The 61,440-nt window shown below is 43.8% G+C and overlaps 1 protein-coding gene and 1 pseudogene across 1 annotated transcript; both read right to left on the bottom strand.

Moving 5' to 3' along the window:
• Nucleotides 1-22,364: 22,364 nt before the first annotated feature.
• On the bottom strand, nucleotides 22,365-26,162 carry LOC119330437 (annotated as a pseudogene).
• Nucleotides 26,163-26,607: 445 nt separating this feature from the next.
• Nucleotides 26,608-32,710, bottom strand: LOC119330353 (DNA mismatch repair protein MLH1-like). The gene is made up of 16 exons (XM_037603461.1): nucleotides 32,407-32,710; nucleotides 31,706-31,878; nucleotides 31,549-31,621; nucleotides 31,331-31,465; nucleotides 31,050-31,260; nucleotides 30,546-30,694; nucleotides 30,353-30,451; nucleotides 29,809-29,881; nucleotides 29,509-29,641; nucleotides 29,080-29,174; nucleotides 28,896-29,004; nucleotides 28,436-28,595; nucleotides 28,099-28,260; nucleotides 27,600-27,777; nucleotides 27,200-27,348; nucleotides 26,608-26,869 (listed from the first exon to the last, which is right to left on the bottom strand). The coding sequence occupies exons 1-16, from the start codon at nucleotides 32,635-32,637 to the stop codon at nucleotides 26,825-26,827; spliced, it is 2,175 nt and encodes a 724-aa protein (XP_037459358.1). The 5' UTR covers nucleotides 32,638-32,710; the 3' UTR covers nucleotides 26,608-26,824.
• Nucleotides 32,711-61,440: the final 28,730 nt, after the last annotated feature.

Here is a 61,440-nt window from a genome sequence, read left to right as displayed (position 1 = left end):
TACGTGCTTATGGAAAATAACTTGCATGACATCTTTTATCCTACCCTCCCGTGGCAGCGGGGTCCTATTGGAACTAAGGGATATTAATGCCTCCTTTTAATAGAGAACCGGAACAAAGCATTAACACATAGTGCATATATGAACTCCTCAAACTATGGTCATCACCAGGAGTAGTCCCAATTATTGTCACTTCGGGGTTGCCGGATCATAACACATAGTAGGTGACTATAGACTTGCAAGATAGGATCAAGAACTCACATATATTCATGAAAACATAATAGGTTCAAATCTAAAATCATGGCACTCGGGCCCTAGTGACAAGCATTAAGCATAGCAAAGTCATAGCAACATCAATCTCAGAACATAGTGGATACTAGGGATCAAACCCTAACAAAACTAACTCGATTACATGATAAATCTCATCTAACCTATCACCGTCCAGCAAGCCTACAATGGAATTACTCATGCACGGTGGTGAGCATCATGAAATTGGTGATGGAGGATGGTTGATGATGACGACGGCGACGAATCCCCCTCTCCGGAGCCCCGAACGGACTCCAGATCAGCCCTCCCGAGAGGTTTTAGGGCTTGGTGGCGGCTCCGTATCGTAAAACGCGATGATTTATTCTCTCTGATTTTTTTCTCTCCAAAAGCAAATATATAGAGTTGGAGTTGGCGTCGGAGGGCATCCAGTGGGCCCACGAGGTAGGGGGCGCGCCCTAAGGGGGGCGCCCCCCACCCTCGTGAACAGGGTGTGGGCCCCCTGGTCTTCATCTTTGGCAAGGATTTTTTATTATTTTTTCTAAGATGTTCCGTGGAGTTACAGGTCATTCCGAGAATATTTGTTTTCTGCACATAAAACAACACCATGGCAATTCTGATGAAAACAGCGTCAGTCCGGGTTAGTTCCATTATACAAGTTAGAGTCCAAAACAAGGGCAAAAGTGTTTGAAAAAGTAGATACGACGGAGACGTATCAACTCCCCCAAGTTTAAATCCTTGCTTGTCCTCAAGCAATTCAGTTGACAAACTGAAAGAATGAAAGAAAAACTTTTACAAACTCTGTTTGCTCTTGCTATTGTAACTATGTCAAGCCAGTATTCAGGTTTTCAGCAGAGATCATAACTAACCACATTTGCAATAATTCTCAGGTCTCATAATTACTCATATCAATAGCATAATCAACTAGCAAGCCATAATAATAAATCTCGGATGACAACACTTTCGCAAACCAATCATAATATGATATAACAAGATGGTATCTCGCTAGCCCTTTCTGAGACCGCAAAACATAAATGCAGAGCACCTTTAAAGATCAAGGACTGACTAGACATTGTAATTCATGGTAAAAGAGATCCAATCATAGTCATACCCAATATAAATTAATAGTGATGAATGCAAATGATGGTTGTGCTCTCCAGCTAGTGCTTTTTAATAAGAGGGTGATGACTTAACATAAAAGTAAATGGATAGGCCCTTCGCAGAGGGAAGCAGGGATTTGTAGAGGTGCTAGAGCTCAGTTTTGCAATAGAGATAAATTGTATTTTGAGCGGTATACGTTCATTGTCAACGTACCAACTAAGAGATGGCGATATCTTCCATGCTAAACACATTATAGGCGGTTCCCAAACAGAATGGTAAAGTTTATACTCCCCCTCCACCAACAAGCATCAATCCATGGCTTGCTCGAAACAACGAGTGCCTCCAACATACATCAGGTCCCCGGGGGAGTTTTGTTTGCAATTAATTTTGATTTAATTTGCATAAAGCATGAGACTGGGCATCCCGGTGATCAGCCATTTTCTCATGAGTGAGGAGCGGAGTCCACTCCTCTTGAGAATAACCCGCCTAACACGGAAGATAAGGACAGACTTGGTTGATACATGAGCTATTCGAGCATACAAAACATAATGTTTATTTGAAGGTTTAGAGTTTGGCACATACAAATTTACTTGGAACGACAGGTAGATACTGCATATAGGAAGGTATAGTGGACTCATCTGGAATAACTTTGGGGTTTAAGGGATTGGATGCACAAGCAGTATTCCCGCTTAGTACAAGTGAAGGCTAGCAAAAGACTGGGAAGCGACTAACTAGAGAGCGATAACAGCCATGTACATGCACTAAAATTAATAAACATTGGATGCAAGCATGAGTAGGATATAATCTACCATGAGCATAAATATCGTGAAGGCTATGTTGATTTTGTTTCAACTACATGCGTGAACATGTGCCAAGTCAAGTCACTTAAAGCATTTAAAGGAGGATATCACCCCATCATACCACATCATAATCATCTCAATAGCATGTTGGCACACAAGGTAAACCATTATAACTCATAGCTAATCAAGCATGGCACAAGCAACTATGATCTCTAATTGTCATTGCAAACATGTTTATTCATAATAAGCTAAATCAAGAACGAGGGACTCATCATATTTAAAAAACAAAAGAAGTCGAGTTCATACCAGCTTTTCTCATCTCAGTCAGTCCATCATATATCATCATAATTGCCTTTCACTTGCACGACCGAACGGTGTGAATAATAATAAGAGTGCACGTGCATTGGACTAAGCTGGAATCTGCGAGCATTCAATAAACAGGAGAAGACAAGGCAATATGGGCTCTTGGTTAAATCAACAATAATGCATATAAGAGCCACTTCAACAATTTAATTATGGTCTTCTCCTACTGACCCTCAAATAAAATAAAAGAAATAAAACCATTTACACAGGAAAGCTCCCAACAAGCAAAAGAAGAACGGGAAATATTTTTGGGTTTTCTTTTTAATTATTACTACTACAGTAGAAAAATAAACTAGTACTAATTTTTTTTTATTTTCTTAAGGTTTAACAAACACACAAGAAGAAAGCAGGAAAAAAAATAAACTAGCATGGATATTACAGTGAAAGAGTATGAGCACCGACATCTAGCAATGAGTGTGTGTGAACATAAATGTAATGTCGGTGAGAAATACGTACTCCCCCAAGCTTAGACTTTTGTCCTAAGTTGGTCTATTGCCAGGGATAGCCTGACGGATACCCATAGGTGTAGCTGGGGTCGTACTGCGACGAAGAATAGTTGGGATCATACTGATGTGCAGCGGTTATCGCCTGCTGAGCTGCAGCATGGAGTCGAGCTGCCTCCGCTCTCCTCTCATACTCTTCTACCTCCTCTCTGGTAATAACATATCTTCTTTTTGTCTGTGAATCAAACAAGGCAGGAGCAGGGAGAGTAATACAGAAAACACGTCATTTATCAAAAATTAAACGATATAAGAGAGGTGATTCAGGCCTCTCGACAAACTGGTACGAAGCCATAGAGTCATAATCTAAATATGCAGGAGGCAACTCCGTATCACCCTCACGAATGTCTATCTCAAGAAAATGAGCTAAGCGAGTTGCATAAATTCCTCCAAAGAAATCTCCATTATGTCTAGTATGATGCAACCTACGAGCTACAATGGCTCCCATATGATAAGATTGGTCTCCTAACACAGCACTCCTAAAAATGCTAAGATCAGGGACACACATGTGACATGCTTCATCCTTAGCATTTATGCATCTACCGATGAAAAGAGCAAAATAATGTATAGCAGGAAAGTGAATGCTCCCTATGGTAGCCTGCGTTATATATCTAGATTCCCCCACAGTTATACTAGTAAGAAAGTTTCTAAATTCAGATTTAGGGGGATCCCTAACACTACCCCATGATGGAAGTTTGCAAGCAGAAGTGAAATCCTCTAAGTCCATGGTATAAGATTTGTCATAGAGATCAAACATGATTGAAGGGGAATTACGCGAAGATGAATACTCAAACCTCCTCACAAAGGAACTTGTGAGATCGTGATACTGGGGGCATTTGTTAGCCTCAAAATCCTCAAGACCGGCATTGCGCAAATATGCTTTGAATTCTTCTTTAATTCCCGCACTGTTCATAAAATTTTCCGACGGCCATTCGTAAGGCCGTACTGAAGCGTCTCTTGGTGGATCCTCGTCAGCATCGCGCATAACAATCCTGGGTCCTTGCTTCTTAAAGGAACCACCTTGGAACATCTTTCTAACCATATTGTTTTTCTCTGAAAAATTCTGAAATTTTTAGTAACTTCAAACAAAAGTAAACCAACTTCAATAATATTGATAGCAACTACTCCTACAAGTGCCTAGAGCCTATATCAAGCATTAGAACCACTTGGAACCATATAAATTTGACATGCAAGCTCAAGAACATGGTCACCTATGCAACACAAATTTGCAAAGAATAAAGCACTAGAACAAAAACTAATTAGACCAATGGAGTAGTCACATAGCAAGGAACAATCTCCTCAAGCAGTTTTGCGAGAGGTGCTTTGAGCAAGGAGATCGAAAATCATAGCAAAAGTGGTTGGAACTCGTGCTTGAGTTCGTTTTTCGGGTTTGTGTGAGACAGAGGAAGAAGATAGGTGCTGGGATAAGTGGAGGAGGGCCACCGTGGGCCCATGAGGCAGGGGGCACGCCCACCACCCTCGTGTCCAGGTGGCAGCTCCTCCCGCGGTAATTTTTGCACAGTAAATCCTCAAATATTCCCGAAAAAATCATATTAAATTGGCACGGCATTCTGAGGACTTTTATTTTCGGGATATTTTTATATTGCACGGATAAGTCAGGAAACAGACAGAAAAATACTATTTTTACTTTATTTCTACTAATTAACAGAAAATAAAGAGAAGGTACAGAAGTTTGTGCTTCTAGTTTCATCCATCTCATGCTCATCAAAAAGAATCCACTAACAAGGTTGATCAAGTCTTGTTAACAAACTCATTCCGATAATCATGAAACTGGAGAAATTTTGAATAACACTAAATTACCTCAACGGGGATATGCACATCCCCTATAATAAGTATATCATATTTCTTTTTGACAGTAGGAAGAGGAAATTCAAAACCACCAATTATAATCGATGGAATTTTTCCAATGGAGTTGATACTATGAACTTGAGGTTGTTTCGTCGGAAAGTGTACCGTATGCTCATTACCATTAACATGAAAAGTGACATTGCCTTTGTTGCAATCAATAACAGCCCCTGCAGTATTAAGAAAAGGTCTTCCAAGAATAATAGACATACTATCATCCTTGGGAATATCAAGAATAACAAAGTCCGTTAAAATAGTAATGTTTGCAACCACAACAGGCACATCCTCACAGATACCGACAGGTATAGCAGTTGATTTATCAGCCATTTGCAAAAGATATTTCAGTAGGTGTCAGCTTATTCAAGTCAAGTCTACGATATAAAGAGAGAGGCATAACACTAACACCGGCTCCAAGATCACATAAAGCAGTTTTAATATAATTCCTTTTAATGGAGCAAGGTATAGTAGGTACTCCGGGGTCTCCAAGTTTTTTTGGTATCCCCCCCTTAAAAGTATAATTAGCAAGAATGGTGGAAATCTCAGCTTCTGGTATCTTTCTTTTATTAGTAATGATATCCTTCATATATTTAGCATAAGGATTTGTTTTGAGCACATCAGTTAATCGCATACGCAAAAAGATAGCCTAATCATTTAAGCAAAGCATTCAAAATCCTCATCATCCTTTTTCCTGGATGGTTTCGGAGGAAAAGGCATGGGTTTCTGAACCCAAGGTTCCCTTTCTTTACCATGTTTCCTAGCAACAAAGTCTCTTTTATCATAACATTGATTCTTTGATTATGGGTTATCAAGATCAACAGCAGGTTCAATTTATACATCATTGTCATTACTAGGTTGAGCATCATCATGAACATCATCATTAATATTGTCACTAGGTTCATGTTCATTACCAGATTGTGTTTCAGCATCAGACATAGAGATATCATTTGAATTATCAGGTGGTTCAGCAATAGGTTCACTAGAAGTTTGCACAGTTCTATCATTTTTCTTCTTCTTCTTTTTAGAAGAACTAGGAACATCAATATTATTTCTTTGAGAATCTTGCTCGATTCTCTTAGGGTGGCCTTCAGGATACAAAGGTTCCTGAGTCATTCTACCAGTTCTAGTAGCCACTCTAACAGCATAATCATTTTTCTTACTATTCATTTCATCAAGCACTTCTTTTTGAGCCTTAAGTACTTGTTCTACTTGAGTGGTAACCATAGAAGCATGTTTGCTAACAAGTAGTTCACCTTTAATATTAGCCATATAATCACTCAAGCATCTAATCATATAAGCATTTTCTTTTAATTGTCTACCAAAATAAGCATTGAAGTCGTCTTGCTTATACATAAAGTTATCAAACTCATCCAAGCACTGACTAGCAATTTTAGTAGGAGGAACTTTAGCTTTATCATATCTATAGAGAGAATTTACCTTTACTACCTGTGTCGGGATATCGGGATCAGGAGGTTCTTTAGTGAATAAATAATTGAGATCATATGTTTCTTCAATAGGAGGTTTATTAAGACCATGTATTTCTTCAATAGGAGGTAAATTCTTACCGTCTTCAGCTTTAATACTTTTCTCTTTCATAGATTTCTTTGCCTCTTGCATATCTTCGGGACTAAGAAATAAAATACCTCTCTTCTTCGGAGTTGGTTTAGGAATAGGTTCAGTAATTGGAGCAGGAGATGGCTCAAGAGCTGGCTCAGGAGGTGCCCAATTATTTTCATTTGTCAACATATTATTCAATAAAATTTCAGCTTCATCTGGTGTTCTTTCCCTGAAAAGAGAACCAGCACAACTATCCAGGTAATCTCTGGAAGCATCGGTTAGTCCATTATAAAAGATATCAAGTATTTCAGGTTTCTTAAGAGGATGATTAGGCAAAGCATTAAGTAACTTGAGAAGCCTCCCCCAAGCTTGCGGGAGACTCTTTTCTTCAATTTGCACGAAGTTGTATATTTCCCTCAAGGCAGCTTGTTTCTTATGAGCAGGGAAATATTTAGCAGAGAAGTAATAAATCATATCATGGGGACTACGCACACAACCAGGATCAAGAGAATTAAACCATATCTTAGCATCACCCTTTAATGAGAACGGAAATATTTTGAGTATATAGGAGTAACGCGATCTCTCATCATTAGTAAACAGGGCAGCTATATCATTTAATTTAGTAAGATGTGCCACAACAGTTTCAGATTCATAGCCATAAAACGGATCAGATTCAACCAAAGTAATTATATCAGGATCAACGGAGAATTCACAATCCTTATCAGGAACACATATAGGTGAAGTAGCAAAAGTAGGGTCAGGTCTCATTCTATCTCTAAGTGATTCTTTGTTCCATTTAATTAATAACCTCTTAAGCTCATATCTATCTCTGCAAGCAGAAATAGCAGCAGAAGATTCCATATAAAAAAGATAACCTTCAGGAATAACAGGCATATTTTCATCATCACTATCATCATTGTATTCAGATTCAATAATTTCTTTTTCTCTAGCCCTAGCAATTTGTTCATCAAGAAATTCACTAAGGGGCACAGTACTATCAGGCATAGAAGCAGTTTCATCATAAGTATCCTGCATAGCAGAAGTGGCATCATCAATAACATGCGACATATCAGAACGAACAGCAGAAGCAGGTGTAGGTGTCGCAAACTTACTCATAACAGAAGGTGAATCAAGTGCAGAGCTAGATGGCAGTTCCTTACCTCCCCTCGTAGTTGAGGGATAGATCTTGGTTTTTGGATCTCTCAAGTTCTTCATAGTGTCCAGCAGATATAAATCCCAAGTAACTCAAAGAATAGAGCTATGCTCCCTGGCAATGGCGCCAGAAATTAGTCTTGATAACCCACAAGTATAGGGGATCGCAACCGCTTTCGAGGGTAGAGTATTCAACCCAAATTTATTGATTCGACACAAGGGGAGCCAAAGAATATTCTCAAGTATTAGCAGCTGAGCTGTCAATTCAACCACACCTGGAAACTTAGTATCTGCAGCAAAGTGTTTCGTAGCAAAGTAATATGATAGTGGTGGTAGCGGCAACAAAAGTAGAGACAGCAAAAGTAATGTTTTTGATATTTTGTAGTGATTGTAACAGTAGCATCGAGAAAGTAAATAAGCGAGAACCAGTATATGGAAAACTCGTAGGCACCGGATCAGTGATGGATAATTATGCCGGATGCGGTTCATCATGTAACAGTCATAACATAGGGTGACACAGAACTAGCTCCAATTCATCAATGTAATGTAGGCATGTATTCCGTATATAGTCATACGTGCTTATGGAAAAGAACTTGCATGACATCTTTTGTCCTACCCTCCCGTGGCAGCGGGGTCCTATTGGAAACTAAGGGATATTAAGGCCTCCTTTTAATAGAGAACCGGAACAAAGCATTAGCACATAGTGAATACATGAACTCCTCAAAGTATGGTCATCACCGGGTGTGGTCCCGATTATTGTCACTTCAGGGTTGCCGGATCATAACACATCGTAGGTGACTATAGACTTGCAAGATAGGATCAAGAACTCACATATATTCATGAAAACATAATAGGTTCAGATCTGAAATCATGGCACTCGGGCCCTAGTGACAAGCATTAAGCATAGCAAAGTCATAGAAACATCAATCTCAGAACATAGTGGATACTAGGGAACAAACCCTAACAAAACTAACTCGATTACATGATAAATCTCATCCAACCCATCACCGTCTAGCAAGCCTACAATGGAATTACTCATGCACGGTGGTGGGCATCATGAAATTGGTGATGGAGGATGGTTGATGATGACGACGGCGACGAATCCCCCTCTCCGGAGCCCCGAACGGACTCCAGATCAGCCCTCCCGAGAGGTTTTAGTGCTTGGCGGTGGCTCCGTATCATAAAATGCGATGATTTCTTCTCTCTAATTTTTTTCTCTCCGAAAGCAAATATATAGAGTTGGAGTTGGCGTCGGAGGGCATCCAGGGGCCCATGAGGTAGGGGGCGCGCCCTAGGGGGGGCACCCCCACCCTCATGAACAGGGTGTGGGCCCCCTGGTCTTCATCTTTGGCGAGGATTTTTTATTATTTTTTCTAAGATGTTCCGTGGAGTTTCAGGTCATTCCGAGAATATTTGTTTTCTACACATAAAACAACACCATGGCAATTCTGCTGAAAACAGCGTCAGTCCGGGTTAGTTCCATTCAAATCATACAAGTTAGAGTCCAAAACAAGGGCAAGTGTTTGGAAAAGTAGATACGACGGAGACGTATCAGACCACAGTTTGACCAGATTTGATCAAAATTCAAAAAATTGAAATAATTATTTAGTAACACTAATATTCTTGAATAATTATGTAGTAACATTAATACTTCTTGAATAAGTAGTTTGACCATAGTTTGACCAAAATTAAAAAAAACTGAAATTTGAGCATATCTTTTTTTTCTTTTGGAATTTGAGGATTCTAAAAAATTGCAAACAGGCCATAGGCTGTCAAAATCGGATGCGGAGATTTTCGTGCTGAATTTTTTGATATATTATACGTTTTTTCCGACATCGTATGCAAAAGTTATAGCCATTTACATTTTCCATACACTTTTTGCAAAACATGTCCAAATTTAAGTTTTCAATTTTTCATAACTAGTAGGTGTAGACCTCTCGAAGGATTTTATTTTCTGAAGTTTTTATCATTTTCTTTTGATTTTTTCAAAACTGAAATGGCGATACACGGGGCGGGGGGGTAGAGTTTGAAAATTGCCCTATAGTCCCGGTTTGTGTCTCCAACCGGGACTATAGGTCGGACACCTTTAGTCCCGGTTCATGGCACGAACCGGTACTAAAGGTTAGCCCTTTAGTACCGGTTTGTGCCACGAACTGGTACTAAAGGTGATCATGGGGCCCCGGCCTGACGCCAGCCTACCACCACCCCTTTAGCACCGGTTCGTGGCATGAACCGGTACTAAAGATTCAACACGAACCGGCATTAATGCATAGCCGTTCGAACCAGCACTAATGGTGCCATTAGTACCAGGCCAAAATTGAACCGGGACTAATGTGTCTCACATTAGGTCCTTTTTCTACTAGTGTTCATACATGACTTTCGGACTTATGTCTTTTATCTTCCTTTTTGAGTAAAGTGGATGCGTACATCATGGATATCTCGACTAGTTCTTGACACTGTATCCTGTAGATGCCTGATATACTTGGTATCCACTTAGAGCATCTCCAGCCGTTCGGCCCCCCAGGGCGCTAAAAAGAGCGGTCTGGGGGCGAACCGGCGCTAGTTCGGCCCCTGGGGCGACCTAGCTCTCAGTCACGCCCCCAGACACCGCCCCCAAGACGCGGAAAATTCGAACTTGGTCGTTCCCACTCACAAAAGACGCCACAAGTCCGGCGATCGCAAGTCACAGTTCGGCGTACAAAAAATAGAGCGGCAGAAGTCCGCGTGCGCAACACATCACTCGGTGGGCTCTACCCCAGGCGTCGGCGGAGTTGGAGTGCGCGGGCTTGGCGATGTCGGAGCTGCTTCTGCACTGGGCGGTGTCGGCGCGGCTTCGATGGTGTTGGGCATCGTGGAGGCGTCATCACGCGGGCTTGGCGGCGGCGGCGGCGGCGGCGGCGGCGCTGTCGAGAGAAGCTGGTTCAGGATGAGGCCGCGCTCCGCCAAGTACCCACGCCTTGACCTCCTCGTCGGTGTTCTGGAGCATGCCCGCCCCGCCAAGTAGGAAAGCCAGGTCGGTGTTTCTCTTCTTCGCGGCGACGTTGGTCCGGAGCAGGTCGAGCTTGACGGCGCTGCTCGACATCAACGCCGACCACCGCGCATCGGTCTTCTCTTCACGAAGGACGGCCCGGGCTTGCGCGTCAGCGAGTCAGTGCTTGATGGACTCCTGCACTCGAGCGGTGGCCGTGTCGGCGTATTTCCCCTTCTTGGCACCTTTATTGCCATCCGACCGCCCTTCCGATGCGCCAGGAGTCGGCGCGTCCAGCTTGTAGGTCTCCTTGGCCTTGTCGAGGGTGCGCCGGACTTCCGCCTACTTCTCGCACTTGTCAATGCGCCTGTAGACGTGGAGGTACTTGAATTCGGCGTCGTTGTTGCTCTGCCGGTACAGGGCGAACATGTGCAGCAACTACGCGGAGGAACAAACAGTTGGTGGCGTACACGGCGAAGAGAGGCGGGAGACCGGCGTGGCATACCTGATCCTCAACGCTCGCGCCGCTCTCCGGGCGAGCCGCGACCTCTTCGACGACCCCATGCCATTTGTTGCACGCCCCCTGGATACGCCCCCAATGGTTCGCCATCGCCTTGGAGTCGCGCTGCATGTAGACGCCTTTGAAGTAGGGGTCGACGAGCTTATGCTCGTCGAACTCGGCCTTGATGCGGTCCTAATACGTCTCGATGCTCTGGTTCGTGCCGGTGGTCGGGTCGAGGCAGATGACTTTCCATGCTTCAGCGAGGCATTCCTCCTCCTTGGACGCCCACTTGATGTGCAGGTCGCCTGACCTGGCCGCCCGCTTCTTCTTGCGCCCCTTCGCCGGAACAGGCGCCGGCTCCTCCTCCTTCTCCTCCTCCTCTTGCTTCTCCTCCTGCTCGTCCTCGCCGTAGACGTAGCCGAGCTCGCCGTCCATGCCACCGCTGAGATCCACCGTCTCGTCCTGGGTGACGAACCCGGGAGACGCGGTGGCCGCGGCCGAACCTGCCGCGATGATGTCGTCCATGTCGGCCTCGGTCTCGTCGGTGTCGCCGAGGTGCGAGAAGGGCAGCAGGCCACGGCGGAGTGGGGGCGTCGGGGAGGAAGCGTAGGCAGGCGGCGAGTAGTTGTATGGAAGGTACTGCACGCCGGCGAAGGCGGGAGAGGGCATGCGATGGGCCGGGTGTCCATGGGGGAAGGTGACGTTTGGGTTGAACCCACCATGTGCGTCCCCGTCGGCGTAGCCCGGCGAGGGCGATCCCCATGGCTGTGGAGAGCCGACGCCGTGCTGGCCCCAGGGCGCGTACTGGGCGTGGCTTCCGGGTGGATTCATCATCCCCACGCGAGTCGCCTCGGCCTCGGCTTGGTCAACCGATGAGGCAGCCGCAGCCGTGCGCGCCGCGTTGTCGCGGGCCTTCTTGGCGATGGCCCTGTTTCGCCGGTCAGCGGTGACAGCCTCCCATCGCTGAACTTCCGCCCTCCACTCGGCGCTTGACATGCCCGGTGGCTTGGTTGGCGGTGCCCTTGGCTTCCTCTCCTTCGGCTGGGCGACGGAGGCGGTCGCGGTTGCCGCCGCGCGGGGGGCGACTGATACGTCTCCGTCGTATCTACTTTTCCAAACACTTTTGCCCTTGTTTTGGACTCTAACTTGTATGATTTGAATGGAACTAACCCGGACTGACGCTGTTTTCATCAGAATTACCATGATGTCGTTTTATGTGCAGAAAACAAATATTCTCGGAATGACCTGAAACTCCACGGGAGGTCTTAGAAAAAATAATAAAAAATCCTCGCCAAATATGAAGACCAGGGGGCCGACACCCTTTCCACGAGGGTGGGGGGCGTGCCCCCTACCTCGTGGGCCCCCCTGGATGCCCTCCGACGCCAACTCCAACTCTATATATTTGCTTTCGGAGAGAAAAAATGAGAGAGAAGGAATCATCGTGTTTTACGATACGGAGCCGCCGCCAAGCCCTAAAACCTCTCGGGAGGGCTAATCTAGAGTCCGTTCGGGGCTCCGAAGAGGGGGATTCGTCGCCGTCGTCATCATCAACCATCCTCCATCACCAATTTCATGATGCTCACCGCCGTGCGTGAGTAATTGCATCGTAGGCTTGCTGGACGGTGATGGGTTGGATGAGATTTATCATGTAATCGAGTTAGTTTTATTAGGGTTTGATCCCTAGTGTCCATTATGTTCTGAGATTGATGTTGCTATGACTTTGCTATGCTTAATGCTTGTCACTAGGGCCCGAGTGCCATGATTTCAGATCTGAACCTATTATGTTTTCATGAATATATGTGAGTTATTGATCCTATCTTGCAAGTCTATATTCACCTACTATGTGTTATGATCCGGCAACCCCGAAGTGACAATAATCGGGACCACTCCCGGTGATGACCATAGTTTGAGGAGTTCATGTATTCACTATGTGCTAATGCTTTGTTCCGGTTCTCTATTAAAAGGAGGCCTTAATAACCCTTAGTTTCCAATAGGACCCCGCTGCCATGGGAGGGTAGGACAAAAGATGTCATGCAAATTCTTTTCCATAAGCACGTATGACTATTTACGGAATACATGCCTACATTACGTTGATGAACTGGAGCTAGTTCTGTGTCACCCTATGTTATGACTGTTACATGATGAACCACATCCGGCATCATTATCCATCACTGATCCGGTGCCTACGAGTTTTCCATATACTGGTTCTCGCTTATTTACTTTCCGCTGCTACTGTTACAATCACTACAAAATACCAAAAACATTAGTTTTGCTGTCTTTACTTTTGTTGCCGCTACCGCCACTATCATATTACTTTGCTACTAAACACTTTGCTGCAGATACTAAGTTTCCAGGTGTGGTTGAATTGACAACTCAGCTGCTAATACTTGAGAATATTCTTTGGCTCCCCTTGTGTCGAATCAATAAATTTGGGTTGAATACTCTACCCTCGAAAGTTGTTGCAATCCCCTATACTTGTGGGTTATCAAGACAAATTTTTGGCGCCGTTGCCGGGGATCATAGCTCTATTCTTTGAGTCACTTGGGATTTATATCTCCTTATCACTATGAAGAACTTGAGAGATCCAAAAACAAAGATCTATCCCTCAACTACGAGGGGAGGTAAGGAACTGCCATCTAGCTCTGCACTTGATTCACCTTCTGTTATGAGTAAGTTTGCGACACCTACACCTGCTTCTGCTGTTCGTTCTGATATGTCGCATGTTATTGATGATACCATTTCTGCTATGCATGATACTTATGATGAAACTGCTTCTATGCCTGATAGTACTGTGCCCCTTAGTGAATTTCTTGATGAACAAATTGCTAGGGCTAGAGAAAAAGAAATTATTGAATCTGAATACAATGGTGATAGTGATGATGAAAATATGCCTGTTATTCCTGAAGGTTATCTTTTTTATATGGAATCTTCTGCTGCTATTTCTGCTTGCAGAGATAGATATGAGCTTAAGAGGTTATTAATTAAATGGAACAAAGAATCACTTAGAGATAGAATGAGACCTGGCTCTACTTTTGCTACTTCACCTATATGTGTTCCTGATAAGGATTGTGAATTCTCCGTTGATCCTGATATAATTACTTTGGTTGAATCTGATCCGTTTTATGGCTATGAATCTGAAACTGTTGTGGCACATCTTACTAAATTAAATGATATAGCTGTCCTGTTTACTAATGATGAGAGATCGCGTTACTTCTATATACTCAAAATATTTCCGTTCTCATTAAAGGGTGATGCTAAGATATGGTTTAATTCTCTTGATCCTGGTTGTGTGCGTAGTCCCCATGATATGATTTATTACTTCTCTACTAAATATTTCCCTGCTCATAAGAAACAAGCTGTCTTGAGGGAAATATACAACTTCGTGCAAATTGAAGAAGAGAGTCTCCCGCAAGCTTGGGGGAGGCTTCTCAAGTTACTTAATGCTTTGCCTAATCATCCTCTTAAGAAACCTGAAATACTTGATATCTTTTATAATGGACTAACCGATGCTTCCAGAGATTACCTGGATAGTTGTGCTAGTTCTCTTTTCAGGGAAAGAACACCAGATGAAGCTGAAATTTTATTGAATAATATGTTGACAAATGAAAATAATTGGGCACCTCCTGAGCCAGCTCTTGAGCCATCTCCTGCTCCAATTACTGAACCTATTCCTAAACCAACTCCGAAGAAGAGAGGTATTTTATTTCTCAGTCCCGAAGATATGCAAGAGGCAAAGAAATCTATGAAAGAGAAAGGTATTAAAGCTGAAGACGTTAAGAATTTACCTCCTATTGAAGAAATACATGGTCTTAATAAACCTCCTATTGAAGAAACATATGATCTCAATTATTTATTCACTAAAGAACCTCCTGATCCCGATATCCCGACACAGGTAGTAAAGGTAAATTCTCTCTATAGATATGATAAAGCTAAAGTTCCTCCTACTAAAATTGCTAGTCAGTGCTTGGATGAGTTTGATAACTTTATGTATAAGCAAGACGACTTCAATGCTTATTTTGGTAGACAATTAAAGAAAATGCTTATATGATTAGATGCTTGGGTGATTATATGGCTGATATTAAAGGTGAACTTAAACTTATTAGCAAACATGCTTCTATGGTTACCAGTCAAGTAGAACAAGTACTTAAGGCTCAAAAGGAAGTGCTTGATGAAATGAATAGAAAGAAAATGATTATGCTGTTAGAGTGGCTACTAGAACTGGTAGAATGACTCAGGAACCTTTGTATCCTGAAGGCCACCCTAAGAGAATCGAGCAAGATTCTCAAAGAAATAATATTGATGTTCCTAATTCTTCTAAAAAGAAGAAGAAGAAAAATGATAGAATTGTGAAAACTTCTAGTGAACCTATTGCTGAACCACCTGATAATCCAAATGATATATCTATGTCTGATGCTGAAACACAATCTGGTAATGAACATGAACCTAGTAAAAATAGTAATGATGATGTTCATGATGATGCTCAACCTAGTAATGATAATGATGTAGAAATTGAACCTGCTGTTGATCTTGATAACCCACAATCAAAGAATCAACGTTATGATAAAGGAGACCTTGTTGCTAGGAAACATGGTAAAGAAAGGGAACCTTGGGTTCAGAAACCCATGCCTTTTCCTCCGAAACCATCCAAGAAAAAGGATGATGAGGATTTTGAGCGCTTTGCTGAAATGATTAGGCCTATCTTTTTGCGCATGAGATTAACTGATGTGCTCAAAACAAATCCTTATGCTAAATATATGAAAGATATCATTACTAATAAAAGAAAGATACCGGAAGCTGAAATTTCCACCATGCTTGCTAATTACCCTTTTAAGGGTGGAATACCAAAGAAACTTGGAGACCCCGGAGTACCTACTATACCTTGCTCCATTAAAAGAAATTATATTAAAACTGCTTTATGTGATCTTGGAGCCGGTGTTACTGTTATGCCTCTCTCTTTATATCGTAGACTTGACTTGAATAAGCTGACACCTACCGAAATATCTTTGCAAATGGCTGATAAATCAACTGCTATACCTGTCGGTATTTGTGAGGATGTGCCCGTTGTGGTTGCAAACGTTACTATTTTAACGGACTTTGTTATTCTTGATATTCCCGAGGATGATAGTATGTCTATTATTCTTGGAAGACCTTTTCTTAATACTGCAGGGGCTGTTATTGATTGCAACAAAGGCAATGTCACTTTTCATGTTAATGGTAATGAGCATATGGTACACTTTCCGAGGAAACAACCTCAAGTTCATAGTATCAACTATATTGGAAAAATTCCATTGATTATATTTGGAGGTTTTGAATTTCCTCTTCCTACTGTCAAGAAGAAATATGATATTCTTATTGTTGGGGATGTGCATATCCCCGTTGAGGTAACTTAGTGTTATTCAAAATCTCTCCGGTTTCATGATTATCAGAATGAGTTTGTTAACAAGACTTGATCAACCTTGTTAGTGGATTCTTTTTGATGAGCATGAGATGGATAAAACTAGAAGCACAAACTTCTGTATCCTCTCTATATTTTCTGTTATTTATATTAAATAAAGTAAAAATACTATTTTCTGTCTGTTATCTGATTATTTGTGCAATATAAAAATATCCCGAAAATAAAAGTCCTCAGAATGCCATGCCAATTTAATATGATTTTTTCGGGAATATTTGAGAATTTACTGTGCAAAAATTACTGCGGGAGGAGCTGCCACCTGGCCACGAGGGTGTTAGGCGCGCCTCCTGCCTCGTGGGCCCACGGTGGTCCTTCTCCACTTATCCCAACACCCATCTTCTTCCTCTATCTTACACAAACCCGAAAAACCAACTCAAGCACGAGTTCCAGCCACTTTTGCTGCGATTTTCGATCTCCTTGCTCAAAGCACCTCTCGCAAAACTGCTTGGGGAGATTGTTCCTTGGTATGTGACTCCTCCATTGGTCCAATTAGTTTTTGTTCTAGTGCTCTATTCTTTGCAAATTTGTGCTGCATAGGTGACCATGTTCTTGAGCTTGCATGTCAAATTTATATGGTTCCAAGTAGTTCTAATGCTTGATATAGGCTCTAGGCACTTGTGGGAGTAGTTGCTATCAGTTTTATTGAGTTTGGTTACTTTTATTTTGAAGTTACTAAAAATTTCAGATTGTTTCAAAAAAAATGATGAGGAGATTATTGAGGGGCTCATCAAGCCAAAGCTCAAAGGAAAAGGCACCTAAGCCTAAGTATAATTTGTCACGCACCGTGGAGATTCGGGCGTGTGAATGGCCTTCTGTAGATTTCTTGAGAGCAGCCGGTATCTATGAAGATTTTCATGAATTGGCCCACAATGCAGGCCTCACCGCTTTCCTCCACGACCAATGTGACCAGTATCTCTTACTCACAAATACCTTTGTGCAAAACTTTTATTTTCATCCTAGGAACTCACCACCTACGGTGGAATTTCATTTATATGATGAGCCTAAGGAGATGTCACTTTATGATTTCTGTCGGATTTGTTTAGTCCCTTTTGAGGGCAAGACAGAAGAACCACATCATGATGATGTGGCTGGGTTTATTGATAATATCACTGTAGAAGAAACCAGGAAGGTTTCCGATGCACGAATCACTAGCATACATTTTCCTGTTTTGCGTTACTTTGCATTATTTGCTAGTCGTTGTTTAATTGGATGCGGAAATTCTGGAAACCTTAGTATCCCTGATTTAATTATTTTGCTCCAAGGTTTATATAATGATAACACTTTTAGTTTGGGCGGTATTATTGCTAGACGGTTAAATATGAATTGTACTAAGGGTCCCATCTTTGGAGGCATTTATGCTACACGCCTAGCAGCACATTTTAACATACCTATTAGGCATGCTGAGAAGGAAGAAAAAGTGCTACCCCGTGTTTATCTAGATCATAAAAGTATGGTGGCACATGATTTTATTGTTAAAAATAGGGGAGGGGAGCTTAGATATCAATTGTTCTTTAATAAACATCATCCTGAGACTATTACCTTGCCGGCTCCTTCTTTGTTTGATTTGACTGCAGGCACGTACCTTGTTCCATTGACAGCTATTCACGCCTACCGAAACCCTGCACCAGTCGAGGAGCCAGAACAGGAACCACAAGACGAGCCTCTACGACAATCTGTTTATTCTTGGGATCCAGGGATGACTGTCAGCCAGTGGCAGTCAGAGTCTTCTTCTTCATCACAGTATGATCCCAACTATTCCTCTTCATCATAGTACGACCCCAAAAACTATTATTATGGATATCCGCCAGGTCAGCCGTGGCCATAGACCAACTTAGGCCAAAAGCCTAAGCTTGGGGGAGTACATATTTCTCACTGACATTACATTTATGCTCACACACACTCATTGCTAGATGTCGGTGCTCATACTTTTTCATTGTAATAATCATGCTAGTTTATTTTCTTTTTCCTGCTTTCTTCTTGTGTGTTTGTTAAACCTTAAGAAAAAACAAAAAAAATAGTAGTAGTTTATTTTTCTGCTGTAGTAGTAATAATTAAAAAGAAAACCCAAAAATATTTCCCGTTCTTCTTTTGCTTGTTGGGAGCTTTCCCGTGTAAATAGTTTTATTTCTTTTCTTTTATTTGAGGGTCAGTAGGAGAAGACCATAATTAAATTGTTGAAGTGACTCTTATATGCATTATTGTTGATTTAACCAAGAGCCCATATTGCCTTGTATTCTCCTGTTTATTGAATGCTCGCAGATTCCAGCTCAGTCCAATGCACGTACGCTCTTATTATTATTCACACCATTCGGTCGTGCAAGTGAAAGGCAATTATGATGATATATGATGGACTGACTGAGATGAGAAAAGCTGGTATGAACTCGACTTCTTTTGTTTTTTAAATATGATGAGTCTCTCGTTCTTGATTCAGCTTATTATGAATAAACATGTTTGCAATGACAATTAAAGATCATAGTTGCTTGTGTCATGCTTGATTAGCTATGAGTTATAATGATTTACCTTGTATGCCAACATGCTATTGAGATGATTATGATGTGGTATGATGGGGTGGTATCCTTCTTTGAATGATTTGAGTGACTTGACTTGGCACATGTTCATGCATGTAGTTGAAACAAAATCAACATAGCCTTCACGATATTTATGTTCATGGTGGATTATATCCTACTCATGCTTGCATCCAATGTTTATTAATTTTAATGCATGTACATGGCTGTTGTCGCTCTCTAGTTGGTCGCTTTCCAATCTTTTGCTAGCCTTCACTTGTACTAAGCGGGAATACTGCTTGTGCATCCAATCCCTTAAACCCCAAAGTTATTTCAGATGAGTCCACTATACCTTCCTATATGCGGTATCTACCTGCCGTTCCAAATAAATTTGTATGTGCCAAACTCTAAACCTTCAAATAAACATTCTATTTTGTATGCTTGAATAGCTCATGTATCAACAAAGGTTGTCCTTATCTTCCGTGTTAGGCGGGTTATTCTCAAGAGGAGTGGACTCCGCTCCTCACTCACGAGAAAATGGCTGGTCACCGGGATGCCTAGTCCCATGCTTTATGCAAACTAAATGAGAATTAATTGCAAACAAAACTCCCCCTAGGACCTGATGTATGTTGGAGGCACTCGTTGTTTCGAGCAAGCCATGGATTGATGCTTGTTGGTGGAGGGGGAGTATAAACTTTACCATTCTGTTTGGGAACCGCCTATAATGTGCTTAACATGGAAGATATCGTCATCTCTTAGTTGGTACGTTGACAATGAAAGTATACCTCTCAAAATACAATTTATCTCTATTTCAAAACTGAGCTCTGGCATCTCTATGAATCCCTGCTTCCCTCTACGAAGGGCCTATCCATTTACTTTTATGTTGAGTCATCACCCTCTTATTAAAAAGCACTAGCTGGAGAGCACAGCCGTCATTTGCATTCATCACTATTAATCTATGTTGGGTATGACTATGATTGGATCTCTTTTACCATGAATTACAATGTCTAGTCAGTCCTTGATCTTTAAAGGTGATCTGCATTTATGTTTTGCGGTCTCAGAAAGGGCTAGCGAGATACCATCTTATTATATTATATTATGATTGTTTTGAGAAAGTGTTGTCATCCGAGATTTATTATTATGACTTGCTAGTTCATTATGCTATTGATATGAGTAATTATGAGACCTGAGAATTATTGCAAGTGTGGTTAGTTATGATCTATGCTGAAAACTTGAATGCTGGCTTGACATAGTTACAACAACAAGAGCAAACAAAGTTTGTATAAGTTTTTCTTTCTTTCAGTTTGTCAACTGAATTGCTTGAGGACAAGCAAGGTTTAAGCTTGGGGGAGTTGATACGTCTCCATCGTATCTACTTTTCCAAACACTTTTGCCCTTGTTTTGGACTCTAACTTGTATGATTTGAATGGAACTAACCCGCACTGACGTTGTTTTCAGCAGAATTACCATGATGTTGTTTTATGTGCAGAAAATAAATATTCTCGGAATGACCTGAAACTCCACGGGAGGTCTTAGAAAAAATAATAAAAAATCCTCACCAAATATGAAGACCAGGGGGCCCACACCCTTTCCACGAGGGTGGGAGGCCCCCCTAGGGCGCGCCCCCCTACCTCGTGGGCCCCCTGGATGCCCTCCGACGCCAACTCCAACTCTATAGATTTGCTTTCAGAGAGAAAAAAATAAGAGAGAAGAAATCATCGCGTTTTACGATACGGAGTCGCCGCCAAGCCCTAAAACCTCTCGGGAGGGCTGATTTGGAGTCCATTCGGGACTCCGGAGAGGGGGATTCGTCGTCGTCGTCATCATCAACCATCCTCCATCACCAATTTCATGATGCTCACCGTCGTGCGTGAGTAATTGCATCGTAGGCTTGCTGGACAGTGATGGGTTGGATGAGATTTATCATATAATCGAGTTAGTTTTATTAAGGTTTGATCCCTAGTATCCATTATGTTCTGAGATTGATGTTCCTATGACTTTGCTATGCTTAATGCTTGTCACTAGGGCCCGAGTGCCATGATTTCAGATCTGAACCTATTATGTTTTCATGAATATATGTGAGTTCTTGATCCTATCTTGCAAGTCTATAGTCACCTACTATGTGTTATGATCCGGCAACCCCGAAGTGACAATAATCGGGACCACTCCCGGTGATGACCATAGTTTGAGGAGTTCATGTATACACTATGTGCTAATGCTTTGTTCCGGTTCTCTATTAAAAGGAGGCCTTAATATCCCTTAGTTTCCAATAGGACCCTGCTGCCACGGGAGGGTAGGACAAAAGATGTCATGCAAGTTCTTTTCCATAAGCACGTATGACTATATACGGAATACATACCTACATTACATTGATGAACTGGAGCTAGTTCTGTGTCACCCTATGTTATGACTGTTACATGATGAACCACATCCGGCATAATTATACATCACTAATCCGGTGCCTACGAGTTTTCCATATACTGGTTCTCGCTTATTTACTTTCCGCTGCTACTGTTACAATCACTATAAAATACCAAAAACATTACTTTTGCTGTCTTTACTTTTGTTGCCGCTACCGCCACTATCATATTACTTTGCTACTAAACACTTTGCTGCAGATACTAAGTTTCCAGGTGTGGTTGAATTGACAACTCAGCTGCTAATACTTGAGAATATTTTTTGGCTCACCTTGTGTCGAATCAATAAATTTGGGTTGAATACTCTACCCTCGAAAGCTGTTGCAATCCCCTATACTTGTGGGTTATCAGCGACGTACTTCTTCTGTGGCATGGCGGCCAGCTGGGAGGCGAGCGGGAGGAAGAAAGAGTATGGGAGGGAAGTGGGGGAAAAGCGGGAAGAAACGGCGGGAAGAGGCGCTCGACTCGCCGACAGGGCGGACCCACGCGCCCTTTTCACTTGTGCCGGCGCCCCAGGCGCCCCTCAGGGCGCCGGGTTCGGCCTGGGTCCGCCGGCACCAGTTTCGGCCCAAGCCCGCGAAAAACGGGCTTCTGGGGGCGCGACTGGGCCGTTTTTTCGGCGTCGGCACGGCAAAAACGCCTAGGGAGAGCCTAATAGGGGCGCGGCTGGAGATGCTCTTAATATTCATATATTAGCCCTTAACGAAAATTTTACATCGTGACACCGAATTCCTGAAGTTGGCAAAAGGTGACATCCATGGAGTACACCATGCCAACATGTCTTGTCAGTTTCACGCAACATGACAGTGACTCTAGTGCTGACATTTTTACATCCTAAAAATCATTTTTTTTTACCATGTAATGGGGATATGGTTTATGCATTTTGAAATAAAAGCCAGTGGCGGTGCCAGGAATTCATTCATGTGTAGTCAATTCAAACTTGTGTAGTCATATGTATGTACTTGTGATTTTCTCTACATGATATATACTCATTGTATGATGTTCTTGCCAAAAAGCTGTGTAGTCATTTGACTGCACAGCTCATGCATGGCTTCACCACTGATAAAAGCTACGGAGTATATAAGAAGGAACGGCGGAGACACTTGAGCAGATAAGAGAATATGAAAGTGCTCAGAGAGCATGTTACTACAAACCAAACAGCCATCAATTATTTACTTTCCATGGGTACTGTAGCATGGAGCTACAGTCATCTTACTTAGATCTTCAGTGCATCGGCAATTCTTGGTCCTCGGCCTCCAGCGTAATGTTCATGGTGCAACACTAACAAGTCCTTGGCCTTCATTTTCCTGTATTGTGCCGATTGCTCCTCACTTAACAGATGAGCTATCGGCCCGATCTCTTGCTCGGGATCCACACCATAGAACATGGCCACTGATATCCTCTCTTTATCGGCATTAGTCACAACTCTATGCATTGGCCCCCTGAAGATCCCGTTGGTCATTATCTGCACGAGCCACGAGAAATGGTCAGGCGAAAGTCATCAAGAAACAGGAACTTCATATGGGAGAAAATTACTGGAGGTTCAGAGATGGTCACCTCCATTGTAAGACCAATGTTGATCAGCAAGGTGTGGTCACACGCAGCTGGAACATTGTACCAGGTTCCATCTCTAAGATATTGCAGCCCCGCGACGTCTTTGTCCATGAGGAGAACCGTGAGAGCGGGGAAATCGGCGTGAGGCTTGATGCCCAGGACAAGATCAGGTCTTGGACATGGAGGGAAGTGGTTGAATCTAGCAAAAGTGGGGGCGTTGCTGTTAAATTGATTAACAAGGCAGTCTTCATCAAGCTTCAAAATCTTGGCCATTGCCCGAAGGATGTCGCTTTTGATTCTCTTGCACTTCAATGCATACTCATGTAGATTATCCCTGCCAATAACACGCAAATAGTCCAGTCAATTACTAATGTCGATTTTATTTCTGTAGCTCATGACTCCATGTCAGTCTACATCACTCAAGACATAAATAAGCAAAGGAAGTCTTTTCTACAAAACAGACAACAATGAAAGATCCGTTTAAACAAAAGTACCAGAAAATATTGTATCCCTGATAGATTACCTGAAAGATTTGGGATGTGTAGGCCAATGGGCAAGGTTTCTCCCACCCTCTGGCTCAACTCTAAGGTGCAGTCGATCAGACCAGTCCAATCTCTGATCTTGAGTCCTCACCTGGTCATTTCCATACCCTTCTACCTGGAAATGCTTGCCATCTATCAGGTTGCTGCATTTCTTCTTCTCTTCGAGCGGCAGGTGAAAAAATTCCCTTGATGCGGTCATCACAGAATCCATCATAGAGGCCTCCATTCCATGGTTAGAAATCTGGTCACATAGGCTGATGCGTGTTACAGAAATATAGCAAGTGCACCATGAACGAAAAATGCAAAAAAAAAAAGAGTAAATCTTAGGAACAAGAAATTCGAGAACGGAGTAATAAAGAAACTCACCTGGAAGAATCCCCAGGTCTTCAGTGCCGACAGCAGCTTGGCGGCTTCCTCAGGATCGTTGGATGCAGACAGCAGGCCAAGATCGATTGTTGGGACGGGCTCCGGCATCTCGGCACCAGCAAGGTTGCCACCAAGCAGTTCTTGCTCTCTGAGCAAGTACTGGCTCGGTGGTTCTTGCATGTTGGCAGCCAGTTGCTGCACTGAATTCGGCAGCCTCCATGACTCATCAGCCATTGGAGTTCTTGGATATTTCTCTGCTGATCCTGGTGCTCTGTCTCCTTCGTTGTTGGCTCTCTTCAAGGAAGATGTTGCCCTACGCAAGATGTAGTTGCCTTCGTCTCAGTCCCATCTCACTACACATTGTCATCAATAAGTAAGGACAGTCACCAACCACTACAACAAACACCAAAAAGATCAGAGTGATGATGGCTACTCCTTTTTTCTCAAGAAGAAACCTAATAAGCCAAAACAAACTATATAAGAAGACAAGCAGGGGGGACAGAGATAACTTGGCATGTGTTGGCATGCATTACTCTGATTCGCAAATTTGTAATTTTCACTAATTGCCAATTGGTAGTTGGTGACTGGCGTACAGGAGCCACCAAGCCAGTATGTGGTTCCTGAGCAAGACCGCCTTTACGTGGCCTGTTCCGAGATGCATGAGCTGATCCCAATCATTGAACTCAGCAGTCTGACTGCCCCTGATAACAGCCCTGATGATGAGGCTGTAAAGATGCAGTACGCCTTGGAGAACTGGGGCCTCTTCCTATTAAGTTTGTCCTGATCAATTCTTTGTGTTATTTTTTATCAGTCGGATAGAGTTGTGATTGATCTTTACCTATTCTGGTGGACATGGAATAGAGCCAAATTTTCTCGGTGAGATGATGAAACTGTCGCAAGCTCTCACTGGAAGAAAAGCAGAAGTACGGGAACGACATAGTCGTATCAGAGAAGCAGACCCTGGACTGGTGGTGACCGGCTGTACCTCTAGCCGAACCGGAGTCCCGGACAATAGACCACACATCCTCCTTTCAGGTACCTTTAAGGCCTTTAACAGGAATCCAGGATCAATACGCATGATTTAAAAAGTTTACTAATGAGTAGCCATTGAATAATTCTGATCACTCAGTTTTCTTCAGAAATGCTCTGTGTGAGTACAGTCAGGTGAGGGGAGATTGCCAGCCTTGTCCTCAGGCACCTGCCCGAGATGCTTGATTTACATGAGGATCAGGCCCAGTTTTCAATCGTCATCGATTGAAGAGAATGCCATCACCCTCACTGTCCCAAGCCGGACCAAGTCTTAGGCCTGAAGCCCCACACTGATGCCACTGTGAATCTGTGATCACAGTTGTGTTTATCGATGATAACGTCAGTGGGCTCCAAGTGCAGGAAAATGGCTTCTGGTACAAAGTGCAAATAGTTCCGAATGCATTACTTGCGAACACAGGAGATACAATGGAGGTACGTGTGTGTGCAGGAAGTTTCTTTCAACAATCTGTTGTTCCTTACAGAAATGGTTTATGTTTAAACTTACTGATTAGAATGCGCTATATATTGATACTTTTGTGTCATCGTATGCCACGAGCAGGCCACTTCATCTCTTTCAGCTCAAGTGTTACCCCCTTGCTCTACATTATCTTCTTACTGTGTTAAGTTTCTGCTTCAGAAAGCTACTTCCGATCCAGTCTATTTGTTGATGAGCATGCTGATTAAACAAACGCAATTGCTGAATTCAGCGTCAGTCGATTCTGCACAGAGCACCAAAGCGACAACGGGAAAGCCGTGGCCGTGGGTGGGGAGGGGGATGAATGGGGGTTAAAGGGACGGCCGTGGCGGTGGAGGCGCGGCAGCGACGCCGGCCGAGGGTGACCGAGGACGGCGGTTGCCGGTGGCTGCGAGCGGGTCGACAGTAGAGGAGGCTGCTGACAACAGGGACGAAGGGGAAAATTGACTCGTCCCAATCTAGGCAACTGATAGTGTTAAATCAAGCTCGATCCATACCTCAGGGAGTCCCCCCGCATGGAGGGGGGCGTTTCCTCGGCGAGTCCGGCGGCAGGCTCTCCTCGGCCGCCCCCCGCCTCGGTTCCCGGCGATCCCTGCACCGCGCCTCCGCTCGACTTCGCCGGACGGCAGTGGGCGCAGTGGACAGGACGACCAACAGTCCAACACAGAGCACAACGGGGGAGAAACGGGTTTGCTGTCGCCGACCTCTACGGGCGGATCGGCCCCTGGGCAGCTGGACCGGCTGCTACGAGCTGAATCCGGCCCACGACGAAAATTTCGACAGCCCCCGGTATATGGATGGGGATGGGGTAAAGGCAGAGAGGGGGGACGGCACGGGGCGTGGGGTTTCCCTCCGGGCCCACCCGCAGGGACACATGGCGGCCCAGTTTTTTCCCTCTTATTACACAAGGGAGGGTTTTTTTCAAAAAATAAAAGGGAGGCTTTTTCTTGCAGAATTTTAGTACTCCGGGCAAAATTTATGGAAATTTTGAAAACGTCGGTTCAAATTTGTTTTAATTTTAGAAAAATGGTTGCCATGCTCAAAACAGGGCTTCACCGGAAACCGCACCGGCCTGCGTACTCTTTGATTTTTGTAGAATCTTTCGAGGAAAAAAGCCCGCGGCGACGGCTTCGGTTGCGCGATCATTGTAAGAGGGCATGGCATATTTACCAGCACGGTTACTTAAGGGAAACATCAGCACTGCGTAGCAAAGCCAACATATTTGGTACTCAATTCCAGAGCTGGAGTCAACAAATTTTGCTCATTCTTCAAATATTTACAGCGCTACCAACAACAACAACAAAAAAACAGTGGCACCGTTATGTACGCAAGTCCGTCCCAGAAGGAACAAGCAAAGGCATCGGTCGCGCTCTCCCTTCCTTCTCTACATATCGTGCGACCGGCTGCCTTTGTGTCGGCTAGCATCTCTCGAAGATCTTGTAAAGCTTGTCTAGAGAAGCAATCTGCATAGGTTCAAAATTACAGCTCAATATCAGTGTGTTGATGCCGCGTCATCTATAAAAAAAAGGTATTTCACACACTTCTAGTGGTTGCACTTGAAGCCAGGCCATTCTTTTTTATTACTCGCTGTCGAAAGTTGGACTGCCTATGTTGGTATGCCTACTCGGAACAATGTCGCGTGTAATGTGGCTTGGTGATTGTTTGGGGAAAAAAATACATTGAGCAGTGTAAATAGACAGCAGTGCAGTAACAGACTATGGTGCGAGCATAAGCACAAGACTGAACTGAAGCACCAAACGTAAAGGACAACTGAAGCGGGGTGGGGAGGGAACCTGGACGAATGTTCCGTCTGTTGCCATCGACTTAGGGGGCTTGAGGAAAAGTCGCATGGACGGGAACAAGACGTGCTGGATGGTCCACTCGCGTTGAGCCCATGCCGCCTCTGCTTCCGCAAGCAGCTCTTGGTCGATGTCATCTTCCTCTGTAATGCAATATATGTTTAGCCCCAATGGCAATTAACTCTGAATGAATATCTAGCTGCAGCATCATATATAATGGATATATTCTTTAGTATGTCTATTTCAGTGTCATGTCATCTTGGCGGTTAATGGGAAGCGAAGTGGGAGAAACTGCGGATTCTGTTACCTACTAGGGTGTAACACTAAGCATATATGTTCTTCATGCACTTAAATGGGTATACAACTATAGAATACAGATACCCAACAAGCTCACCTGTACTTGTTAAATCGTTATCAGCCTGTCCAGCACTTTCCATGGAATCTTTATTTTTCTTGTATAATCGAATGCCTTTGCCAGATGGATTTGGAAGGATGGGAGGATGAAGCGCATAGAAGTTTCCAATAGCAGCTGCTGCCGTTCTGAAGCACTCTTTCTCAACGTCCCAGGCAATCTATTATAAGATGGTAATCACTAAAAATCAGGACTGCCAGTTTGCATAACTAAAGTAAAATCTGAAACAAAATATATCATAAAGCAACAACTCCCGGAAATGGAATTCCGAAACAACTTAAAATATGAATAAGAAACAGAAGTTACTCGCGGCCAGCTCGCTGCCATATCTACATGAAACACCGAAATTAAATTTTGAACACGATATCAGCCTGAAAACCTACTTGCCATCGCCTCAGCAGGGAATGGATAATCAAATATCATGACCAAATTTAAAATACCATATGTAATGAACGCAACAGCATAATAAAAGGAAACCTACATCATTTCCTAGAGTCAACATGAACTCTGGAAGGCGATCCATATCAGGGGTGTACTGATCAAGTACAACAGGAAGTCTGGTCAGGTTGCCACCTTGATCAATGTGAATAGAGAAGTACTCATTAATCATCTCAGCATTTTCTTTTAGTATCTCAGTGTTCACCTGCAAACAAGCACTATCTTCATCAACAGAGCGATGCTACATGAATCAAACGATTGAGCCGTATTACAAGAATCAAGAAACAGAAACAATATGCAGGTGGACAAATAAAAAACTTACATCTGTTCTATCACCTACAAGATCAACTATGACTCGAGGAATTAAGAAAATAACTTACTTCTGCAATTTCTAGTTTCTCCTTCTCATTTACATCACTCATTGACTCGTCATCTTTCAGTGCCATTGTCAGCAACTCCAGAAGCGGAGCAGGTTCACTGAGCTGTATAGCATTGAAGTTCCCAAAACGGCACAAGGCTTGTTGGTACATGAGTTCTTTGCTGCATCACAAGCTGAATCATCAATATCACATAGTACAGAAAAGAAAACAATGCAATATTTGGAAGAGGTGCTTATTAGGCATTCAACTGGATGTGATATGAATGGATAGCAGTTTGATGGTGGTGTGCGCAAGCAATATTGTTTGTGTGCACATGCATTTGCAAATATGTACAGGTAACTGGGGTATCGGTTACCTTCAAAGAGCTATGTCAGATATTAGAAGAAAAAATCTAGCTTAAATAAGAGATATAAGGCATGGAAGAGTAAGACTAGTCATCAATGTAATGTATAGAGTTTACCTAACATTTACCACATTGACAAGGTATAAGAGGGTATTGTGTTGTATCAAAGCGAAAACTTCATCGGCAACTCCAACATATGTGCAATTCTTAACAATATCGAAAAGGCCTAGCAGAAATACATAAATCATCAGTCTACAAAAATGGAGACAGATTCAGACATCACAGGTTAAGATGAGCTCACCAGGATGTAAGTTAGAATCTATTTCTGTAACAAGCTCATGGCGACTGGACAAATCACTAGCATCTTTTGGATTTCTTCTTGATCTTACAATATTTCTTGGAAACCATATACAAACAGAAGAAAAAAATCAGCCACAGTAAAAAAAATAGCGAATCACTGTACTCCCTTCTTCAAATAGAATTTATGAATTGGCAACCAATGTAGAAAAAGGTCCAGCACTCGCAACTTAACCAGAGTTATAGACTTGTAGCATGTAAACAGCATGAATCATTAAATCCTCACATGAGGAAAGGCAAACAACAGGTACTTAGTGCACAATTTGATGCGCATGCAGAAAAAATTCAGGGAGCACAAACAGATGACCAAATAAGACAGCATAAAAAATACAGAAAGTGGTGACCGGTGTCAACTTGCTAATGAAGATCATACCTTACGGCAACAAGGTCAGATTTCTTTTCAAGATTTGAAGTTTGACCTTGCCAATAGGTGTGCAACCTTCCAGATGGATCGCGTGGATCTGTTCTGACCATTTGGCTCACAGGAATCTTTTGAGATTTTTCTCCTACAGTATAATATAATTATACTAAAGATTATTCGCTGGATGGTGGTGGTTTCACACGCCCTTTACTAGATAGCTCAATAATACAGAGTTAAGTAATGTGATGTAGCAGTATAGTGTACTTATGAAACATTTTAGCTTGAAATATGCATATGGTATATGCTACATACCAGTAGGCGTGCTGACTTCGGTACCCTTGTCCTTTCGTGTGTTAGCTTGAGTAAGTGCTGAAGAGTTTAGTGCCTGCAATTCACATGGAACAAGCATCACTAATGTGCACAAAAGTTTACATCAAAATATAAAATACACATGCACATAGTTTTTATAACTGAGATAGCTAAAGTTCATCTGCAAATTAAATTTCTTTTAATTTGCATTCAAAGAGCCAAATAATATAACAATCTACTCTGAAGGGGCAAGTTTTTGATAAGTCAATTTCCCAGGAGAGCAAGTTTTTGAGAAAATGACAACATACGAATTTCAGCATGACTTTCTGCAAGTGTTTATGTATATTTGAAAATTGATGCACTATGCAACTGGTAGTAGCTTTTGAACAGATACACTGTCTCTAAAGATAGAGGTAAGCAACCATATGAACACTTAAAAACTGATCTCCAGCAACTGTCGCACCATATCAACTGTGATGAGTCATGAGACACAACAATAACAGACCAAGTATCTGTGAGTTTATGTAAGCATGAACATATGAATAACCTGAGTTTGGAATATCCTTGTGTTATTACAGTTCATCAGTTTTTCCTCGATGGCATCTTTAATTTTTTCAATAATGCGCTCTTGATTTAAGAGGCTAACCTGCAAGACAGAAGGAATCACTGAAATCATTTGTTCTCTAATTTAAAAATTGCAGAGATGTTGGACACCAGGCTCAGATTTTGCCAAAAAATACCTCCTTTTTGGTTGGATGTATATTGACATCCACATGTTCTGGTGGAAGATTGATGGACATGTATATGAAGGGTTTGGATGCTTGAGGCAGTATTGCAGAGTACACGAATTCAGTAGCTCTTTTCAAAGAAGTGCAGTCTACAAGTCTATCTGAAGAGGAGATATGGACAGTTATAGGATAAAGCAAACAAGGAACAGCCATGATAATAGAGAAACAATACATTACTAATTCACTGACAGAAAATACATGACAGTTCAATCACAGTGGATGCATCATTTAAAACTTTGTTGGTCTTACAAAATTATTCTTTTAAAGATATCCCCTTGTTCATCGAAAATATGTGAACAAGATGTGGCCAGATTACTCTGATCAGAGTTACATAGCATCTTAACATGAGTATTTACATGGGTATCGCAATACATTTTTAGTGCATATGTAATCAACTGAATTTACTTACGGAGGAAAAGGCTCTAAAAAATTACTAGTGCCTTGTAATTTGTATACCATTTATGAAAAGAATCATAGTAGTCTTTTTTGCCACATAATTTGCATTTGAGATGAAACCATCCATCTTGAATATTTCATCTACAGCATTCTCATCTGAAACCTGTATTTCCATCAGATCACGAACAACCGAAGCCCCATAGACATTCCTAATAGCATCTAGCCTTGAAGACGTGGTCCCACTGTGAACATCTGCTCTATTGGCTCCATGCTGTGACAGAGGAGGAGGCAAATGTCACCTTCTTAAAACTCATGAGAAAACAATAGACAGCTATATTTACCTTTCTACAAGAGAGGTTCACATTGATGTGATGGACTGCAAATCGACTGATGAAGTCCACTATCTTTGGATAGTCGTCATTGGAGTTCTGCAGTGTTTTCCTACGAGCTACCATATTGTAGAATAAATTTTCAACCTGCATATTAAGATTTTTTTTCTTGTAAAAATCGCAATAAATATCCAATAGAGCAATAGTACTATGCAAAGTTGCAAACTCACCATGACTTGAGTTCCTTTAACCGCAGCGCAGGGCTTCGGGTCATTCTCCATTACTCCATCCCTATAAGAAACTCTGACAAGAAAACATGATAATAACAATCATTAACAAACGACTCTAGAGTCAAGCAGAAGGATTTAAAGTTGCTCATGGACTGACCTGTAGCCATGCAGTTGGCCTTCTGTTATTGTTGTCACCGTAACATGGCCAACATAAGTCATACTGGCCAAAGCCTCCCCTCTGAACCCCATGGACTTTATTGTTTGTAGGTCCTCATATGCAGACAACTTTGAGGTAGTATGTCTCTCACACAATATTGGCAAGTCCTCACACTGTGAAAGTTTACCAAGTTAGCTGACAAAATGGTATGGGATGCTCAATAAATATTCTGAATATGACCAACTCTTCAAATACCCAACAATCAATACTGTAATCATATAGTAGTACCCTGCAGACGCCTAGGCCCTCCCCCTTTATAGCACAAGACAAGCCCAGTTCGTAGTATCATAGACAACTACATGCTGCCTAAGACAATTAGCACTAAAAATCTCAAATGGCCTGTTAGTATAGGTGTGCCCTCATTTGCCCATGGCATAGCAGCCCCTATGCAGTTTTTTACTGCCCGAGTCAGAACAAACAGACACAGATCCAGTGCAGAAAATCGCCAATACCAAAATTGCCAATCATCCGCCTACATGGCCCTGTACGCACTAAGGATTAACAGCTCGTAATCAACAGAAATCACGGTTAACAACTCGCATTTGAAGGATTTTGGCACTAGCAGGCGCCCGCGGAAGCAGCAAGGGTTCAGGGGGTGGGGGGGTTGGGTCCGGGGTTTAGGGTTTAGGAAGCGAGCGTACCCGGATGCCGTGGCCGTCGTCGGAGACCTGGATGAGCTTGAGGCCGCCGTCCTTGACGGTGACGGAGACGGTGGAGGCGCCGGCGTCGATGCTGTTCTCGACGAGCTCCTTCACCGCCGACGACGGCCGCTGGATCACCTCCCCCGCGGCGATGCGGTTCACCACCGACTCCTCCAGCCGCCGGATGCGGGGCGGGGCCCCGCCGCGCGGCGCCGGGTCGTCGGCCTCCATGGCCGCCGCGGGCCGAGGAGGTGGGGAATGGGGAGGGGAGGGAGGTTCCGCCGATTTTGGTATTCGCGCGCGCGACACTGATTATTGCTCGCCTTATTTCGGTATTCTTTCTGCATCATAATCATCGATTCGTTATACTCCCACCATCTCAACTTTTCATCTAGACCGCAAGATTTTCATCCAAGAGCCCAAAACAGATCCGCACTATTCATCTTCTTCCTACCTTCCTTCTTCCTTCTCACGCTCGCCCCCAGCATGTCCTGCCCCAACCGCCGGACTCCACCACCTGCGGCTGGCGCGCACTACCGCGCACCGCCTTGCCTCCCCGCCCTTCCCTCAACCTCCCCCACTGTCGTTGTTGGCCATCCCTCTGAGTGTCGCATCGGTGAACAATTCCGGCGATCCCCTTGCACCCACGCACCCCTAAGATAGATAGCGAGCTTGCTACTTCCAGGCGAACCTGCACCTCCACATCTCTAAGAGAGAGAGTGGGGCTTCTACTTCTTCGGACAGGTTGCTTCTTCTCCGACGAGGTCCGGCCTCCCCATATCGCGCTCGGGGGGGGGGGAGAGGAAAAAGTGGTTGGTGCCAACAAAATATTCAAGCAGCTGAGGTTTAACAAAACGATAGTTTAATGGTTTAGTTTCTTTCTTGTAACCATTGTTTGCAATTTATAAAGCAGCCATGAAAACGTTCCCTCAAACAAAAATTATCATTGGAAACATTTTTCAATATGAATAGAATGGTATACTTTTGATTATACCTTGATTTATGAGAAAGATTATGTTCCGACCAACCGAGTCGAAACTCAACCAGTCGTCGATGATGTCCCGGACTAGGGGGCCCTTATCACATCGCCTCTCGCCTGGTGGGACGGGTCGAGGGGCCCCCATGTCGGTTCATCAATGGGACACGTTTGAGCGGCCCATGGCATACAAAAGGAAGGCCTTCGAAGACTTGTCGTACACTCCAAGATGTTGAGATCGTATTAAACGCATCCTTCCTGTTCGTACCAGACTAAGATGAAACTATAGCCCCCCTCCCGAATACCCATATAAGCCGAGGAGCAGGGCACGCAGAGGATACACATTGATCCTGACGTAGATCATCTGTACTTTGCAATGTTTCGGATATCGGTAACTTGTAGCTGCTCGGTCCGGTGAGGAGTAGGGATTAATCGGCGAATATGCATGTTAACAAAATTTACCGACAACCCATTTATCAATAGGTTAATTAGGGTCATATCTATATATCTTAGCTACATATGCAATAATGCAACAACAACATCAATAAAGGAGAGGCAATAAACATCAGTAGCATGTAGCATAGCACAAAACATATTAGCATATAACACAAACGGTTATATGCTGATCTACAGGTGATGGCCTCGGGGAGGGGGAGGGGCGGCGAGCTCGAGCAGCGGGAAGAGGCTCGGTGCCTGATACGCCATATCTATAATTTTTTATTATTACATGCTATTATATTATCAATCTTGGATTTTTATATACACTTTCAGGCAATTATATATTATTTTTTGGGATTAACCTATTAACTTAGTACCTAGTGTCGGTTACTGTTTTTTGCTTGTTATTTGTTTCACAAAATATCGGTACCAAACGAAATCCAAATGTCACGGAACTTTTTGAAGGTCTTTTTTTCTGGACAAAAGAGACACTAGAAGCTTCGAGAGAAGACCAGATGATGAAGCGTGGGCCCATGAGGCACCGTTTGACCTAACTCCACCTCTATAATTTCTCTAAAATCATGAAATCAATAGAGGAGTCCATGAAATACTTTTTCTGCCGCCGCAAGTTCCAGAACCACGAGATCCCATCCGGAGGCCTTTTTCAGCACTCTGCCAGAGGAGGATTCGATCACGGAGGGGCTCTATATCATCCTTGTTGCCCCTCCGATGATGCATGAGTAGTTTACCATGGACCTATGGGTCCATAGTTAGTAGCTAGATGGTTTCTTCTCTCTATTTGATCTTCAATACAATGTTCTCCTCACTATTCTTGGATGTCTATTTGATATAATGACTTTTTGCGGTTTGTTTGTTGGGATCCGATGAATTGTGAGTTTATGATCAGATCTATCCATGAATATTATTTGAGTTTTCTCTGAACTCTTTTATGGTTACTATAGCCTCGTATTTCTTCTTCGACTTATTAGTTTGTTTTGGCCAACTAGATTGATTTATCCTGCCATGAGAAGAGGTGATTTATAATGGGTCCGATCTTGCGGTGCTCAATCTCAGTGACAGAAGGTGGCATGACACGCATGTATCATTGATATTAATGGTCAAAAGATGGTGTTTATTCATACATGAGTTTATCTTGTCTACAACATGTCATCTTGCTTAAGGTGTTATTCCGTTTTTCCATGAAATTAATACACTAGATGCATGCTGGATAGTGGTCGATGTGTGGAGTAATAGTAGTAGATGCAGAATCGTTTCAGTCTACTTGTCTCGGACGTGATGTCTATATATGATCTCTGCCTTGGATATCGTCATAATTATTTGCTTTTTTCTACCAATTGCCCAACAATAATTTGTTTACCCACCGTATGCTATTTTCAAGAGAGAAGTCTCTAGTGAAAAGTATGGCCCTGATACATCTCCAACGTATCTACTTTTCCTAACGCTTTTCCACTTGTTTTGGACTCTAATTTGCATGATTTGAATGAAACTAACTCCGGACTGACGATGTTTTCATCAGATCTACCATGATGTTGTTTTTATGCAGAAATAAAAGTCTCGGAATGGAACGAAACTTTGCAAGGATTTTTTATATTGATAAAGAGAATTTCTGGGGCCAAGAGTCACCTGAGGGGGGCACTGTTGGGGAACGTTGCAGAAAACAAAAATTTTCCTACTCGTTTCACCAAGATCATCTAGGAGTTCATCTAGCAACGAGTGATTAGATGCATCTACATACCTTTGTAGATCGCGCACGGAAGCGTTCAAAAGAACGGTGATGATGTAGTCGTACTCGACGTGATCCAAATCACCGATGACCAGCGCCGAACGGACGGCACCTCCGCGTTCAACACACGTACGGGACGGGAGACGTCTCCTCCTTCTTGATCCAGCAAGGGGGAAGGAGAGGTTGATGAAGATCCAGCAGCACGACGGCGTGGTGGTGGATGCAGGGCGTCACAGCAGCAGGGCTTCGCCGAGACTACGAGGGAGAGACGTAACGGGGGAAGATGGAGGCGCCAGGGGCTGGTGTAAAATTCCTCCTCTCCCTCCCACTATATATAGGGGTGCCAAAGGGGGGGCGCCGGCCCTAGTAGATGAGATCTACTAGGGGGGGCGGTGGCCAAGGGGAGGTTTCCCTCCCCCCCAAGGCACCTAGGGGTGCCTTCCACCACATGGACTCTTCCATGGTGGAAACCCTAGGCGCATGGGCCTATAGGGGCTGGTGCCCTTGGCCCATCTAGGCCAAGGCGCACCCCCTACAGCCCATGTGGCCCCCCGGGACAGGTGGCCCCACCCGGTGGACCCCCGGGACCCTTCCGGTGGTCCCGGTACAATACCGATAACCCCGAAACTTGTCCCGATGCCCGAAATAGCACTTCCTATATAATTCTTTACCTCCGGACCATTCCAGAACTCCTCGTGACGTCCGGGATCTCATCCGGGACTCCGAACAACATTCGGGTTTCTGCATATACATATCTTCATAACCCTAGCGTCACCGAACCTTAAGTGTGTAGACCCTACGGGTTCGGGAGACAAGCAGACATGACCGAGACGACTCTCCAGTCAATAACCAACAGCGGGATCTGGATACCCATGTTGGCTCCCACATGCTCCACGATGATCTCATCGGATGAACCACGATGTCGAGGATTTAATCAATCCCGTACGCTATTCCCTTTGTCTATTGATATGTTACTTGCCCGAGATTCGATCGTCGGTATCCCAATACCTCGTTCAATCTCGTTACCGACAAGTCACTTTACTCGTACCGCAATGCATGATCCCGTGACCAGACACTTGGTCACTCTGAGCTCATTATGATGATGCATTACCGAGTGGGCCCAGTGATACCTCTCCGTCATACGGAGTGACAAATCCCAGTCTTGATCCATGTCACCCAACAGACACTTTCGGAGATACCCGTAGTCTACCTTTATAGTCACCCAGTTACGTTGTGATGTTTGGCATACCCAAAGCACTCCTACGGTATCCGGGAGTTACACGATCTCATGGTCTAAGGAAAAGATACTTTGACATTGGAAAACTCTAGCAAACGAACTATACGATCTTGTGCTATGTTTAGGATTGGGTCTTGTCCATCACATCATTCTCCCAATGATGTGATCTCGTTATCAATGACATCCAGTGTCCATAGTCAGGAAACCATGACTATCTGTTGATCAACAAGCTAGTCAACTAGAGGCTCACTAGGGACATGTTGGTGTCTGTTATTCACACATGTATTACGATTTCCGGATAACACAATTATAGCATGAATAAAGACAATTATCATGAACAAGGAAATATAATAATAATGCTTTTATTATTGCCTCTAGGGCATATTTCCAACAGTCTCCCACTTGCACTAGAGTCAATAATCTAGTTACATTGTGATGAATCGAACACCCATGGAATTCTGGTGTTGATCATGTTTTGCTCTAGGGAGAGGTTTAGTCAACGGATCTGCTATATTCAGGTCCGTATGTACTTTACAAATCTCTATGTCTCCATCTTGAACATTTTCACGAATGGAGTTGAAGCGACGCTTGATGTGCCTTGTCTTCTTGTGAAACCTGGGCTCCTTGGCAAGTGCAATAGCTCCAGTGTTGTCACAGAAGAGCTTGATCGGCCCCGACGCATTGGGTATGACTCCTAGGTCGGTGATGAACTCCTTCCCCCATATTGCTTCATGTGCTGCCTCCGAGGCTGCCATGTACTCCGCTTCACATGTAGATCCCGCCACGACGCTTTGCTTGCAACTGCACCAGCTTACTGCCCCACCATTCAAAATATACACGTATCCGGTTTGTGACTTAGAGTCATCCAGATCTGTGTCGAAGCTAGCGTCGACGTAACCCTTTACGACGAGCTCTTCGTCACCTCCATAAACGAGAAACATTTCCTTAGTCCTTTTCAGGTACTTCAGGATATTCTTGACCGCTGTCCAGTGTTCCTTGCCGGGATTACTTTGGTACCTTCCTACCAAACTGACGGCAAGGTTAACATCAGGTCTGGTACACAGCATGGCATACATAATAGAACCTATGGCTGAGGCATAGGGGATGACGCTCATCTCTTCTATATCTTCTGCCGTGGTCGGGCATTGAGCTGAGCTCAATTTCATACCTTGTAATACAGGCAAGAACCCCTTCTTGGATTGATCCATATTGAACTTCTTCAATATCTTATCAAGGTATGTGCTTTGTGAAAGACCTATGAGGCGTCTCGATCTATCTCTATAGATTTTGATGCCTAATATATAAGCAGCTTCTCCAAGGTCCTTCATTGAAAAACTTTTATTCAAGTAGGCCTTGATGCTGTCCAAGAGTTCTATATAATTTCCCATCAACAGTATGTCATCTACATATAATATGAGAAATGCTACAGAGCTCCCACTCACTTTCTTGTAAACGCAGGCTTCTCCATAAGTCTGTGTAAACCCAAACGCTTTGATCATCTCATCAAAGCGAATGTTCCAACTCCGAGATGCTTGCACCAGCCCATAAATCGAGCGTTGGAGCTTGCACACTTTGTCAGCATTCTTAGGATCGACAAATCCTTCCGGCTGCATCATATACAATTCTTCCTTAAGGAAACCATTAAGGAATGCCGTTTTGACGTCCATTTGCCGTATTTCGTAATCATAGAATGCGGCAATTGCTAACATGATTCGAACGGACTTCAGCTTCGCTACCGGTGAGAAAGTCTCATCGTAGTCGACCCCTTGAACTTGTCGATAACCCTTAGCGACAAGCCGAGCTTTATAGATGGTCACATTACCATCCGCGTCTGTCTTCCTCTTAAAGATCCATTTATTTTCTATGGCTCGCCGCTCAACGGGCAAGTCAGTCAAAGTCCATACTTTGTTTTCATACATGGATCCTATCTCGGATTTCATGGCTTCTAGCCATTTGTCGGAATCCGGGCCCGCCATCGCTTCTTCATAGTTCGAAGGTTCACCGTTGTCTAACAACATGATTTCCAAGACAGGGTTGCCGTACCACTCTGGTGCGGAACGTGTCCTTGTGGACCTTCGAATTTCAGTAGGGGCTTGATCAGAAGTATCTTGATCATTGTCATTAACTTCCTCTCTAGTCAGTGCAGGCACCTCAGGAACATTTTCTTGAGTTGCGCCATTTTCCGGTTCAAGAGGTAATACTTCATCAAGCTCTACTTTCCTCCCACTTACTTCTTTCGAGAGAAACTCTTTCTCCAGAAAGGACCCATTCTTGGCAACAAAGATCTTGCCTTCGGATCTGAGGTAGAAGGTGTACCCAATAGTTTCTTTTGGGTATCCTATGAAGACGCATTTTTCCGACTTGGGTTCGAGCTTTTCAGGTTGAAGTTTCTTGACATAAGCATCGCATCCCCAAACTTTTAGAAACGACAGCTTAGGTTTCTTCCCAAACCATAATTCATACGGTGTCGTCTCAACGGATTTCGACGGAGCCCTATTTAAAGTAAATGCGGCAGTCTCTAAAGCATAGCCCCAAAAAGAAAGCGGTAAATCGGTAAGAGACATCATAGATCGCACCATATCTAACAGAGTGCGATTACGACGTCCGGACACACCATTACGCTGAGGTGTTCCAGGCGGCGTGAGTTGTGAAACTATTCCACATTTTCTTAAGTGTGCCCCAAACTCGTGACTCAAGTATTCTCCTCCACGATCTGATCGTAGAAACTTGATTTTCCTGTCACGTTGATTTTCAACCTCACTCTGAAATTCCTTGAACTTTTCAAAGGTTTCAGACTTGTGTTTCATTAAGTAGATATACCCATACCTACTTAAATCATCAGTGAGGGTGAGAACATAACGATAGCCACCGCGAGCCTCAACACTCATTGGACCGCACACATCAGTATGTATGATTTCCAATAAGTCGGTTGCTCGCTCCATTGTTCCTGAGAACGGAGTCTTGGTCATTTTACCCATAAGGCATGGTTCGCACGTGTCAAATGATTCATAATCAAGAGACTCTAAAAGTCCATAAGCATGGAGCTTCTTCATGCGTTTGACACCTATGTGACCAAGGCGGCAGTGCCACAAGTATGTGGGACTATCATTATCAACCTTACTTCTTTTGGTACTCACATTATGAACATGTGTAGCATCACGTTCGAGATTCATAAAGAATAAACCATTCACCATAGGAGCATGACCATAAAACATATCTCTCATAAAAATGGAACAACCATTATTCTCAGATTTAAAAGAGTAGCCATCTCGAATTAAACGAGATCCCGATACAATGTTCATGCTCAAAGCTGGCACTAAATAACAATTATTAAGGTTTAAAACTAATCCCGAAGGGAGATGCAGAGGCAGCGTGCCGACGGCGATCACATTGACCTTGGAACCATTCCCGACGCGCATCGTCACCTCGTCCTTTGCCAGTTTCCGCTTATTCCGCAGCCCCTGCTTTGAGTTACAAATGTGAGCAACTGCACCGGTATCAAATACCCAGGAGCCACTACGGGCACTAGTAAGGTACACATCAATTACATGTATATCACATATACCTTTTGTTTTGCCGGCCTTCTTATCCGCTAAGTATTTAGGGCAGTTCCGCTTCCAGTGACCGCTTCCCTTGCAATAAAAGCACTCAGTCTCGGACTTGGGTCCATTCTTTGGCTTCTTCCCGGCAGCTTGCTTGCCGGGCGCGGCAACCTCCTTGCCGTCCTTCTTGAAGTTCTTTTTACCCTTGCCTTTCTTGAACTTAGTGGTTTTATTGACCATCAACACTTGATGTTCCTTCCTGACTTCTACCTCTGCTGATTTCAGCATAGCAAATACTTCAGGAATGGTCTTTTCCATCCCCTGCATATTGAAGTTCATCACAAAGCTCTTGTAGCTTGGTGGAAGCGACTGGAGGATTCTGTCAATGACCGCATCATCCGGGAGATTAACTCCCAGCTGAGTCAAGCGGTTATGCAACCCAGACATAGTGAGTATGTGCTCACTGACAGAACTGTTTTCCTCCATCTTACAGCTGAAGAATTTGTCGGAGACTTCATATCTCTCGACCCGGGCATGAGCTTGGAAAACCATTTTCAGCTCTTCGAACATCTCATATGCTCCATGTCTCTCAAAACGCTTTTGGAGGCCCGGCTCTAGGCTGTAAAGCATGCCGCACTGAACGAGGGAGTAGTCATCGAAACGTGCCTGCCAAGCGTTCATAACATCTTGTTCCGCAGGGAGAACGGGTGCGTCACCAAGCGGTGCTTGTAGGACATAATCTTTCTTGGCAGCTATGAGGATGATCCTCAGGTTCCGGACCCAGTCCGTATAGTTGCTGCCATCGTCTTTCAGCTTAGTTTTCTCTAGGAACGCGTTGAAGTTGAGGACTACGTTGGCCATTTGATCTACAAGACATATTGCAAAGATTTTAGACTAAGTTCATGATAATTAAGTTCAACTAATCAAATTATTAGTGAACTCCCACTTAGATTAGACATCCCTCTAGTCATCTAAGTATTACATGATCCGAGTTAAACTAGACCGTGTCCGATCATCACGTGAGACGGACTAGTCAACATCGGTGAACATCTTCATGTTGATCGTATCTTCTATACGACTCATGCTCGACCTTTCGGTCTTCTATGTTCCGAGGCCATGTCTGTACATGCTAGGCTCGTCAAGTCAACCTAAGTGTTTGCATGTGTAAATCTGTCTTACACCCGTTGTATGTGAACGTCTGAATAAAACACCCGATCATCACGTGGTGTTTTGAAACAGCGAACTGTCGCAACGGTGCACAGTTAGGGGGAACACTTCTTGAAATTATTGTGAGGGATCATCTTATTTACTACCGTCGTTCTAAGTAAACAAGATGCAAAACATGATAAACATCACATGCAATCAAATAATAAACGTGACATGATATGGCCAATATCACATAGCTCCTTTGATCTCCATCTTGGGGCTCCATGATCATCTTATCACCGGCTTGACACCATGATCTCCATCATCGTGTCTCCATGAAGTTGCTCGCCAACTATTACTTCTACTACTATGGCTAACGCATTTAGCAATAAAGTAAAGTAATTTACATGGCGTTTCTTGATGACACGCAGGTCATATAAAAGAATAAAGACAACTCCTATGGCTCCTGCCGGTTGTCATACTCATCGACATGCAAGTCGTGAATCCTATTACAATAGCATGAACATCTCATACATCACATATAGATCATTCATCATTCATCACAACTTTGGCCATATCATATCACAAACCACTTGCTGCAAAAACAAGTTAGACGTCCTCTAATTGTTGTTGCAAGTTTTACGTGGCTGAATTAGGGTTCTAGCAAGAACGTTTTCTTACCTACGTTAAAGCCACAACGTGATTTGTCAACTTCTATTTACCCTTCATAAGGACCCTGTTCATCGATTCCGCTCCAACTAAAGTAGGAGAGACAGACACCCGCCAGCCACCTTATGCAACTAGTGCATGTTAGTCGGTGGAACCGGTCTCACGTAAGCGTACGTGTAAGTTTGGTCCGGGCCGCTTCATCCCACAATACCGCTGAAGCAAGAAAGGACTAGTAACGGCAAGAAAGTTGACAAATCTACGCCCACAACAAATTGTGTTCTACTCGCGCAAGAAGAACTACGCATAGACCTAGCTCATGATGCCACTGTTGGGGAACGTTGCAGAAAACAAAAATTTTCCTACTCGTTTCACCAAGATCATCTAGGAGTTCATCTAGCAACGAGTGATTAGATGCATCTACATACCTTTGTAGATCGCGCACGGAAGCGTTCAAAAGAACGGTGATGATGTAGTCGTACTCGACGTGATCCAAATCACCGATGACCAGCGCCGAACGGACGGCACCTCCGCGTTCAACACACGTACGGGACGGGAGACGTCTCCTCCTTCTTGATCCAGCAAGGGGGAAGGAGAGGTTGATGAAGATCCAGCAGCACGACGGCGTGGTGGTGGATGCAGGGCGTCACAGCAGCAGGGCTTCGCCGAGACTACGAGGGAGAGACGTAACGGGGGAAGATGGAGGCGCCAGGGGCTGGTGTAAAATTCCTCCTCTCCCCCCCACTATATATAGGGGTGCCAAAGGGGGGGCGCCGGCCCTAGTAGATGAGATCTACTAGGGGGGGCGGTGGCCAAGGGGAGGTTTCCCTCCCCCCCCCCCAAGGCACCTAGGGGTGCCTTCCACCACATGGACTCTTCCATGGTGGAAACCCTAGGTGCATGGGCCTATAGGGGCTGGTGCCCTTGGCCCATCTAGGCCAAGGCGCACCCCATACAGCCCATGTGCCCCCCCCGGGACAGGTGGCCCCACCCGGTGGACCCCCGGGACCCTTCCGGTGGTCCCGGTACAATACCGATAACCCCGAAACTTGTCTCGATGCCCGAAATAGCACTTCCTATATATATAATTCTTTACCTTCGGACCATTCTGGAACTCCTCGTGACGTCCGGGATCTCATCCGGGACTCCGAACAATTCGGGTTTCTGCATATACATATCTTCATAACCCTAGCGTCACCGAACCTTAAGTGTGTAGACCCTACGGGTTCGGGAGACAAGCAGACATGACCGAGACGACTCTCCGGTCAATAACCAACAGCGGGATCTGGATACCCATGTTGGCTCCCACATGCTCCACGATGATCTCATCGGATGAACCACGATGTCGAGGATTTAATCAATCCCGTACGCTATTCCCTTTGTCTATCGATATGTTACTTGCCCGAGATTCGATCGTCGGTATCCCAATACCTCGTTCAATCTCGTTACCGGCAAGTCACTTTACTCGTACCGCAATGCATGATCCCGTGACCAGACACTTGGTCACTCTGAGCTCATTATGATGATGCATTACCGAGTGGGCCCAGTGATACCTCTCCGTCATACGGAGTGACAAATCCCAGTCTTGATCCATGTCACCCAACAGACACTTTCAGAGATACCCGTAGTCTACCTTTATAGTCACCCAGTTACGTTGTGACGTTTGGCATACCCAAAGCACTCCTACGGTATCCGGGAGTTACACGATCTCATGGTCTAAGGAAAAGATACTTTGACATTGGAAAACTCTAGCAAACGAACTATACGATCTTGTGCTATGTTTAGGATTGGGTCTTGTCCATCACATCATTCTCCCAATGATGTGATCTCGTTATCAATGACATCCAGTGTCCATAGTCAGGAAACCATGACTATCTGTTGATCAACGAGCTAGTCAACTAGAGGCTCACTAGGGACATGTTGGTGTCTGTTATTCACACATGTATTACGATTTCCGGATAACACAATTATAGCATGAATAAAGACAATTATCATGAACAAGGAAATATAATAATAATGCTTTTATTATTGCCTCTAGGGCATATTTCCAACAGGCACCTGGGTGGGCACAACCCACCAGGGAGCGGCTCCCCCCCCCGGGCGCGCCCAGGTGGGTTGTCCCCACCTGGTGGCCCCGCAGACCCTGAAACCGACGCTATAAAATCATATTTTTTCAGGAAAAAATCAGGGAGAAAGAATTATCACGATCCACAAGACGGAGCCGCCGTCACTGATGACCCACAAGTATTGGAGATCAATTGTAGCTCTTTTCGATAAGTAAGAGTGTCGAACTCAACGAGGAGCAGAGGGAAATGACAAGTAGTTTTCGGTAAGGTAATGTCTGCAAGTGCTGAAATTGTAAGTAACTGAGTAGTTTGATAGCAAGATAATTTGTAACGGGCAAGTAACGATAGTAGTAACAAAAGTGCAGCAAGATAGCCCAATCCTTTTGAGGCAAAGGACAGGCCAAAACGGTCTTTCATGATAAGCAAAGCGTTCTTGAGGGTACACGGCATTTTCATCTAGTTATTTTCATCATGTTGGTTTAATTCGTGTTTGGTACTTTGATAATTTGATATGTGGGTGGACCGGTGCTTAGGTGTTGTTCTTACTTGAACAAACCTCCTACTTATGATTAACCCTCCCGCAAGCATCTGCAACTACGAGAAAAAGTATTAAGATTAAATTCTAACCATAGTATTAAACTTTTGGATTCAATCTGTCCCTTACGGAATACTGCATAAACTGGGGTTTAAGCTTCTGTCACTCTCGCAACCCATCATCTAATTGCTACTCCACAATGCATTCCCTTAGGCCCAACTATGGTGGAGTGTCATGTAGTCGACGTTCACATGACACCATTAAGGGAATCACAACATACATACTATCAAAATATCGAACACATATCAAATTCGCATGATTACTTGCAACATGATTTCTCCTGTGACCTCAAGAACAAAAGTAACTACTCACAAATGATAATCATGCTCAAGATCCACTAGTAGAAAAAGGGTCAAACGTGAAGCACATTAGTGCCGGTTTGTATTTGAGCCGGCACTAATGTATACATTAGTGCCGGTTCCAACGGCTAGCCGGGCCGCTTTCATTAGTACCGGTTCGTGGCGAACCTTTAGCACCGGTTCGTGCCACGAACCGGTACTAATGAGAGTGGTGGTAGGATGTTGTCAGACTGGGGCCCCTCCAGCCCCTTTAGTACCGGTTCTTGGCACGAACCGGTACTAAAGGTCGTCCTACATAAACCCTTCGTCCACCCGAGCTCGCTCTATTCTTCCCCTTTCCCCTCTCCTCTCTCTGTTCTTCCCCTCTTCCTCTCGAGCTCATCACACATTTTGCCCAAAATTTGTCAAGATTTGAAGGCCCCCCATCCATTCAAATGATCACAAAGGTTAGCAACTTTGTCCTTTCATCTCTCATTGCTAGATTAGCTCTTGCAATGCTTTATATAGTGATAATTTGTGAGTTTAGTAATTTGGGAGGATATATATATATGTGCTAGTATTTGATTTATATGCAATTTGAGGTCAAAAATAACACTTAGTTTGCATATGTAGGTGTGGTTTACTTAGTGCCTTATAAATCTCTGTCGTAACCACCGTCGATCGCCCGCACCGTCCCGTCGCCGGCACCACCTTGTGGTGAGCCTCTTGTTCATGAAATTTTATATAAAAATTGATGTTTGTGTGATTTGGATATATAGTTACTCGTATAATTATCTTACCCGTACGTTGTTTGTTATACATATAGTGCCATGGTTTTGATATCCGTCCCCGTCAGCCCTCGTCCTTATTATGATTCGGATGTGGTATATATATTCTCTTTTAAAACTAGTTGCATTTCGTGTTTATGACAAATTATGCCCATCAAGTTGACATAAAAAAATTTGTAGGAGGTATGTGAACCGGAAATTCTAACCGACCCTATTGTCGAGAGGTTAAATTTAGTTGAAAGAGAAAACGAGTACTTGAAAGAAAAATTGAAAAGAATCGAGGGGGAGAAGATGGAATTGGAGTTGCATGTTGCTGATGTCGTCGATGATCACAAGATCAAGATGGAGAAAATGCGCTTGAAGATTAGAAAGATTAGAAAATATGCCATCGATAGTGAGGCTTGGTATCATTATGCTGTTGGATCCATTGTTACCTTAGTTGCGATCTTGATCGTATTTGTTGTTGCATTTAAATGCTTTAGCTAGAGAGTTATTTGTTTGTTGCATTTAAGTGTTTTATGAACTTTATGTATGAACTTGTATTAATTTGGTCTATTCGGTGTTGTGTAATGAAGATGAGCCGGCAATGGATGTATGATGACCGATGCTCTCCCCAGTTCGTTAAGGGCGTGCATACTTTTCTGCTTGCTGCTGAGGCAAACAAGCGGGCTGATGGTTTTATGCCTTGTCCATGTGCTCGCTGTAATAATGGTCACAATTACTCTACGTCAAGAACCATTCACGTCCACCTGTTTAAGTCCGGTTTCATGCCCCACTATAATGTTTGGACCAAGCACGGAGAAAGAGGGGTTATGATGGAAGACAATGAAGAAGATGAAGGAAATATGCCCTAGAGGCAATAATAAAGTTATTATTTATTTCCTTATATCATGATAAATGTTTATTATTCATGCTAGAATTGTATTAACCGGAAACATAATACATGTGTGAATACATAGACAAACTTAGTGTCACTAGTATGCCTCTACTTGACTAGCTTGTTAATCAAAGATGGTTATGTTTCCTAACCATGAACAAAGAGTTGTTATTTGATTAACGGGATCACATCATTAGGTGAATGATCTGATTGACATGACCCATTCCATTAGCTTAGCACCCGATCGTTTAGTATGTTGCTATTGCTTTCTTCATGACTTACACATGTTCCTATGACTATGAGATTATTCAACTCCCGTTTGCCGGAGGAACACTTTGTGTGCTACCAAACGTCACAACGTAAATGGGTGATTATAAAGGAGCTCTACAGGTGTCTCCAAAGGTAGATGTTGGGTTGGCGTATTTCGAGATTAGGATTTGTCACTCCGATTGTCGGAGAGGTATCTCTGGGCCCTCTCGGTAATGCACATCACATAAGCCTTGCAAGCATTGCAACTAATGAGTTAGTTGCAAGATGATGTATTATAGAACGAGTAAAGAGACTTGCCGGTAACGAGATTGAACTAGGTATTGGATACCGACGATCGAATCTCGGGCAAGTAACATACCGATGACAAAGGGAACAACGTATGTTGTTATGCGGTCTGACTGATAAAGATCTTCGTAGAATATGTAGGAGCCAATATGGGCATCCAGGTCCCACTATTGGTTATTGACCAGAGATTTGTCTTAGTCATGTCTGCATTGTTCTCGAACCGTAGGGTCCGCATGCTTAACATTACGATGACAATTATTATGAGTTTATGCATTTTGATGTACCGAAGTTTGTTCGGAGTCCCGGATGTGATCACGGACATGACGAGGAGTCTCGAAATGGTTGAGACATAAAGATTGATATATTCGACGACTATATTCAGACACCGGAAGGGTTCCGGGGAAGTTTCGGATAAAATCGGAGCACCGGGGGGTTACCGAAACCCCCCGGGGGGTTAATGGGCCTCATGGGCCTAATGTGGAGAAGAGGAAGGGGCTGCCAGGGCAGGCCGCGCGCCCCCTCTCCCCCTAGTCCGAATTGGACAAGGAGGGAGGGGCGCTCCCCCCCCCTTTCCTATTCTCCCTCCACCTCTCCTAGTTGGACAAGGAACGGGAGGGGAGTCCTACTCCCGGTAGGAGTAGGACTCCTCCTACGCGCCTCCATAGGGCCGGCCGCACCCCCCCTTTGATCCTTTATATACGGGGGCAGGGGGCACCCCTAGACACACAAGTTGATCCACGTGATCGTTCCTTAGCCGTGTGCGGTGCCCCCTGCCACCATATTCCACCTCGATCATATCGTTGTAGTGCTTAGGCGAAGCCCTGCGTCGGTAGAACATCATCATTGTCACCATGCCGTTGTGCTGACGGAACTCATCCCCGAAGCTTTGCTGGATCGGAGCCCGGGGAGCGTCATCGAGCTGTACGTGTGCTAAGAACTTGGAGGTACCGGAGTAACGGTGCTTGGATCGGTCGGATCGGGAAGACGTACGACTACTTCCTCTATGTTGCGTCAACGCTTCCGTTGCGGTCTACGAGGGTACGTAGACAACACTCTCCCCTCTCGTTGCTATGCATCACCATGATCTTGCGTGTGCGTAGGAAATTTTTTGAAATTACTGCGTTCCCCAACAGTGGCATCCGAGCCTAGGTTTTATGGTTTGATGTTATTTGCACGAGTAGAACACAAGTGAGTTGTGGGCGATATAAGTCATACTGCCTACCAGCATGTCATACTTTGGTTCGGCGGTATTGTTGGACGAAGCGGCCCGGACCAACATTACGCGTACGCTTACGCGAGACCGGTTCTCCCGACGTGATTTGCACAGAGGTGGCTTGCGGGTGACTGTTTCTCCAACTTTAGTTGAACCGAGTGTGGCTACGCCCGGTCCTTGCGAAGGTTAAAACAACATCAACTTGACAAACTATCGTTGTGGTTTTGATGCGTAGGTGAGATTGGTTCTTGCTTAAGCCCGTAGCAGCCACGTAAAACTTGCAACAACAAAGTAGAGGACGTCTAACTTGTTTTTGCAGGGCATGTTGTGATGTGATATGGTCAAGACATGATGCTGAATTTTATTGTATGAGATGATCATGTTTTGTAACCGAGTTGTCGGCAACTAGCAGGAGCCATATGGTTGTCGCTTTATTGTATGCAATGCAATCGCGATGTAATGCTTTACTTTATCACTAAGTGGTAGCGATAGTCATGGAAGCATAAGATTGGCGAGACGATAATGATGCTACGATGGAGATCAAGGTGTCACGCCGGTGACGATGGTGATCATGACGGTGCTTCGGAGATGGAGATCACAGGCACAAGATGATGATGGCCATATCATATCACTTATATTGATTGCATGTGATGTTTATCTTTTATGCATCTTATCTTGCTTTGATTGACGGTAGCATTATAAGATGATCTCTCACTAATTATCAAGAAGTGTTCTCCCTGAGTATGCACCGTTGCGAAAGTTCTTCGTGCTGAGACACCATGTGATGATCGGGTGTGATAGGCTCTACGTTCAAATACAACGGGTGCAAAACAGTTGCACACGCGGAATACTCAGGTTATACTTGATGAGCCAAGCATATATAGATATGGCCTCAGAACACGGAGACCGAAAGGTCGAGCGTGAATCATATAGTAGATATGATCAACATAGTGATGTTCACCAATGAAACTACTCCATCTCACGTGATGATCGGACATGGTTTAGTTGATTTGGATCACGTGATCACTTAGAGGATTAGAGGGATGTCTATCTAAGTGGGAGTTCTTAAATAATTTGATTAATTGAACTTAAATTTATCATGAACTTAGTACCTGATAGTATCTTGCTTGTTTATGTTTGATTGTAGATAGATGGCTAGTGTTGTTGTTCCGTTGAATTTTAATGCGTTCCTTGAGAAAGCAAAGTTGAAAGATGATGGTAGCAATTACACAGACTGGGTCCGTAACTTGAGGATTATCCTCATTGCTGCACAGAAGAATTACGTCCTGGAAGCACCGCTGGGTGCCAGGCCTGCTGCTGGAGCAACACCAGATGTTATGAACGTCTGGCAGAGCAAAGCTGATGACTACTCGATAGTTCTGTGTGCCATGCTTTACGGCTTAGAATCGGGACTTCAACGACGTTTTGAACGTCATGGAGCATATGAGATGTTTCAGGAATTGAAGTTAATATTTCAAGCAAATGCCCGGATTGAGAGATATGAAGTCTCCAATAAGTTCTATAGCTGCAAGATGGAGGAGAACAGTTCTGTCAATGAGCATATACTCAAAATGTCTGGGTATAATAATCACTTGATTCAGTTGGGAGTTAATCTTCCAGATGATTGCGTCATTGACAGAATTCTCCAATCACTGCCACCAAGCTACAAGAGCTTCGTGATGAACTATAATATGCAAGGGATGAATAAGACTATTCCCGAGCTCTTCGCAATGCTGAAAGCTGCGGAGGTAGAAATCAAGAAGGAGCATCAAGTGTTGATGGTCAATAAGACCACTAGTTTCAAGAAAAAGGGCAAAGGGAAGAAGAAGGGGAACTTCAAGAAGAACGGCAAACAAGTTGCTGCTCAAGAGAAGAAACCCAAGTCTGGACCTAAGCCTGAAACTGAGTGCTTCTACTGCAAGCCGACTGGTCACTGGAAGCGGAACTGCCCCAAATATTTGGCGGATAAGAAGGATGGCAAGGTGAACAAAGGTATATGTGATATACATGTTATTGATGTGTACCTTACTAATGCTCGCAGTAGCACCTGGGTATTTGATACTGGTTCTGTTGCTAATATTTGCAACTCGAAACAGGGACTACGGATTAAGCGAAGATTGGCTAAGGACGAGGTGACGATGTGCGTGGGAAACGGTTCCAAAGTCGATGTGATCGCGGTCGGCACGCTACCTCTACATCTACCTTCGGGATTAGTATTAGACCTAAATAATTGTTATTTGGTGCCAGCGTTGAGCATGAACATTATATCTGGATCTTGTTTGATGCGAGACGGTTATTCATTTAAATCAGAGAATAATGGTTGTTCTATTTATATGAGTAATATCTTTTATGGTCATGCACCCTTGAAGAGTGGTCTATTCTTGTTAAATCTCGATAGTAGTGATACACATATTCATAATGTAGAAGCCAAAAGATGCAGAGTTGATAATGATAGTGCAACTTATTTGTGGCACTGCCGTTTAGGTCATATCGGTGTAAAGCGCATGAAGAAACTCCATACTGATGGACTTTTGGAACCACTTGATTATGAATCACTTGGTACTTGCGAACCGTGCCTCATGGGCAAGATGACTAAAACACCGTTCTCCGGTACTATGGAGAGAGCAATAGATTTATTGGAAATCATACATACAGATGTATGTGGTCCGATGAATGTTGAGGCTTGTGGCGGATATCGTTATTTTCTCACCTTCACAGATGACTTAAGCAGATATGGATATATCTACTTAATGAAACATAAGTCTGAAACATTTGAAAAGTTCAAAGAATTTCATAGTGAAGTTGAAAATCATCGTAACAAGAAAATAAAGTTTCTACGATCTGATCGTGGAGGAGAATATTTGAGTTAAGAGTTTGGTGTACATTTGAAAAATTGTGGAATAGTTTCGCAACTCACGCCACCCGGAACACCACAGCGTAATGGTGTGTCCGAACGTCGTAATCGTACTTTACTAGATATGGTGCGATCTATGATGTCTCTTACTGATTTACCGCTATTGTTTTGGGGATACGCTCTAGAGACGGCCGCATTCACGTTAAATAGGGCACCATCAAAATCCGTTGAGACGACGCCTTATGAACTGTGGTTTGGCAAGAAACCAAAGTTGTCGTTTCTGAAAGTTTGGGGCTGCGATGCTTATGTGAAAAAGCTTCAACCTGATAAGCTCGAACCCAAATCGGAGAAATGTGTCTTCATAGGATATCCAAAGGAAATTATTGGATACACCTTCTATCACAGATCCGAAGGCAAGACTTTTGTTGCTAAATTCGGAAACTTTCTGGAGAAGGAGTTTCTCTCGAAAGAAGTGAGTGGGAGGAAAGTAGAACTTGACGAGGTAACTGTACCTGCTCCCTTATTGGAAAGTAGTACATCACAGAAAACTGTTTCAGTGACACCTACACAAGTTAGTGAGGAAGCTAATGATGATGATCATGAAACTTCAGATCAAGATACTACGGAACCTCGTAGATCAACCAGAGTGAGATCCGCGCCAGAGTGGTACGGTAATCCTGTTCTGGAAGTCATGCTACTAGATCATGATGAACCTACGAACTATGAAGAAGCGATGGTGAGCCCAGATTCCGCAAAATGGCTTGAAGCCATGAAGTCTGAGATGGGATCCATGTATGAGAACAAAGTATGGACTTTGGTTGACTTGCCCGATGATCGGCAAGCAATTGAGAATAAATGGATCTTCAAGAAGAAGACTGACGCTGATGGTAATATTACTGTCTACAAAGCTCGACTTGTCGCAAAAGGTTTTCGACAAGTTCAAGGGATTGACTACGATGAGACTTTCTCACCTGTAGCGATGCTTAAGTCTGTCCGAATCATGTTAGCAATTGCCGCATTTTATGATTATGAAATTTGGCAGATGGATGTTAAAACTGCATTCCTGAATGGATTTCTGGAAGAAGAGTTGTATATGATGCAACCGAAAGGTTTTGTCGATCCAAAGGGAGCTAACAAAGTGTGCAAGCTCCAGCGATCTATTTATGGACTGGTGCAAGCCTCTCGGAGTTGGAATAAACGCTTTGATAGTGTGATCAAAGCATTTGGTTTTATACAGACTTTCGGAGAAGCCTGTATTTACAAGAAAGTGAGTGGGAGCTCTGTAGCATTTCTGATATTATATGTGGATGACATATTACTGATTGGAAATGATACAGAATTTCTGGATAGCATAAAGGGATACTTGAATAAGAGTTTTTCAATGAAGGACCTCGGTGAAGCTGCTTACATATTAGGCATAAAGATATATAGAGATAGATCAAGACGCTTAATTGGACTTTCACAAAGCACATACCTTGACAAGATTTTGAAGAAGTTCAAAATGGATCAAGCAAAGAAAGGGTTCTTGCCTGTGTTACAAGGTGTGAAGTTGAGTCAGACTCAATGCCCGACAACTGCAGAAGATAGAGAGAAAATGAAAGATGTTCCCTATGCTTCAGCCATAGGCTCTATCATGTATGCAATGCTGTGTCCCAGACCTGATGTGTGCCTTGCTATAAGTTTAGCAGGGAGGTACCAAAGTAATCCAGGAGTGGATCACTGGACAGCGGTCAAGAACATCCTGAAGTACCTGAAAAGGACCAAGGATATGTTTCTCATATATGGAGGTGACAAAGAGCTCATTGTAAACAGTTACGTTGATGCAAGCTTTGACACTGATCCGGACAATTTTAAATCGCAAACCGGATACGTGTTTACATTAAACGGTGGAGCTATCAGTTGGTGCAGTTCTAAACAAAGCGTCGTAGCAGGATCTACATGTGAAGCGGAGTACATAGCTGCTTCGGAAGCAGCAAATGAAGGAGTCTGGATGAAGGAGTTCATATCCGATCTAGGTGTCATACCTAGTGCATCGGGTCCAATGAAAATCTTTTGTGACAATACTGGTGCAATTGCCTTGGCAAAGGAATCCAGATTTCACAAGAGAACCAAGCACATCAAGAGACGCTTCAATTCCATTCGGGATCTAGTCCAGGTGGGAGACATAGAGATTTGCAAGATACATAAGGATCTGAATATTGCAGACCCGTTGACTAAGCCTCTTCCACGAGCAAAACATGATCAGCACCAAGGCTCCATGGGTGTTAGAATCATTACTGTGTAATCTAGATTATTGACTCTAGTGCAAGTGGGAGACTGAAGGAAATATGCCCTAGAGGCAATAATAAAGTTATTATTTATTTCCTTATATCATGATAAATGTTTATTATTCATGCTAGAATTGTATTAACCGGAAACATAATACATGTGTGAATACATAGACAAACAGACTGTCACTAGTATGCCTCTACTTGACTAGCTCGTTAATCAAAGATGGTTATGTTTCCTAACCATGAACAAAGAGTTGTTATTTGATTAATGGGATCACACCATTAGGTGAATGATCTGATTGATATGACCCATTCCATTAGCTTAGCACCCGATCGTTTAGTATCTTGCTATTACTTTCTTCATGACTTATACATGTTCCTATGACTATGAGATTATGCAACTCCCATTTGCCGGAGGAACACTTTGTGTGCTACCAAACGTCACAACGTAAATGGGTGATTATAAAGGTGCTCTACAGGTGTCTCCAAAGGTAGATGTTGGGTTGGCGTATTTCGAGATTAGGATTTGTCACTCCGATTGTCGGAGAGGTATCTCTGGGCCCTCTCGGTAATGCACATCACATAAGCCTTGCAAGCATTACAACTAATGAGTTAGTTGCAAGATGATGTATTACGGAACGAGTAAAGAGACTTGCCGATAACGAGATTGAACTAGGTATTGGATTCCAACGATCGAATCTCGGGCAAGTAACATACCGATGACAAAGGGAACAGCGTATGTTGTTATGCGGTCTGACCGATAAAGATCTTCGTAGAATATGTTGGAGCCAATATGGGCATCCAGGTCCCGCTATTGGTTATTGACCGGAGATTTGTCTCAGTCATGTCTACATTGTTCTTGAACCGTAGGGTCCGCACGCTTAACGTTATGATGACAGTTATTATGAGTTTATGCATTTTGATGTACCGAAATTAGTTCGGAGTCCCGGATGTGATCACGGACATGACGAGGAGTCTCGAAATGGTCGAGACATAAAGATTGATATATTGGACGACTATATTCAGACACCGGAAGCGTTCCGGGGAAGTTTCGGATAAAACCGGAGCACCGGGGGGTTACCGGAACCCCCCGGGGGTTTAATGGGCCTCATGGGCCTAAAGTGGAGAAGAGGAAGGGGCTGCCAGGGCAGGCCGCGCGCCCCCTCTCCCCCTAGTCCGAATTGGACAAGGAGGGAGGGGCGGCGCCCCCCCTTTCCTTCTCTCCTTCCCTCTCTCCTAGTTGGACAAGGAAAAGGGAGGGGAGTCCTACTCCCGGTAGGAGTAGGACTCCTCCTGCGCGCCTCCTCTAGGCCGGCCGCACCCCCCTTGGATCCTTTATATACGGAGGCAAGGGGGCACCCTAGGACACGCAAGTTGATCTTCGTGATCGTTCCTTAGCCGTGTGCGGTGCCCCCCTCCACCATATTCCACCTCGGTCATATCGTTGCAGTGCTTAGGCGAAGCCCTGCGTCGGTAGAACATCATCATCGTCACCATGCCGTTGTGCTGACAGAACTCATCCCCGAAGCTTTGCTGGATCGGAGCCCAGGGAGCGTCATCGAGCTGTACGTGTGCTAAGAACTCGGAGGTACCGGAGTAACGGTGCTTGGATCGGTCGGATCGGGAAGACGTACGACTACTTCCTCTACGTTGCGTCAACGCTTCCGTTGCGGTCTACGAGGGTATGTAGACAACACTCTCCCCTCTCGTTGCTATGCATCACCATGATCTTGCGTGTGCGTAGGAAATTTTTTGAAATTACTATGAAACCCAACAGAAATCAAGAAGGAGCATCAAGTGTTGATGGTCAACAAGACCACTAGTTTCAAGAAAAAAGGCAAAGGGAAGAAGAAGGGGAACTTCAAAAAGAACAGCAAGCAAGTTGCTACTCAAGAGAAGAAACCCAAACCTGGACCTAAGCCTGAAACTGAGTGCTTCTACTGCAAGCAGACTGGTCACTGGAAGTGGAACTGCCCCAAGTATTTGGCGGATAAGAAGGATGGCAAGGTGAACAAAGGTATATGTGATATACATGTTATTGATGTGTACCTTACTAATGCTCGCAGTAGCACCTGGGTATTTGATACTGGTTCTGTTGCTAACATTTGCAACTCGAAACAGGGACTACAGATTAAGCGAAGATTGGCTAAGGACGAGGTGATGATGCGCGTGGGAAATGGTTCCAAAGTCAATGTGATCGCGGTCGGCACGCTACCTCTACATCTACCTTCGGGATTAGTATTAGACCTAAATAATTTTTATTTGGTGCCAGCATTAAGCATGAACATTATATCTGGATCTTGTTTGATGCGAGACGGTTATTCATTTAAATCAGAGAATAATGGTTGTTCTATTTATATGAGTAATATCTTTTATGGTCATGCACCCTTAAAGAGTGGTCTATTCTTATTAAATCTCGATAGTAGTGACACACATATTCATAATGTTGAACCCAAAAGATGCAGAGTTGATAATGATAGTGCAACTTATTTGTGGCACTGCCGTTTGGGTCATATCGGTGTAAAGCGCATGAAGAAACTCCATACTGATGGATTTTTGGAACCACTTGATTATGAATCGCTTGGTACTTGCGAACCGTGCCTTATGGGTAAGATGACAAAAACACCGTTCTCCGGTACTATGGAGAGAGCAACAGATTTGTTGGAAATCATACATACATATGTATGTGGTCCGATGAATATTGAGGCTCGTGGCGGATATCGTTATTTTCTCACCTTCACAGATGACTCAAGCAGATATGGGTATATCTACTTAATGAAACATAAGTCTGAAACGTTTGAAAAGTTTAAAGAATTTCAGAGTGAAGTTGAAAATCATCGTAACAAGAAAATAAAATTCCTACGATCTGATCGTGGAGGAGAATATTTGAGTTACGAGTTTGGTGTACATTTGAAACAATGCGGAATAGTTTCGCAACTCACGCCACCCGGAACACCACAATGTAATGGTGTGTCCGAACATCGTAATCGTACTTTACTTGATATGGTGCGATCTATGATGTCTCTTACTGATTTACCACTATCGTTTTGGGGTTATGCTCTAGAGACGGCCGCATTCACGTTAAATAGGGCACCGTCAAAATCCGTTGAGACAACGCCTTATGAACTGTGGTTTGGCAAGAAACCAAAGTTGTCGTTTCTGAAAGTTTGGGGGTGCGATGCTTATGTGAAAAAGCTTCAACCTGATAAGCTCGAACCCAAATCAGAGAAATGTTTCTTCATAGGATATCCAAAGGAAACTATTGGATACACCTTCTATCACAGATCCGAAGGCAAAACTTTTGTTGCTAAATTCGGAAACTTTCTAGAAAAGGAGTTTCTCTCGAAAGAAGTGAGTGGGAGGAAAGTAGAACTTGATGAGGTAACTGTACCTGCTCCCTTATTGGAAAGTAGTACATCACAGAAACCAGTTTCTGTGACACCTACACCAATTAGTGAGGAAGCTAATGATGATGATCATGAAACTTCAGAACAAGATACTACTGAACCTCGTAGATCAACCAGAGTAAGATCCACACCAGAGTGGTACGGTAATCCTTTTCTGGAAGTCATGCTACTAGATCATGATGAACCTACAAACTATGGAGAAGCGATGGTGAGCCCAGATTCCGCAAAATGGCTTGAAGCCATGAAATCTGAGATGGGTTCCATGTATGAGAACAAAGTATGGACTTTGGTTGACTTGCCCAATGATCGGCAAGCAATTGAGAATAAATGGATCTTTAATAAGAAGACTGACGCTGACGGTAATGTTACTGTCTACAAAGCTCGACTTGTCACAAAAGGTTTTTGACAAGTTCAAGGGATTGACTACGATGAGACCTTCTCACCCTTAGTGATGCTTAAGTCTGTCCGAATCATGTTAGCAATTGCCGCATTTTATGATTATGAAATTTGGCAGATGGATGTCAAAACTGCATTCCTGAATGCATTTCTGGAAGAAGAGTTGTATATGATGCAGCCGGAAGGTTTTGTCGATCCAAAGGGAGCTAACAAAGTGTGCAAGCTCCAGCGATCCATTTATGGACTGGTGCAAGCCTCTCGGAGTTGGAATAAACGCTTTGATAGTGTGATCAAAGCATTTGGTTTTGTACAGACTTTTGGAGAAGCCTGTATTTACAAGAAAGTGAGTGGGAGCTCTGTAGCATCTCTGATATTATATGTAGATGACATATTACTAATCGGAAATGATATAGAATTTCTGGATAGCATAAAGGGATACTTGAATAAGAGTTTTTCAATGAAAGACCTCGGTGAAGCTGCTTACATATTGGGCATTAAGATCTATAGAGACAGATCAAGATGCTTAATTGGACTTTCACAAAGCACATACCTTGACAAAGTTTTGAAAAAGTTCAAAATGGATCAAGCAAAGAAAGGACTCTTGCCTGTGTTACAAGGTGTGAAATTGAGTAAGACTCAATGCCCGACCAATGCAGAAGATAGAGAGAAAATGAATGATGTTCCCTATGCTTCAGCCATAGGCTCTATCATGTATGCAATGCTGTGTACCAGACCTGATGTGTGTCTTGCTATAAGTCTAGCAGGGAGGTACCAAAGTAATGCAGGAGTGGATCACTGGACAGCGGTCAAGAACATCCTGAAATACCTGAAAAGGACTAAGGATATGTTTCTCATATATGGAGGTGACAAAGAGCTCATCGTAAATGGTTACGTTGATGCAAGCTTTGACACTGATCCAGACGATTCTAAATTACAAACCGGATACGTGTTTACATTAAACGGTGGAGCTGTCAGTTGGTGCAGTTCTAAACAAAGCGTTGTGGCAGGATCTACATGTGAAGCGGAGTACATAGCTGCTTTGGAAGCAGCAAACGATGGAGTCTGGATGAAGGAGTTCATATCCGATCTAGGTGTCATACCTAGTGCATCAGGTCCAATGAAAATCTTTTGTGAGAATACTGGTGCAATTGCCTTGGCAAAGGAATCCAGATTTCACAAGAGAACCAAGCACATCAAGAGACGCTTCAATTCCATCCGGGATCTAGTCCAGGTGGGAGACATAGAGATTTGCAAGATACATACGGATCTGAATGTTGCAGACCCATTGACTAAGCCTCTTCCACGAGCAAAACATGATCAGCACCAAAGGTCCATGGGTGTTAGAATCATTACTGTGTAATCTAGATTATTGACTCTAGTGCAAGTGGGAGACTGAAGGAAATATGCCCTAGAGGCAATAATAATGTTATTACTTTATTTCCTTATATCATGATAAATGTTTATTATTCATGCTAGAATTGTATTATCCGGAAACATAATACTTGTGTGAATACATAGACAAACAGAGTGTCACTAGTATGCCTCTATTTGACTAGCTCATTAATCAAAGATGGTTATGTTTCCTAACCATAGACATGTGTTGTCATTTGATTAACGGGATCACATTATTAGGAGAATGATGTGATTGACATGACCCATTCCATTAGCTTAGCACCCGATCGTTTAGTGTGTTGCTATTGCTTTCTTCATGACTTATACATGTTCCTATGACTATGAGATTATGTAACTCTCATTTGCCGGAGGAACACTTTGTGTGCTACCAAACATCACAACGTAACTGGGTGATTATAAAGGAGCTCTACAGGTGTCTCCAAAGGTACATGTTGGGTTGGCGTATTTTGAGATTAGGATTTGTCACTCTGATTGTCGGAGAGGTATCTCTGGGCCCTCTCGGTAATGCACATCACATAAGCCTTGCAAGCATTGCAACTAATAAGTTAGTTGCGAGATAATGTATTACGAAACGAGTAAAGAGACTTGCCGGTAACAAGATTGAACTAGGTATTGAGATACCGACGATCGAATCTCGGGCAAGTAACATATCGATGACAAAGGGAACAACATATGTTGTTATGCGGTCTGACCGATAAAGATCTTCGTAGAATATGTAGGAGCCAATATGATCATCCAGGTTCTGCTATTGGTTATTGACCGGAGACGTGTCTCGGTCATGTCTACATTGTTCTCGAACCCGTAGGGTCCGCACGCTTAAGGTTTCGATGATAGTTATATTATGAGTTTATGAGTTTTGATGTACCGAAGTTAGTTCAGAGTCCCGGATGTGATCACGGACATAACGAGGAGTCTCGAAATGGTCGAGACATAAAGATTGATATATTGGACGGCTATATTCGGACACCGGAAGTATTCCGGGTGATTTCGGAGAAAACCGGAGAGCCGGAGGGTTACCGGAGCCCTACCGGAAGAAGTAATGGGCCATATGGCCCTTAGTGGAGAGAGAGAGGGGCAGCCAGGGTGGGCCGTGCGCCTCCTCCCCCCTGGCCCGAATTGGACTAGGAGAGAGGGGGCGGCGCCCCCCTTTCCTTCTCCCTCCCCACTTCCTTCCCCCTCCTAGTAGGAGTCCTACTCCTACTAGGAGGAGGACTCCTCCTTGGCGCGCCTATAGGGCCGGCAGGCCTCCTCCCCTTGCTCCTTTTTATACGGGGGCAGGGGGCACCCCTAGACACACAAGTTGATCCACGTGATCATATTCTTAGCCGTGTGCGGTGCCCCCTTCCGCCATAATCCTCGGTAATATTGTAGTGGTGCTTAGGCGAAGCCCTGCGATGGTAGTACATCAAGATCGTCACCACGCCGTCGTGCTGACGGAACTCTTCCCCGACACTTTGCTGGATCGGAGTCCGGGGATCGTCATCGAGCTGAACGTGTGCTAAAACTCGGAGGTGCCGTAGTTTCAGTGCTTGATCGGTTGGGCCATGAAGACGTACGACTACATCAACCGCGTTGTGCTAACGCTTCCACTTTCGGTCTACAAGGGTACGTAGATCACACTCTCCCCTCTCGTGGCTATGCATCACCATGATCTTGCGTGTGCGTAGGATTTTTTTTTGAAATTACTACGTTCCCCAACACAGAGGTGCCGTGCGTTCGGTACTTGATCGGTCGGATCGTGAAGACGTACGACTACATCAACCGCGTTGTGCTAACGCTTCCGCTTTCAGTCTATGAGGGTGCGTGGACAACACTCTCCCCTCTCGTTGCTATGCATCACCATGATCTTGCGTGTGCGTAGGAATTTTTTTTGAAATTACTACGTTCCCCAACAGTTGCTAGGATTGAGGAGAGCGAAGGCGACTGGATCCTGCAGCGGCATCATCGCAGGCCTACCGGGACAAGCGAAAGCAGACCCCCTGCGGTGGTGACGACGACGAAGCCTCCGTTGGTGGTGGCCTACCGGACTCAACTAGTTTTCTTTGCGTGGGGGACTCAACTAGTTACAGATCTAGAAACAACCATTGCCATGGCCGACCTCCACCACCAGATTCCGCCGCCGGTCGTCGACTTTTACTGCGCCGCCGCCAGGAACTCGCAGCCTCCGCGTGGATCCCCTCGGTCCAGCGTCTAGGAGCGCCGCAACCCTGCATTGACCTCCGCCTGAACCGCCTCGCCCTCGTGTGTGCAACGGAATTAGCATGTGCCCCGCCAGACCGTGCGGCCATTGGCCGATGAGTTTCTGCAACAACGACGAAGTTTTAAATGGTGACAACGGTGGTGTTGCGACATCATGTTTCATTGCAAAGTTTTTTGCAACATCGTCCGTGTTGCAAAAGGATTCCTGAAACACTATCTATGTTGCAAAAAAGTGAATACATTTTCTTTCTGCAACCCAACCTTTGTTGCAAAAAGAAAAATCGAGTGACACAATCTATGTTTAAAAAACGGACGCCGATAACTGCCACACGTGTGGTATATTCGACATGCGCCCACACGTCGTGTGTGGTGTG

The sequence above is a fragment of the Triticum dicoccoides genome, chromosome 7A (assembly GCF_002162155.2).
Source record: "Triticum dicoccoides isolate Atlit2015 ecotype Zavitan chromosome 7A, WEW_v2.0, whole genome shotgun sequence".
In the NCBI taxonomy this organism is placed as follows: Eukaryota; Viridiplantae; Streptophyta; class Magnoliopsida; order Poales; family Poaceae; genus Triticum; species Triticum dicoccoides.
Note: the sequence above shows the minus strand (reverse complement) of the source record. Positions and strands in the feature narration are given on the sequence as shown.

Bases quoted from the DNA above. Each gene is read 5' to 3' on its own strand.
- LOC119330353 (XM_037603461.1), bottom strand. From the start codon at position 32,637: ATGGAGGCCGACGACCCGGCGCCGCGCGGCGGGGCCCCGCCCCGCATC. The intron at 31,466-31,548 runs GTGAGTTTGCAA...CTTAATATGCAG, and splicing joins TTAAAGGAACTCAAGTCATG to GTTGAAAATTTATTCTACAA. The intron at 27,349-27,599 runs GTGAGCTTGTTG...ATTGCATTACAG, and splicing joins TAACGATTTAACAAGTACAG to AGGAAGATGACATCGACCAA.